Genomic DNA, 72,089 nt, shown 5'->3' on the forward strand with positions numbered 1-72,089 from the left:
ATTAGTTTGATTTGGTTGAGGTATTTACATAATTCATAATTTTCTCCAAACTGTATTATATTGCCAATCAAAATAGAAACTATAGTTGTTTCTAAAAATTTTAAAGTATTATAGTACTCTACACACACAGTAACTTAACATTTTTTAAATAAAGATGATGTTGATTACAAAATAATATCCTTGGGCCTGGTCAGTTAGCTCAGTGGATAGAGTGTTAGCTCAGCATGTGGATGTCCCAGTTTGATCCCCAGTCAGGGCACACAGAAGGAGTGACCATCTGCTTCTCTCTTTCTCTCCCTTTCCCCCTTCTCTGTTTCTTTCCCTCTCAAAACCAGTGGCTCAATTAATTCAAGCATTGGCCCTAGGCACTGTGGATAGCTCAGCTGATTCAAACATTGGCCCCAGATGGGGTTGCCAGGTAAATTCAGGTTGGGGCACATGTGGGAGTTTATCTCTCTATCTCCTATCTTCTCACTTAAAAAAAAAAATAAACAATCAAAAAAATGAAAACAGCGTAGCCAGGTGGTGGCACACTGGATAGATCAACCTGGGACACTGAAGACCCAGGTTCGAAACCCTGAGATCACCAGCTTAAGCACAGGCTTATCCAGCTTGAGCACAGGCTTATCCAGCTTGAGCACAGTCTCACCAGTTTGAGTGTAGGGTCACCATCTTGATTGTGGATCATAGACATGACCCCATGGTCACTGGCTTGGAGCCCAAAGATCACTGGCTTGAAGCCCAAGGTTGCTGTCTTGAGCCTAAGGTCACTAGCTTCAACAAAGTCACTGACTCAGCTGGAGCCTCCTGGTAAGGCACACAGGAGAAAGCAATCAATGAACAACTAAGGTGCTACAACAATGAGCTGATGCTTCTCATCGCTCTCCTTTTCTGTCTGTCTTTCTCTGACGTGTGTGCATGCTTAAAAAACAAAAACAAACAAACAAAAACCCCAAAATAATCTGCTTGTGTGAAAACATGCTTATCTTGCTGCCTATTATCAATGGGGTTTTTAGAATGGTGGTTGAGAAGAACTTATCAGAACTTCAGTGTCCTATATGATGTTGAATATTCTAAGTTTTTTAAATTTGTTTTGCATTTTGGTAAAAATAAGTTAGAGATCTTTAACTTAAAAAATTCAATGAATTAGTTGCTGTGAAATTGTTAGAAAAAACTTGCAAACAAAAAACATTGGAATTTGTACTAAAACATCAGAGCAGAAACTAAAAATTAATTGGTAATAACTGAATTATAGGTAACATTTATTTTTTAAAATTTCATAATTGCACTTTGGATATCTTGACCTGTGAAAAGTATCTCTGATGGATGACACTCTTAATTTTAATTGGATACATTTATATTCTGCAAAATTATGGAACAAAATTGAAATGTCTTATGAATTTTCAGATACAATTTTGATAAAAACTTATTTAATGAGTTCATCTTATAAAACATTTGTCAAACAAATTTACTCTTCATGGTAGCAAATAAATTTAATATGAATATTTTAGGGGTAAAGTATTTATACATTTAATATAAAAGTAGAATTTAGAATATTTTCCATCAAGCATATTGGCTCTCTGTGAACAGGTGCTTCAGCCCTTACAGAGAGTTATGGATCACATCTTCCTTGCATCCCCACACCTACGGATCTGTTGAGGCATTCATGCTGAAGTATATTCCTTTCTTCTGAGGCAAACCCAGCTGCGATGCACTTAACTGTGTTGCCCAAAATTCATGTCGAAGCCCTAATCTTCAATGTGACTTTATTTTGAGATAGGGCTTATAAGAAAGTAATCAAGGTTAAATGAGGTTATAGGGCGAGGCCCTCATCCAACAGGATTGGTGTCCTTACAGGAAGAGACACCAGAGCTTGTTTGTCTCTCTTCCTCTGCCATGGGAGCCCGAAGTAAGATGGTGGCTGTCTGCAAGCCTGGAAGAGAGCTCTCACCAGGAATCGATTGGCTGGCACCTGGATCTTGGACTTAACCAGCCTCCAGATCTGTGAGAAATGAATTTCTGTTCTTGTAGCCACTCAATCTGTGGTAGTCTGTTATAGCAGCCTGAGCAGACCATGACAATTGCCAGTGACTGAGCCTGGTGAAAGTACGACAGCTGGGTCCTTGCTCCCCCGTGCGGGATTCCTCTAATAGGCATCCTTGCCTGCAGACTCCCTAGCAGCCTGGCCTAGACTTTCTTAGAGCTGTGCTCTTCTGCGTGTGCATCTCTCCTTCTCAGGGCTCAGACCTGCATCATGGTCTAGAGACTTTCCCTGTCTACTCCTGGTCTTTCTCTTTTTTATCCTCTGTACATCTCTTGCACATATAACTCTCTTGGCATCTTCTTCTAGGAGGAAACACAGTGGTACAAAAGTCAACTGAAATTGGTAACAATTTAAAATTTCTCATCGTAAGTTCAACTTTGAAGTATTATCCAGATTTAAAATTTCATAAAGTATCTAACTTTAATTATTTTAGCATTCTGTTTTAGGACTCAAAGGTGTCCTGATTTAGATAATAAATAATATGATTACACTATGTGTAGGGTACTAATCATAATCACATTGACCATTTATGCTAGAGGGGCTATGGAATTTGTAAAGTGATATATCAGTCAGAATAAATTAGATTATTCTATGGCAACAAATAACTCTAATATCATAGTGGCTTTAAATAGCAAGCAATGGCCTGTTTTCTGATTCAGAATGCTTTCTTTTTATTCTTCCTTTCCTCTTTAATACTATTTTTCTCTTATATTCTCCAGTTATGATTCAAGTATCCATTCTCTTCATTGCCTGCATTCTATGCTTAGAGCTACAGAATCAGCACCTGCAAGGAACTTCTACAACAAACCTCCTAAAATAAAAACATAACAAAGTTTCTAAGGCACTACATGATTTAAATACTTTAAATGCTATTTGAGAGAATTGGTTATATATTTATTCAAAAAATATTTATTGACAAGCTGCTATAGGTCAGACATTATTCTGGCACCAGGACAGAGAAGAAAAAGGCAACAAAATTCTTATCTCACTGAGCTTACATTTTAGTAGAAAAAGGTAAATTATAAACAAATAAACAAGTAAAAAATATATATATTTTAACCTAATACTTGCTATACATCAATAAAAGATTTATTTAAATGTAACATTTAAACACAGATTTTTTAGAGATAAAGGATCAAGTCATATATGTATCTGGATGAACATTCAAAACTGAAGTAGTAACTGTATGTAGAATGTAGAACTAATAGTTTTTGCTAAGGGACGGGGTTGTCAAAGAATAAAGTTTTCATTTATTGACATAAGGCTAGACTCCAGGAAGAGTAAGTGTGGGATAGATGAGTTGATCAGCAATTTGGACATCTAAAGACTGATATTGGTAGTTAGATTTATGTGATTGGTGTTCTGGGATAAGGTTCTGGCTTTAAATATAAATATAAATGTTGAAGTCATATATATCATATATATATACATACACACAGACACACATGCACATACACACACACATACACCCACACATACATACAAAAAGTAAATATAGAAAATAAGTAAACGTGTTTGCTGAGTGGGCCCCAAGTTCACATAAACACATATATTGATACAATATAATGGTTGGAACAATTAGGAAACATCAACAAAAAAGATGAAAGAGGAAAGAGCACAAGAAAGAAAACTCAAAATAGTGTTCAAGAAGCCAATGATGAATAATGAACTGTCAAACTACTCATAGGTCAAATAGGATGATGACTGAAAACTGATCATTGGAGTTAGCAATGTAGGGCCACTGTTGACCTTGGTATGTTTAGTTTCAATGAAATATTGGGGACGGTGGTTTTATATGTAAGAGTTTAAGACAATAAAAAGGTGGTTTAATTTTTCTTCACTACAGGAAGAAGCATTGTATGGAATCAGTAGCTAGAGAGGAATAGTGGCTGAAGAGTATTTTTATGTTAAGATGGAAAAAAGAAAAGTATAGGTCATTCTAGGATGGCTTCACTGGAGAGGAGAAATTGAGACAGTGAGGAAGTCAGGTAGACAGAGATTTTTGGAAGGAGGGATCTGTGCTGTAAAAAGGGCAGAGAACCTGTACCATCTCCCAAGGACTGAAATAATTTCGTTTCCTAAACATGCAGGAAGTTTATCCAATGGATACTCTTCTTACTTTGATTTAAACCCATTGTCTCTTGTATATATATCTACAATGAGAGAGAGCAACTGATCAGATCCCCGTCACCAAAAAGTTCTAACTACAGTGGAGATAGGTATCTTCTTCTACCATTTTTTCCTTTCTTATTCCTCAGCCTTTTATTAAATCAAGTGACTGATATTTATGTCTTCCATGCTCCTGACTGTACAAACTTCATAATGTTTAATATGTAAGCTAAGAATAGTGATATTCATGTGAGTCATTATGTATTTATTATTTTTTACTCTTGATCTATCTTCATAACCTTAATCACTGAGATCCTGCTTATTTATGCATGTCTGTATATCCAAAGTAATAAATAGCAAGAGGCTTAGATTGCAAACATATATGTTTGTGCTCTTCTATTCCCACAGTCAGTTGCATAAACTTCAACAGGTTACTTCATCACACTAGGCCACAGTTTCTTCAAGTGTAAATGGCCATAACATTTTTTGATTCACTACCTTTATATAAAAATTTATTAATTAATTAAAAGTAATTATTCACTTAAGAAATTGTTTGGCCAGGTATATTTATATAAAATTGAATTTTTAAAATGCCCTTATTTATGCAGTCACAGTCATTGGAGAGAGTATCTCCCAAATTGTCATCATCATTATTATTGAAAATAATAACTTATGCTTTCAAATTCTGAAGCCTGAAGCCTCTGTGTTATTTGTTCATATTCAAAATATCATGGGTTGAAGTTAGTAACAACCAATGTGAAACTAAGTGTAGTTTCGTTTTTTGGTGAGGTCATTGTCATTTTCTCCCCAACATTTGTTCTTATGTGTTGTGGTTGGTATTGAACTGAGGCCCTGTTTAGGATTGATTTTTAATTTGTACAAATTAATCATGGATACTTTCATTCCCAATGAGGCACTTCCATGGTGGTTTTATGCACATGGATCAGTTGAAGTGTAGTATAATGAGTTTAATTTCATTGTATTTGATGGGGAGAACATTGTGATTGCACACATGCCCTGCTTGAAAATGCACAGTGATTTTGCTATCATGACAGAATACCACTTGAGAACAAATTTTATATTTAGAAAAGGGCAGAACAAAGAGAATTGTAGGGGAGACTAGCAGGAACCCTAAACAAACCATTCTTGAAACTAACTCTACTGGACTTTCTAGCAATATAGATAAAACAATGTATTTCTTAAAGCAGTTGAGTTGTGTATTCCATAACTTGCAACAAAAAGCACCTTAATTGATTCCATTTAGTAATCAAGAGTGAGGGTCACTTCCCCTGCCATCACTCTCATTGAATATAGCCACTTTTATAGTTCCAGATGCAACTGTAGCCCCTATGTTCTCCACAACCTAGCCAAGGATTTTCTCTGCAAATGTGCCAGGTTTGAATTTTCATTATGAGCCTGATTTCTCTTGCAAATAGAGGAAACTAGCTATAAGTTGTGATCCCACAGTAGCAGGACTTTTTATATGGGATGTTTTATCATAGGATGGGCCATCTATTTTTGCAGTACATAGTCAGCTGCAGATCAAATGACAGACAATTAGAAATCAAGGAAGGGACTTTAAGAACTCATACCTTAACATCTGTGTAAGATAATTTTTTTTAAATAAATTTTTATTTTAATGGGGTGACATCAATAAATCAGGGTACATACATTCAAAGAAAACATTTCCAGGTTATCTTGTCATTTAGTTCTGTTGCATACCCATCACCCGAAGAGAGATCGTCCTCCGCCACCCTCCATCCAGTTCTCTCTGTACCCCTCCCCCTCCCCTTCTCCCTCCTTCCCTCCCCCCCGCCCCCGTAACCACCACGCTCCTGTCCATGCCTCTTAGTCTCGCTTTTATGTCCCACCAATGTATGGAATCCTGCAGTTCCTGTTTTTTTCTGATTTGCTTATTTCACCCTGCACAATGCTACCAAGACTCCACCATTCTGCTGTAAGTGATCTGATGTCCTCATTTCTCCTAGCTGAATAGTATACCATGGTGTATATGTGCCCCATCTTCTTCATCCAGTCCTCTATTTTTTTTACAGTGATTAAAAGCCTTTAAGCAAACTCTTGGCCAATACAACAAAAATCCATAAAAAAGTAGTGTCCTTAACATGTTCACCAAGTCCAAGTTGGCCCCATCACCATGCCAAATCCATGAAAAATGCAACCCAACCACAGTTCAGTCTGTTAGGAGCTGTCACAGGGAGCAGGAGTCCAGGAAAGTTCCCCACAGGAAAAGTCTGCATGGCACTGGAATTGTTGTCACCATTCTATACTTTGCAGCTCATGTCCAAGTCCCAATGACTGCTGCTTCTTGCTGGTAATGATTCAGGTAGACTGGAAAAAGCCATTTGCAGCATGCGTGGATATGGAGCTTCTGTTCTCCTCTGCCTGGAGAGTTGAGACCAGGTTGCTTTTCCCTGGAGCTCTGTGACTATGCCATGGTAAAGAGAACCTTGGGATACACTAAGCTGGGTGGCAAAGATAATTCATAATACAAGTTGGCAAAAGGAGGAAAGAGAGCTCTAAATTAGGAGTAGGTCCCAGCCTGAAATATGAGTGGGGCATTGAGGTAGGAGGGATAAAGGAAACACTATATATTAAGCAAAGCAGCAGAAAATAGGACTATCAACACCCACAACAGAGATCTTTGAGGGAAGAATAAAAAACCTGACTATTCAGGCAAAACATAGTTAAGTGACCCTTGTGCAAATGAGATCAGTTTACCTGCTTCTTGGAAGAAATACCCTAGGCTCGTCCACAGTGTCGTAGATGGGGCCGACGGCCCTGGGCACCTTCAGCCTTCAGTGGCAAACCCCAGCTTTCTGGGCAAGGTTAGGTCATAGGTGGCTGGAGCAGGGCTGGAAGAGACTGAACCCTCCCTTAGAGGAGCGAGGGGGAAGCCCACCTTCCAGTGTCCCTGTTTCCTCACAGCAGAGGTGTGTAAGCCTGGCAGGCTTTAGCTCAATGACCTTCCTTTCCACTATTGAAGCAGGACCCAGATGGCATCCTATGAGACCCCTTTGGGGCGTTGGAGCCTTTAAGGGTGTATCCTAAAAGCTGGTAGTTCCCCTGATCTCTATTGGGCTTTTTCTGCCTCTAGGTATCTTAAAAGCCATTCTCAGAAGATCTCGCTGAGGGGTTTGAGGATCCCCATCCGCCTATATAAATCTTTTCCATATATCTGGAGCTATTTGGAAAAAGACAAAACAGTGTTATTAGCTAGATCTAATAAAGAAGGTAGTAGTTAACAGGTGAAAAAGATTTGGTGTCTCCTGTTCATCAGCATTCAAAAGAAATGTAAATTTCTTTTTTTTTTAAATAAAAAGCATGATATGGTAGACCCGTCGGAGTCATTGGCCTGGTGTGCAGGATTCCCGGGTTTGATTCCTGACCAGAGCATACAGGAGAAGTGCCCATCTACCTCTCCACCCCTCCCCCTTTCCTTCCTCTTCGTCTCTCTCCTCCCACCTGCAGCCAAGGCTCCACCGGAGCAAAGCCACCCCGGGCACTAAGGATGGCCCCATGGCCTCTGCCCCAGTCGCTAGAATGGCTCCAGTTGTAACAGAGAAACACCCCAGATGGGCAAAGCATTCCCCCCTGGTAGGCATGCCAGGTGGATCCCAGTCAGGCGCATGCAGGAGTCTGTCTGACTGCCTCCCCATCCCCATCCTCAGAAATATACAAAAAATAAATAAATAAAAGAAAAAATACTACAAAAAAGGGGGGGCATTCCCTTGTGCTAAAGCTCCAGGGAGCATGGAGTGAGCTTGAGTATGTCCTATGAAACATGGAGCTCTATGTTGACATATAAGTCTTTGAAGAAGGAGGAACTGCTGAAATAGTTTATCAGCATTTGTCCCTAAGACAGCAGTCTTTACAGTGGAAACACCATACGTAAATATTTGCTGTCTGTCTATAGATTAAGGGGGGAATAATGCAAATGCTGTGTAAGATAATTTACAAAAGGTTACTAAAGAAAATATTTTTATTGTGATATGATTACATACAGATATTGACTCAGCACTGAATACATACAAAGACCTATATAATCTCCAGGATTCAGAGTGTGTGGAGATGTGTGCCCCTGACACTTGGAATCTAATTAGAGAGTTGAGAAGCTTATGAAACATAAGTGAAAAATCAAAGACCACATCTAATAATTACCTCTTAAACATCACTTCACCTTTAATTCATTGCAGAAAAAATATCAGTAATATCTAAAGAAATCAGATAAAGCTTCCCTAATTTTTAATGGGAAATGAAAAAGAATGTTTTCATATCAAAATATTAGATAGTATGACATTCAATATGTTTTATGATTGAGGACCCTCAGATCCTGTAACCAAGACTCCCACCATTTAAACAAATGTTTTTGTAGTTGTACTTATAATAATTGCATTTAGAAGTGTTCTTGCCTATTCCATGGTGGCATAGTGGTGGATAAGGTGTCAACTAGGAATGCAGAAGTCGTTGGTTTGAAACCCCAAGGTAGCGGCTCTGAGCACAGGCTCATCAAAATGGGATCACTGGCTTGAACACGGGAATCGTCCAAAGTTCGCCAGCTTGAGCTCAAATGGTCCCTGACAAGAAAAGCTCAAGGTCACTGGCTTGAGCAAGCGAACATTGGTATGGCCCCAGTTAAAGCATGTACAAGAAGTTCAATGTACAACCAAAGTGAAAGCACCTATGAGTTGATGCTTCTCACCCTCTCTCTCTCTTCCTTTCTCTCTCTCCCTTTCACTCTCACTCTCAAAAAAAAAAGATGTTTCCTTAATTAATTATTCTCTATATGTTTGTGTTTTATAAACTGTGCATATAATCTAGCACATATTCATAGACATTAGCACAGTGTTAATTAAAATGTTGAACCACCAATTAGGATTTAATATATTGTAGGAAAGATATTTTATATGGGTAAATTGGCTTTTGGAAAGGCCTATTGTGGAAATAGAAAAAAATTGAAAACTCAGGGGAAAAAAAACCTTCAAATCCTTTCCCCGATCTCCAACTAGTAGTTTTATAATTTGATCTGGTTTTCCTTTGAGTTTTAGTTTTCTTATATGTAAAGGCAGATATAGTAATAAAACATTTATAGCACAAATTTTGTTGGTAATTGTGTTTCCATGTAAAATATAGAATGTTAAAGTGCTTGCAAACTGCATGTAACTATATGAACTTTAGTTATTATTGCTGTTAGTCCTAAGAACTTTTCAGATTTCTATTTTAGTAGCTGTTTAAACTTACAGAACTACCCTCTGGTGAAAAATAGATATAATAGAATTGAAAACTACAAGAATCTTGGTCATTGATGACTAACTTTTGTCAAAACTTTTAATCATCCAACAGAATACCTCAACAAAGTCTATAAAAAAGTTTTTTTTTTAAATACTATAATAAAAATAAATTCCTGGGTCTTTTAATATAAGGAAAAATCTCTACAGAAAGCTGCTTTTAAAGTATCAGCCAATGTTGAGAGTTCAAGCAGTTGGAGCTCTGAAGATATTATGTAGGAAAAACTTCACAATAACAAAAGGAACCAAGTCTCTGTCTGGGAAAGCACAGTATAGACTGTGACCTTTTCATTTCCAATTTTTATAGTCACTTTTGTTTAGTACTGTCAAACAATGCAACCCAGTTCCTAGATATATCAGAAAAGGTGATGTAAGAACAAAACTGATTAATTCTGATTTGTATATAATTCTGAAAACTGAGTTTGGAAGGAAGAACCAAAAGTCATATTCTTTCTTTAAAGCACATTTTTTGTAAATGAAGAATTTAAAGCACTAAACAATTAAGTTTTGAAATGCTGAGAACCTAAAACAAGCAGGTTAAAGAACAGTATAACTCTGTGCTAAAGGGGTTTTGAAAATGACATACTATGCGTCTAACCTATACCGACTGCTTATTGTTTTTAAATCTAACCAATGAGGGTCGCTCCGAAGCACAGAGGTTGCCGGTTTAATCCCCGGTCAGGGCACATACAGGAACAAACCAATGTTTTTGTCTCTCTCTCTCCCTTTCTCTCTCTCCAAAATCAATAAATAAAAATGAATAAATCTAATCAATATAACTCCAATGAATTCAATAAGAATATACAAAATTAATTAATTAGGAAAGTACCAAATAGTGCTCTTACAAAATAATGATGCATAAAAATTTTAGCCTGCTCGTATTTTCATGCAAACTATTCTCACATCCATATGTAGAAGAACAACATAAGGCAGAGTGGAGATGATAGTAGATTCTTTTTATTATTCACACACCATGAACTATTGCTCTTTTTAGAATAAAATATGTGTGTGAAGGAAAATTTACTTTCTTTGGAAAGAAGATATTTACTGTAATATTTCACTTAAACTGCAAAGAACAGTGACTGATGGACAATTCACTGAACTATTCCAGGAAATTTAAATGACTAGTTTACCTGTTGTGTTATTGTATAATTAATTCTCCATTGATTTATATTGTTCTTTTTTTTTTTGTAACATTGCTCATATGTGCAAACAGGATGGGCTTATCACAGTGATGACAGATCATGCAATTCTGGGTAACACTGAAATATGTTCAAGTTGGTACACAAAGAAGGATTCTAGACATATTTCGATCACAGTAGCAACAAGTAAAGCATGCATATCCTTTTCCCTTGAAAAACGTATTTCTTTGTCCTGTTTTCATCATGTGAAAGTGGCACAAGGTTAACATGTTATTGCTGACCAACATCTTCCAAGAGGAGCAATAGCTCGCTGAAGAAAGATCATATTATTAAGATAGAAATTCTAAGTTAAACTGAATTTTTTTTAACTATTCTGAATATCTAATTTTCCACCTTTCAAATTAAGCATTGGTGCTTATGGTGTTTATTATAGAAAGTGCATTTGAGTTTGGAAGAAGATTGATGGACTCTTCCATAAACATTGTTCCAAGTACGGAATGAGAAGACCTTTGTAGCTGCCACTCCATATCGTTGTCTGTGGAGAGAAGACAAAATTGACAATCATTTAATGGTAAGAAAATTTCTAACCCTCTAATAGACACACACATCTGGCACTCCTATTCAATATTTATGCTATAGTCATTCATGAAGGATCTATGCATCTATCACTTTGCTAACAGTGATATAGACAATGTAAAGTAAGAGGTGGAAGGGACAAGAAAAGAACATAGCAGGGCAATCACAAGGCTGCAATTGTGTATAAGGATATGTAAATGTCAGTCTATTTTTCCTTATGAAGCTTTTTTTTTGTTGAGACTGTTATAGCCTCATATACTTGCAGGTCTCCTGAGCAGTAGAATTTAGCATTTGTACTATTTGTATGTCATATTTTCAGTTTGAAGCATTGTCACTCATGATGCAGACCCCTTGAAAATCACACTTTCACTTCTCTAACCCCAATGCCTTTACAAAGTGCTGAGCACAAAACCTGTGTCCAGCAAATTCTGTTAGGTTAAACACGCTTTGTGTCACCACAACCTGCAGTCACTCTTACAGTAAGTTGAAAATAAGTCCATAGCCATTGCACTTTACAGAACATGAAGGTCTTCACGCATAGCCCTTTTGACATGTCATTGAGATGCTTCTGTCCAGAAGAAGCCCCTACCACCATCTGACTGAGTCTTAACACTGACACAGAGGGGCTGATTATACAAGAACCAAAGAATAAATAGGACTGGAGCATTTAGAAAGAATTTTGGAGACCATAAGGGAAATCTCATACAGTAGAAGACAAAGCAGAAGAAAGAACAGAGACAAGAAAAAAAATGTGGCCTGGTTTGCTAACACCATGTGGTCTTGGCTCAAGTCTCAGGACGTGTTTGAATTAGATTTGCTCTTACTGAAACAAAAAACATCCAAAGAGAAATATCCATTCTACATTTTTTTATTCACAGATGAAATGCATTTAAGAGTCTATTTTAATTATAAAAAATGCATATGTGCCCTTTCGTAATTGTGTGAATTTCTAAACCCTGGAGCTATCTAGCTAGGACTAGAAATTAGCTTTCTTCATACTCAGTACAAACACATTTCACCTACCTCAGCATTTCCTTAGCTGATGTCCCTCAAAGCACCTCTACTAGTTAATAGGTTTTCCATGGAAATATTCTTTTGTGATTGAATTAATTTAAAACTTTTATTCTGTAGTTTTAAATATATTCAAAGGAATTTCCTTTCTGTGTACATCTTAGAGCCTTCAGTGGCAAACATACTAAGTGAATCCCCAGGAGAGAGATTTAAGTTCAACATCCCCCAGCCTTCTGTGAATGTCACATTTCAAGGTACTCTTACTAACATTTTGTAGGGCTCCAAAGAACAGAACTTTGGTAATCCCAGTCCTATATCATTCTCAATACTTCATACTGCCTTTTAAGAATAGGTAGGCCCTGGACGGTTGGCTCAGCGGTAGAGCGTTGGCCCAGCATGTGAAAGTCCCAGGTTTGATTCTGGCCAGGGCACACAGAAGCACCCATCTACTTCTCCCCCTTTCCCCCTCTCCTTTCTCTCTATTTCTCTCTTCCCCTCCCACACCCAAGGCTCCACTGGAGCAAAGTTGGTCCAGGCACTGAGGATGGCTCCATGGCCTCTGCTTCAGGCACTAGAATAGCTCTGGTTGCAAGGGAGCAACTGCTCAGATGGGCAGAGCATCGCCCCCTGCTGGGTTTGCCTGGTGGATCCCGGTTGAGCACATGCAAGAGTAAGGGAGTTAGTTTGTCTCTCTGCCTCCCTGATTCTCACTTCAGAAAAATACAAAAAAAAAAAAAAAAAGAAAAGGAATAAGTAATTTACTATGTAAATTCATTGGCTTTAATAATTTTATTCTATGTGATTTTGATGTTTCAGGGGATGTTGTTTTGTGATATGACCTGCCTGTACTAATGAGCTGTAATAGTAGGGTTTCCTTTATATTTTTATATTTTAAAACATCTGTAATTTAATTATCCTTAATATGTTAACTCCTTGCTAGGCAAACATGAATGGATTTATGCAAAATCAAAGCCTTGGAAAAAGGATACAGTTGTTAGATATATTTGTCCAGTTATTATTACTGTCCTGGCTAGTAGATTAGCCACTAGAAGAAATAGAATAATAAAAGCACAGCACAAAAGGTCTAGAGAGAATTCACTATCAGTATTTTATTGAACCAATTAGAATGAGAAGTATGAGGCTGGAAATATGGAGACAATTTTAAGTAGAACATATATAGCATTTTGAAGCACAACAATCTTTACCATATTTTTTCTAAACATCACATTTAATTTAGTAGGGAAGGAAAGAAAATAGACATTTTGGTAAAATTTTTAAATCAGTTATTTTTCATTAAGTACTTATTCTGTGCTCCTGCATGGGGCATAAAGAAGTATGCAGATTTTACTATGCTTTTGAGGAATTTTAATAATATTAGAAATAAGATTGATATTTTACAAAACTATTAGAGACCAATACCTAGTCAACCAGGGCTGCAAAAATACTAGAAATAAAAGACATTCCTATGAACTTGTGTAGTTGGACAGTCTTCCTAAGGAACGGCGTGGACTGAGAAGTGAAAATTACTATAGCATCTGGAGAGATGGAGGAAACAATCATATCTCAAAGCAATAACATTTTCCTGATATTCTGAAACTTTGTGGAATTATTAATTTATTAGACATTTCATTCATGTACATAGACTGTGAAGGACACATATAAGCTGTTAATGTTGACTCATTTAGACAAATGTTAGTAAAAGACAACTTGCTTAAACTCTTTTCTAGTTAATATCTTCACTTTTCACTTATTTTGCTTATCAATCTTATGACTAATTCTAAACCATAAAATAAAAAGGGAAAAAAATGTTTAGTGCCAAGAAGAAGAACATATACCATAAAAATTCTTCACGGAATGACTTCTAGCTTCTGATCACAGTTTGGCTAATTCTGCAATGATTATTTATAAGTAAAATTAATAGACCATCTTTTAAAAATATGAAACTTTCAGCCAGTTTGCTCAAGATTAAATTATTTTAATTTAATATATTTCAAAAGCTAGTGTATGCCAGATGCTTAAATAAGCAAAGAGAAGTCTAGGATACTAACGGGGAGGAGGAGTAACATCCTCACTGCAGCTCTCCTGTGATACTAACTTGACGTTTTCTTGACACTGTAATGCATTTGAGATTTCAGAGAATGCTGCTCTGTCTCTCTCTGGACCTGTGCTTGAATCATCTGCTCTCACTTCTCTGTGCCATATATTTATACCTGAAGGAGATGATATAATTATTAGATTATTTTGAACTTAGTGTGGGATATCTTTCAATAGAGGAAATCCATTTGAGTTGGTCATCTGGAATATGACAGAATCCAGTCTAACTTAGTCATGTAGGGTAAGCAGCTATTAAACAGCTGCTTCCCACCCTTTGTCAGAGCATGCTTCTGCACTGGAGCACGCAGATGACAGAAGTTTCTGAGCATGGAGGTTTTCACAGGTAGGTTGGCCTCAGTAATTCTTTTGAGGAGGAATTATGGTGAGAACAACAATGCAATCACACACACACACACACACACACACACACAAGATTTATCCCTCTAAAGAACAAGGAGTACAGCTTTGGAAATAATGGACTCCGTGAGTAGAGTGAGTACAAGTATTGTGGAATTTAAGTAGTTTTATTAGAAGCACGGTCAGAAGGTCAAGTGCCAATAACACTAGAGGGATGGAAATAAGACAAGGGTGGCATAATTACGGAAGTTTAATAGAAGAAATGTAGAATTGGTAAGCACTGTGACTGGCTTCTCAACATTCCCCCATCCCCTCCTTATTAATTGGCAACCTGAGAAGCAGTTGGAGGGATTGGTCCCAGGTTATAAACCAGCCAAGTTCCTTCCATCCCCTTGACGACCATTGTTTCAGACTCTGTTCTAAACAACAAGGAGATCACGTTCCTGGGATAATGCGATTGATTTTGCAAGGGTATATGACATCCCAATCGAATGATGAAATACAAGGAGACATTTGCTTGAAATCCTGGAGAAAACATCTTCTTTCTTAACCGTTAACCACAAGAAAAGACACTTTCTATTCTTCTGGATATGATTTCACTAGGTGCAAGACTGTCAATTTTGTTGTTGTCTATTACCATCTTCTATGGAACTATCCTGGAAGGAGGGTAAAACTAAGGGAAGTGACAGCAAAGAAAGCCAGAACAGGTGATCTGAGTCATTTTGACGTCTGTCCTAACATGTACTCTCAAAATTTCTTCACTGATTAGGAATAGCAAAAGTGATTTTTTTCATTATTTTTGGCTGGAACCATCTTAACTGATGCAAAGCCTATATAAGAAAATCTTGCCTGTTTTCCTTGAAGTTTAATGCTAGCAGGCAAATGACTTAAACTATAGTATTCACAAAAGTCCCAATTTAAGGAAACATGTTATTTAAGCTGGAATAAAATTTCTTAGAGTAGTGAAAGTCCATTGGAACTGTCATGACCTATTTTTTTTTATTTCCTGTTTGTTACCTAAAGTAGTGCTTTTTAAATTATAACATGCATACAAATCAAGTGGGCTCAGACTGTGATTCTGTGTTTGCAACAAACGCCAGGTGAGGTTGATGCATTTGGTCCATAGTGTAGCACTCAGTACATACTTGGAGTATTAAGGATAAAGTGGACTTCAAACTTCAAACTTATACCAATAGTAAGACCAACAAAATGAGTAATATTTTCTCTGATCATGGGTTGTATTACATCCAAAAGGCTCAATGAATATATCTACATAGACTTCAATTCTAAACAGATTTCTGTATTATATATTCATCTCCACATTACACACACACACAACACACACACACACAGACACACACATAAAATATAAATGCATTTCACAAAATTTTAATGCATTATGGGAAGGATATTGTGCTGGAGGGGAAACTACTTGATTAACTTTTCTTTCCCACTTAATTTAATTTTACTGAAATGGATTGAATGACTATGCAAAAATGGGAAAAACCATTGACATATAAATTGGGCAAAATAAATAATCCCAAAACAGTTGCACTGATTTATATGAAAAAGCAATGTGCATAATATTGTTACTCAAGTAGCTTAGTCTATTTCTTGGATAGCTTTAACTGGGCCCTCATCCAAATGCTTTCATTGGCCTAATTAGTTGTCAACACATTCTGTACAGTATTCTCTTTAATTATTTGTATTGTTCTTTTTTTAATATTTCTTGAGCAAAACAGTATTTTTGATTTTATGCTAAAGTCACAAAACTATTAAAACTTAAAGAGTTAAGTTCCTATGGCATCTCATTAATGTTATAATGAGGTTAATGAAACATTATTTAAGGACTTGCTGCATACTGTAACCACATTTTGGGAAATGAAAGAGAGGAATGCTTTTTTTTTTCTTCCTTTACCCATTTGTACAAATACAGTGTGTCTGTAAAGTCATGGTGCACTTTTGACCGGTCACAGGAAAGCAACTAAAGACTATAGAAATGTGAAATCTGCACCAAATAAAAAGAAGACTCTCCCAGTTTCATACCTATTCAGTGCAGTTCGATGTGGGCTTATGCACAGATTTTTTAGGGCTCCTTAGGTAGCTATCCCATATAGCCTCTACAGACTCATCACTGACTGATGGCCTATCAGAACAGGGTTTCTCCACCAACCTGCCGTTTCCTTCAACTCCCACCGTGTAATGTTATTCCTATGTGGTGGAGCTTCATTATAAACGCGCTGGTATTCACGTTGTGCTTTGGTCATGGATTCGAACTTAGCGAGCCACAGGACACACTGAACTTTCCTCTGTACCATCCACATCTTGACTGGCATGGCCCTGGGCTGCTCCACTGTATACACCGTGTTACATCATCATCTATGCATGCACACATGCTGCCACATCATCCTACAGAAACTGGGAGGGTTTTCCTTTTATTTGGTGCAGATTTCACATTTCTATCGTCTTTTGTTGCTTTCCTGTGACCGGTCAAAAGTGCACCACGACTTCATGGACATACTGTATATACTATGTAGGCACATTATAAAATTTCTTTTCAAAATACTTCACTGATTAACATATTAGTAGCTTTAACAACTTACAGAAACATGTCTTAACTCAGTAGAAACTTACTCCCGTTCCCCAGTGAAGGTCCTCGTGGCAGGAAAGTAATCTGCCTCCAGGTTATGCTTCAGGGACTCAGGTTTTTTTCCACTTTTGGCTTCCCCTTTTTTTTTTCTCTCAGGGCTTTGGACTTCTCTACATTCAACTAGTGAAAGGCAAAAATGCGAGTATTACATACCAAGTTGTTGAAAGCCCTGACCTACAAACAATCTGTCACTTCTGCTAACATTTCACTACTGAGAACAAGTCACATGCATTATTAGGGAGCTTGGAAATGTAGTCCAGGGGTCGGGAGCTGTCCCCCAGAAACAACTCAATGATATAGAAAGAAGAGTACAAATGTTGGTAGACAGATACCTGTCTCTGCTATAGTATTAATTATACATTCTGTGCACTTAACCAGCTGAATTTCTAGAAAGGCGAGTGAGACATTGAGCATTACTATGTAAAGAGATAAACAAGAATGCGTGTTTTAAAAATGTAGTACAGTGTTGTAGGTATCAGGTGTTGAAAACACTACAAAACAATGAAAACTTTCTTTTTGGGTAGTTTATTCTGGTGAAGAGAAACTGAGTAGATTTAGGAAAGAGAAAACTCAGGGAAGTTGCAATTGCTTGTGTAAGTCTTGACAAATGCTTAAAGTTAAATATTGACAATGAGAAGAGAGAATATTGAAGAGACATTTATTCAGCAAAATTAAAGAGACTGTATAATAAGAAAAGAAGTAGAAGGCTCACATGGCATGATTTATTACTGACCTTGAGAGACAAGAGATAACATTGATTGTTAAAGGGAATTAAGAAGTCACAATATAATTTGACTGAATGAATGTTAATCAGTTCACTTAGAAACATCGAGCAAAAATATATAAAAGGTTGCTATGCTTTGGTTCATATAGCACAGGAGAGTGATCAGAGATGAAAATAGAGAGGATTCAACAGCCAAGAATGTAGCTGAGGTTGCAAAGAAGAACATGCATCATTAGAGGACATGAATAAGGACAGAACCAAAATTTTAGTTTCATGCAAACATAAATAAAATAGGATCAGAAATAAATTAGACTCACTACCAGATTTTTCTTTATTAATTGAAGATAGATCAAGTGACTTTATTGAAGTTAGTTGAATGGATTTTCAATGACTCCTAGTATTTTGTGGGTCATAGATACTGTGATGGATAATTTTATGTGTCAGCTAAACTGGCTCAAGTAATGCCATGGTAGCTGGTAAAAATATTATTCCTGAGTGTGTCTGTGAAGGTATATCTGGAAGAGATTAGCTTTTGAGTTGGTGAAGTGAGTAAAGCAGATTGCCCTCTTCAATATGGTAGACATCATCTCATCAAAATAAGAACTGAATGAAATAAAAAAGCAGAGAAAGGTTCCATTCTTTCCCTTGCCTGACTATCTGAGAAGATAGCAGTCTTCTCCTGTCCTTGAGATGGACCAACAGTCCTCTGGTTCTCAGACCCTTGCACTTGGGCGGTGCTCCGTCACTAGCTTCGCTGTGTTCCTCTCTCCCCACAGATAGGTTGGTTTCCTTAGAGAAACCTGATGAATACTGACATACTTAATGATCAAGGAGCCTTACCTCCTCTTAAAATATGCATATATACACAAGAACATGAATCATTCCAACTGATTTCAGGATTTTTTAGACTCCTGGAAATCCACATAAAGAACAAGAATTCCAGGTTAAAAATTTAGCACTGGGCACTTCGAGGGTTTTTCAATTATAAAATAAGTTTAAATAGCTTTGGTGACTTATTTCTTTGAAGGCAAGAAAAAAAACTTGTATTTTTATCAAGTTGGAAATGTAAAAGAGATATTAACTCATCAGATTTTTATAAAGTCTTTTCATCAAAAAATTTTAGAACAAAATAAAATTCAGATTTTTTAATTTTTCTCACTCTCATTTTCTCTTTTGTAAAAAAAACCCTGGAATATTATGAGGTAAAAATATATTTGATGTTGGTGTTTCAGAGCCAGACATGTTATCTGCTATTCTGCTACTTCTTTTAGATTGACATTGTCAACTCCATTATTGTTTTCATTTCATGCTTGGCTTATTTATACAATTTTCATAAAATGTGCTGACTTTTCTTCCCTCACATTTTCTATTAGTAAAATCTGACTTCTGCCTCTAGTTTTCTGATTATTTCTAATGAATTTGGAAAATAATGATAGAACGAATTGTTTGCTTAGACTCATTAAAAAAACATACTGTAAAAAATGATGTCAGAACTACCAGGTAGAGACATAGATAGATAACATCTATTCATTATTGAGTCAGCTGGAGGAGAATGGAAAGATAATCAGAAGAATTACACTGATTTAAGGCAGGCTGACAGAGCATTTTCTACAGAATATTTTCAAGTGTTCTGTCTATTCTGGTATAAGAGGATCAAAGTAACATATTTTTCAATTTTCTAGAGGGATGTATTCCTTTGATTGATTTTTACTTTTTAATTTGTATCATTCCTCCATTCTTACAGATTATAGGATTTGAATGGCCATATTTCAGTCCTTTCTTTAAAGCTAGATTAATTCATTTTTTATATAATAAAGATTATTTTACATAATTAAATTTGTAAGAACATCAACTTTCAACATCAGCTACTTCCAATTTCTAGTCATTTTTTATATCTCAGTGAGTAGATAGGTTTTAGTTGTTGTTTGTTTGTTTTTAGCAAATAGTTACTCTGTCTGAATGAATGATTGCTGGGCACCTTAACTTCAGGTTGGCTGACACTTGGAGACATTGAAAAAGAGAATTAGTCTCCTGACCAGGCGGTGGTGCAGTGGATAGTGCATCAGACTGGGACACAGAGGACCCAGTCCTCAAGGTTGCCAGCTTGAGCGTGGGCCCATCTGGTTTGAGCATGGCTCCCGTGAGGGAGCTTTCTGCCCCACCAGCTTGAGCCAGCTTGAGCCCAAGGTCACTGGCTTGAGCAAGGGGTCATTTGGTCTGCTGTAGCCCCCTGGTTAGGGCATATATGAGAAAGCAATCAATGAACAACAAAGGTGCCACAAAGAAGAATTGATGCTTCTCATCTCTCCCTTCCTGTCTGTCTGTCCCTATCTGTCCCTCTCTCTGTCTCTGTCACAAAAAAAAGAAAAGAAAAAGGAAATTAGTTATAATATTGTGTAAAGAGTTATTATTCCATCCTTAGATTCCAAAGGTAAGCTCTTATTTCTACTCCATATCCTGAAGGCAGTGATTATTCATATAAACCTTATTTTATTTAGCTCATTTTAATTAAATGTTAATCATATGCTGGGCTTTGTGTTGGGAGCTGAGGAGTAACTAGACAAGGGTACACATATTAAGTACTGGAAGAAACACGAAGACATTAATACTCTCTCAATACAGTACAAACTCGTATTCAGTATCCATTCATTCAGCCAGTAGTTATTAAACATTTTTTACTTGAAGTGACTTACCTCTCTCTCCATTAGCCCACTCAGTCAACATTCTCCTGCTTTCCTTGATCCAAGAAGACTGAATTTCATTTCAGAGAGGCAATCTTGTACTTCTTTTAAAGACTATTTTTTAGAGCAGTTTTAAGTGGACAATATAATTGAGAGAAAGATACAGCAATATCATATATACTGTCTGCCCCCATACAGAAATAGCTTTCTCCCCCACCAACATGATACATTTGTTGCCAACAGTGAACCTATGTCAACACATCATAGTCACCAAAAGTCTATAGTTTACCTTAGGGTTCAACTTGATTGGGTACATATTATGGGTTTGGACAGATGTATAATAATACACATTTATTAATCATTATGATATCATAGAGACTATAGAGTATTTTCACTGCCCTCAAAATCCTGTGTCCTGCCTGTTCATCCATGCCCTGTTGTCTTCATCCCTGGCAATACTGACCTTTTTATTGTCTTCATAGTTTTGCCTTTTCCGGAACATCATGACTGTTGGAATCCTACAGTCTGCAGCATTTTCAGACTGGCTTCTTGCACTTAGTAATGTTCACTTAAGTAATATTTCCTCTCTGTGTTTCCATGGCTTGATAACTCATTTATTTTTAGTGCTGAGTAACAGTCCTCTCTGGATGTACTAAAGCTTCTATCTTCATTACCCTACTGAGCGACACCTTGGTTGCTACCAAGTTTTGGCAGTTATGAATAAAACTGCTGTAAACATTTGTGTGTAGGTTTTTTTTGTGTGGCCATAAGTTTTCAGTTTCTTTAGGTAAATATCAAGAAGCATGATTGCTGGATGTGATGGTAAGAAACTGCCAAACTGTCTTTCAAAGTGGCTGTTCCATTCAGCATTCGCTTCAGCAATGAATGAAAGTTCCTGTTGCTTCTCTTCCTCACCAGGACTTGATGTTGACAGAGTTACAGATTTTGGCCATTCTAATAGGTGTGTAGTGGTATCTCACTGTTGTTTTAATTTGTAGTTCTCTAGAGACATTTAATATGGGATATCTTTTCATATGCCTATTTGCCATCTGTATATATTTTTTAACTGATGAATAACAGACATATAACATTATATTAGTTTAAGGTGTACAAAATAAACATTTGATATCTCTATGTATTGAGAAATAAGCACTGCAGTAATTCTAGTGAACCACTGCTGAATATCTTCTCAGTGAGGTGTCTGTTAAGGTCGTCGGCCCATTTTTAAATTGGGCTTTTTATTTTCTCATAATCAAGTTTTAAGAGTTCTTTGTATATATTGGATAGCAGTTTTTATCAAATATGTCCTTTGCAAAGATTTTCCCATTGTGTGGATTGTCTTCCAATTCTTTTCACATTGAATTTTTACTGAGTTGAAGTTTTTATTTTTAATGAAGTCCAGCTTATCAATTATTATTCTTTTATAAATTGTGTCTTTAATGTTGTATCTAAAAAGCATCACAATACTCCAAATCATTCAGGTTTCCTCCTATATTATTATCTTCTAAGAGGTTTATAGTTTTGTGTACCTGGTCTTAGATTTATGACCCATTTTGTGTTAATTTTGTGAAGAGTATAAAGTCTGAATCTAGATTTTACTTTTTTGCATATAGATGTCTAGTGCTTCCCAAACCATTTTTTGAAGAGGTTATCATTACTCCTTTGTTGCCTTTGCTTCTTTGCTAAAGATGAGTTGACTATATTCAAGTGGGTTGATATCTGGGCTCTGCATTTTGTTCCATTCATTTTTCTATTATTTTGTCAATACCATACTTTATTAATTATTGTAATTTCATAATAAGTCGATGTTGGGTACTGTCAGTTCTCCAACTTTGTTCTTTGCTTCCAATATTGTATTGGCTATTTTGTGTTTTGTCTCTTCATATAAATTTTAGGATCAGTTTTTCAATATTCATAAAGCAACTTTCTGGGTTTTAGATTGGGAGTGCATTGAGTCGATAGATCAGGTCTGGCAAAAATGACATATTGACAATATTGAGCATTCCTATCCATTAGCATGGAATTAGCTCTCTATTTATTTAGTTCTTTCATTTTTTCTCATATAAATATTGTACATCCTTTGTTAGATTTATACCTAAGCATTTCACTTTGGAGGTCCTAATGTAATGATGTGTTTTTAATTTCAGATTCCCACTTTTTCATTATTGGTATGTAGGAAGACAGTTGACTTTTGTATATAAACTTTGCATCCTATAATCTTGCTATAGTCACTTGTTAGCATCAGGAGTTTTTAGATTCTTTCAGATTCTCTATGCAGATTATCATGTAATTTGTAAAGAACATTTTAAAAGCTTCCTTCCAAATATGTCCATCTTTTATTTCTTTTCCTTGCCTTGCCACATTAGCAAAGGCTTCCAGCACCATGTTGAAAAGGAGTGAAGAGGGGGGCATCCTTGCCTTGTACCTGGTCTTAGTAGGAGAGCTCGGAGTTTCTTATCATTAAGCATAATATTATCTGTGGATTAATTTAGATATTTTTTATCAAGTTTAGAAAAATTTCTTCTATTCCTAGTTTACTGAGTTTGTGTGTGCGTGTGTGCGTGCGTGTGTGTGTGTGTGTGTGTGTGTGTGTTTATCACGTAAGGGTGTTGGGAAGGCAATAACTTTTAATGAAAAAATGGTAAGGGCAGCATTTCAAAATACAAAAAGCAAACTCAACATATTAAACTATAGGCTTGGAAAGAGTTAAGTAATGGGATTTTTAAGTCTTTCAAACTTTAAAGGAAAGTTTCAAAAGTTTAAATAAAAGGCTGAGAAATCATACCACCAGTGGAAAAAGCATAATTTTCTCTTTCTCTTCTCTCTTCACACCCAAGCCTCACCCCCCTATATATACTACCCCTGTGAAAAAAAATACTACTGATAGTGATCTAGCAAAGACAAAAACAGAATTTTACCATGTGTTGAAAGAGTGAAAGAGGCACTCTATATTTGAAGAAGGAAGAGGCTAAGAACTTTTCCGTGATATTTTTTGTTTAGAATTTATTTTTCCTAATGGATGCTGTATCATGGCTATCTGAGCATCAATTCCATTTCCCTTTTCCTGCAGATTCTAGAAAACTAAAATGATCTGCATTAGCAGCAAGAATTCTGACTGCAAATTTAGTTTAATGAATTGCACTGTACACATTTAAGCAGATTTGAAAATAGAAATGGAAGTTATGTTGCTGCTCTTTTGATGGTTTTCTCCTGGTCACGAGAAGTGGGTATGTACTTTCCTCCCCACAGACCTTCCTAGTATAAATAGAAGGTAACCTTGCAGCTCCCTGTGGTTCCAAAGGTTACTACACCCAGGAGTTCCATACTGGAGCTCCACCCTGAGGGCAGAACCTCTCACCAGTAAACTGGCATTGTGCTAAACATGTTTCTTCCTTCAAGTACTAAATGGAAGTTTTACCAGGTGCCTGAACAAAGCATATCTGATTTGATACAGGCATCCTGTACACATCCCTTTCTTTCTACCACAGAGAAACATCTTTCTCTTTTGTGCTTCTACTTTCCTTATGTATATCGTTGTACTTTTCTATGTGGATGTATGAGACAGACCAGACGGAGCTTCTTGAAGGCATAGGACACGTTTTTTTTTTTTTTAATGTATTTGTATCCATAGTGCTGTGCCAGACACATCATAGAGCTCACAAATAATTATTAAGTGACTAAATAAGTAAATTAGTGAATAATATACACCAGAATTCTTGGATTAGACATTCTTTAAACTACCTGAGTTTTTACCTTTAAGAATACGTGTTGTTTTTTATTTGTCATTTCTAAATAAGTATGAGTAAAGAAGTCTAAATGCTCTAGGGGTAAGAAAAGTATTTTAAAAAGACATTACAATATAAATTACTTAGCCTACCTGAAGAATGATAAGAAACATAGGTGTTTTCTTCAGTTCCTGTCCATTGGTTTAGTAAGGGGTTGTGGCAGAGTGTGGGTCAGTACCAGAAAGGAGATGCAGGCCTTGGAGATCTCAGTTCCTGATTAGCTCTTAGTTCTGGGCTTGTATATCATTATCTCTTGGAGGAATTTTATTTACTTTTTCTAGGTATTTAATGTAGTGTGTATTTCTGTGGTCTAAATCCACCGATACTCACATTTCCTATTTTAAAGCGATTTAAATTCAGAACTGAAGTTTGAATTAGGCCAAAGGATTACAAATGCATGTGACTCATCACTGCTGTCTTGTTTATGACATATTTCCCCTTCACAGCCCTATGAACCTGAACTTACACAGGCTATAGCATTAGAAGTAAATTAATATTAAGTGTTTGATTGCTGCATCGTTTATTTTGTGGCTCAAGAAACTGCAGCAGTTAAACTAGGTTTTCTGTGTAGAGACCTGAAAACATAGTACCTTCAAAGAAATATGTATGTATGCATATATGCAATGGGATTACTCTCATACACTGTAGAATACTTTTAGAAAAGAAATATATATATATGCATCTTCTCTAAAAGCATTCCATAGTCCATGAAAGTAATCCCATTATTTTCCAAATTGGAAAATAGCTCAGGACTTAATGATTACTGTTTGAACAAGCAATACAAATCCATTTCAAACCCAATATAGAGACATCGTTCAAAGAGCACAGAGAAAAAACTTGGATCTATGAATTATATCTTGTCTATTTTTCCCCCCTTTTTTTGAACTATGTCTTGCCAGTTCAAACCATCTGAGACATAAAAAAGTTTACATTATTGATAATAAGACACCATCTATGTTTACATTTGTAATTGCAAAAAAAGAGAAATCCAAAAACTCTCACGTTCCTGAATAAAATCAGAGAGATTGTCACATTTATCCTCCAAAACTCAGTCCTTTTATCCATCTGTACATGCTGGTCAAAATAATCCAAGTTTAATATTATTCTCCTTTCGATGTAATACATATTGTAAAAGGCAGATTTTAGTAATATAGATAGAGAAAAAAATTTTTTTTATCTCCTCCATGTACCAAGATTTGGGGTGAGTTCCTGGGAATGGATAAGGTCTTAAGCCAGAAGTTATCTTAATAACAATGTTTCAGCTGATTATTTTTCTTCGAACAAAACATGTAGATCCTGAGCCTTTTTTCCCTAGTGATAAAAACATCAAAACATCAGGGTTTCTCCTGCAAATGGATGCCCAGAATGCCTACTTCAAGATAATCCAAACTTGAGTTTCCTATGAGTACGTAGCTGACACAAAACTTGGGTGCCTCCATTCCACATGACAAGACATTTAGTCTATAAATTACTCATATAAAAAGTGACTCTTATTCTTGTTCACATAACTGCAATCTCTAATTCACTGAAATATTCATGAAAATTTTCTGATATGAATAATATGTTCATTTTCTTATTCTTAGTGTTCTTTTTACTCTTATTATTGTGCAGTACATAATTTCTTCAGTCTTTATAAGACTAGCTTAATGGAAGACTTTTACCCTTTCATATGTGCTAAAAAATAACTCCTTATTGTGGCTTCAAGAAATTCAGCTAGGTTTAAGTAGGTATAATGGGTATTAAAAGTCTTGGGGGTTTATAACTTTAGCTCAATAAGTAAAATGTACATGAAAAGGACTGAGATTAATAAAACTCTGGGGCTTCATAAAGATCTGGTGTAGATATTACATTAAGTGGAGTAGAGCTCTCGCTTTCCGACTGAAACAGTTACATCAGTGTAGTGCTTTTAAAAGACTAGACGATTTGGTAAGTGAAGTATTTCCATCTTCTCTAAGGGAGGATGACTTATTTCTAACAAGAAAAAAAAGAAGTTCAAAGTTATGTGACTTCCTTTAGCTATGGCAAGAATGTTGAACATATATTTCTCTTGAATTACCGTAAATGGTTATTGATTTTCTCATTTTAAATATTTAAAAATAGGTTTTCCCACATTATGGAAAGCTCCAATTCATCCACATTTCATTTGCATATGTACTGAGATTCTGGGTGCATGTTATTGGGCACAAAGCATGAAGATTTTGAGTTAAGTGGAATCTTAGGGATCATTTGACTTGATCTCATTATTTTATAGGTCAAAAATTGATGCTGAGATGGAGTATGATATATCCTCAGTTTTGCAGGAAAAGCTGGAAATGAATTTGTACCTATAACGTTCCAGTAACCCATACTCTTCTCCGTACCCTTTTCTCCCCAAAGATATGCAAACATGTCAGTTCATACACATAAATAAAGATGGTGAGTAAAACACTTTTATTAGAATGGACTCAAAGCTCCTCACTAGCATTTCCTTCTCTTCTTCCTTGTAGTTTTGGAGCACAGTTGAATAATTTAGAATGTAGGCACAGTTAGAACCCATGATTCACTATCAGAACTCTATATCTTAAAGGAGTAAATATGCACATAAAATAATTGCATCATTTTGGGTGAGTGGAAAGTGTCAGAATGAGGAAGGATTAGACAGGAGTGGGAAAGTGTCATTTGTAGTATAGAAAAATGTTTAATGTTGAAGGAATTTGGGAACTAATTTTGTTCGCAGGATTATGATCTTCCATATAAGGTTTACGAGCAATGAATTTATGAAATTGAGTGTGACCGGTGGTTGCACAGTTGATAGAACATTGACCTGGAATGCTGAGGTCCCTGAATCCCTGAGTTTGCCAGATTGAGTGTGAGGTCACCAGCTTGAGAGCAGGATCATCAACATGATCCCAATGTTGCTGGCTCGGGACCAAAGGTAGCTGGCTTGAAGCCCAAGGCTGTGGGCTTGAGCAAGGGGGCACAGGCTCAGCTTGAGGCTTCAGTTAACTATGGATGTGAAGCAATTAGTGAACAACTAAAGTAGAGCTACTACAAGTTGATGCTTCTCAGCTCTCTTTTCCCTCTCTCTCCCTTCCTGTTTCTCCCTCTCTCTCAAAAAAAAAAAAAATGATTAAGTTGTTAGTTGGCAGCCTCCTCAGGACCTTCTGTGGGATATAATCAGAAACAGAAGGCTGGGAGAGACCAAGGAAAGAGGCAGGCCACTCCAGACTGGTAGGTGATAGTTTCAGTAGCAAAGCAACTTACATATGAAGCTGATTTTGGGTGGCTGGAAGACCAGTAGGTTTTTCTCATCTGCCTGCCAAATGTTAAAATTTATACAGGGGCTTAAATGGGTTCAGTTACGTACCCAGGGGGCTTTAACTGGGTTTAGGCATGTGCTCAGTCCAGATAGTTTCATCACCATGTTATCTCCAAGCTGTATCTGTGGGGCGGCTTTTGGGGATGGATAGACAAGAGGACACAGATTCCAAAGTCAGGTGAGGGGTAGGGAGTGGGGAGTACCCTGCTGCCTGGGCCCAGCCTGCAGGGTAAGCTGGCAGTCATGTCTTCTTATTGATCTCCTCCAATGTAAGTCTGTTTTTATTTTTCTTCAAATATTTTTATATTTCCTTGTAGGTAGTCTTTAGAATATAGCAATTAAGTGGAAAATGATGATCAATTAAAAAAGAAAGGAAAAGAGAGAGAGAGAGAGAAAGAAAGAAAGAAAAGAAAGAAAGAAAGAAAACATCCATTGCAGGTTTATTTAATATAGTTACTTGGGACAATATCATACTTATTGAAAGGTTGCAAAATATGTGAACATTAAATATTTTCTGCTTTAGGTTAATCTATTTATTATTTCTACATACAAAATTAAACTAAACTCATTCTTTGCCCTATGGCTTTGTTTTGATTCCTATTTTTTTCCCTTTTACTACAAGATTATTGTTTCAGTTATTTTTGCAGTACAAGATGCTAATCCAATGTATGAGATATTTAAGTAATTAGCAGATAAAGCAATTATCTGCCTGAAAATAAATGTTGCCATCTTTTGTATGCAAAGAAGACAGTGCACTTGACTGTAAGACTTAGTCAATGCTAGCAAACTAAGATGAATATCATTCTCACAATTGAACATGGAACGTGATAGTCTAATTTAATGTAATATTTTTGTGCTCAACTAATGATTATGGTGGGAATGTTGGAAATTAAAATTTCAATTTGTGTGTGTTCTATTTGATAAAGATTGAATATAAGTTAATGTCATTTATGGTTACAGATCTATTAGAACATTCAGTTACTCTGGTTCTGTTTGTAGCTCTATCACTGACAACTATATATTTGATATCCTGATACATGTCATTCTTTAGAAATATTTGCTGCAGATGACCTATTGGTAAGAAATACTAAAGAAGGCACTTCACACACACATCTTTGAGCTTTCAATTCTTTATCTTATATTGCAAGGAATATAAGACATTAAACATTTTTATTTTTGCCAACTAAATTTATTTGTCAACATGTAAATAATTACTGATCTGACTTTACCAACAATTATTTCTTGTTAAAAATTTCAATATTTGTGGAGAACTCTATGTGAAAACGAAGTTCTAAGAAATAAGTATATGAGCTATTCTACTTGAAGGATTTATTTCCAATCTACAGATGCAAAGGAACTAACGTCAGGCTACTGCTAATAAATTTTTAGAAATACTACCCACACAGTAAGATTTCTTGACCTTACAGGCTAATAAAATGTTTTAATGTATTGGAATCAGCAGAGCATGTGGGCGGATAAGTTTCTGAGCTAATTAGTCATCCCTCTCCCAAGAACTGTGTATGACTTAGTGGAGTGTGTGCTTAGCATTACAAGTAAATCAACATTATTTGAGTAGGGAAGCATCATTTCTGAGTCATTTCCATAACTCTGCCATCTTGACTTTCCAATAAAATCTCCCAAGTTTATGATGCTTACAGCTTGTAAAAAGGGAATAGAACAGGCAGGAAAATTGATGCCATAGATAATCATATGATAACCACAGTACACTAAGAATCAGAATGGATTCCTGAGTAATGGAAATGATGCAGATATGTCAGTTTATATACACGAATGAACAATGGTAGGTCATTTTTATTAAAAATTGACCCACAGCTATTTCAATGGTATTTTTTCTTATTTTATACACTTAGAGTTTTAGAATGAGGACACAGTTGAATAGAAAAACAGCAAAACTGATCTATAGCTACAAGCAGTTGAGGTTGTTTCAGGCAGGTCCATGTGTGGTGGCAGGGAATTCTTCTTGCATTCTAAGGAACAGGAAATAAGCAATAATAACACTAATTTTTAAACTTCTTGTATAATTATATTTTATGTTTTAATTTTACTTATATATTTTGTAATCTGTTTCACAAACAATTCTACTTTGGACCTTCTGAGTGAGTAAACCAATTAGACAAGCCAGGAAAAAAATTATTATTATTCCAAATTTATAGATGGAAAATGAACTACAGAGAGAAGTCTATTTATCACTGAAGATTGTTTGAAAGTGGTGAAACCTAATATACCTAACACAAAAAATAAAAAAGTAATAAAAAGTTTTCAATAAAAAGGGGCAAAACCCCCCAGTTTTTTATGTTAACTGTTTTCTCAACTTTTTCTGCACTTTTATCTTTTCAATAAGGAAAACCTCTCTGATCCTAAAACTCATTTCTTTCACTCAACTTTTTCTGCCATTCTGTTCATTCTTCTTCTTCAACTCCCATCATCTGAACAGAACAAACAACCATCACTTGCTTACCAACAATTCCCTTTGTAAACATTTGCAATCTGGCTTCTGCCTTTGACTTCAGAGAAATAGCTCCCTTGATAGACTCTGCTGTTTACCCTGAACTTCTGTATTTTGTTCTCAGTAATCCCTCATCCCTCCATGAACTCTGAAACATTTAGAACTCTTGAAAATTTGCTTACTTAAACTGATCTCTCCCCTCCCTGGAGTTAAATGACTCTAAATGCCTGGAGAAAAAAAATGCATGTCTCAGGCCTCACTTCTGCCTCTTCTTCTTGCAGACCTTTAAACAAGGCCTTGTTTAGGTTTCTTTCTGTCGCTTTTCCTACTTGTCAATATGTAAATGTTGGACAGATAAGATATATTTTGCCCATTCTGTTAAAGATGGCCACTGCCCACATGGGCAACTAATTGCCTTTTTTTTTTTTAATATATGATCTTTTTTTAAATTTATTTATTTATTTTTATTTATTCATTTTAGAGAGGAGAGGGAGAGACACAGAGAGAGAGAGGAGAGACAGAGCGAGAGAAGGGGGAGGAGCTGGAAACATCAACTCCCATATGTGCCTTGACCAGGCAAGCCCAGGGTTTCGAACCGGCGACCTCAGCATTTCCAGGTCGACGCTTTATCCACTGTGCCACCACAGGTCGAGCTGATTGCTTTCTTGCTTGGGAAGGGGTTTGGTTATGCTCATGTATGTTGGCGGAGGGCTTTCACGCCGGAAAGTTTTAAAAGGAGGAGCTAGGAGGCCATTTTGGAGAGATGACATTGTTCCAGAGGAGAGAGAAAGGCCACATGAGGGAGAGGAGACAGCCAAAATGGAGACAAAGAGGTGGGAGCCTTTATTCTAGGAAAACTCAGATGAGTCTGTAGTTTTGGGAGCCCTGAATGGAAAGGGAAGTGTTTCCTGCTGTGTGTCTTTTCTTGCCCACTGGGTGCGAGCTAGGATGAAAAGAAAATGGACCACCAGTATTTGGCTCTGTAATTTTATTACCGTCTGTCTGGATCAAATGTGTACCTGCAAGAGCCAGGTAGCTGTGATGCTGGCCATGACTACTGGCTTTACAATAAATAAACAAACAAATAAATAAATAAGCATAATGAAATAAATGTCATCTTACTGGGTTTTTCAAAATTCCTTTCACTTGGCTTCCACTTTTCTCTTGAGCAACTGACCTGTATTTTTAAATACCTGTTGGGCATCTTCATATAAACAGTTTAATGAAAGCTGAACTTGTTAAGCCAAATTCGGAGGGACCCAAAACATGAAAGACAGGAACAAGGTCCGTCGTTTACACATCAAAGCTTTATTGTCTAGCTTGGCCAAGCGGAGCCCACCGACAGAAATCTGATGGAGAGCACGCCGGCCCTTTGTTCTACTTAGTTTTTATAGTTTTGTAAGTGGGACGTTCAGAAGCAAAAATTGCAATTAGGAGCCCCTTACTACTATTGGTTATAGTCATATGTCCTTTAACATGATAGGACCACATTCAATTTGCAAGCCATACATCCTTTTGGAAAAACAAAGTTTACAAGCCAACACAATGGTAGAAACATGTCTCTTTACATATTAAAGGTATTCCTATATTATCTAATGTTTATCTGCCATCTCTCTGTCCAGAGTCACACATGTTAACCACATGCATTTACATAGGAGAGATAGTTTTGGTGGGGACAAATGCCCGCAAATGGCTCATTGCTATGAGAAAAGGTTTATTTTGGTTTTTCTCTCTCTGTACCTGGCTAGCCATTCACCCTTTTCCCCACAGGTGTGGTGAAATGTCTGGGGATCCATGCCTCCCTCTCCTTTGCATTTACAAAACAATGCCAAGGGCCATCCTGACTATGCCAATCACACAGTACAGAGACTATTCTCACAATTTCTCTGCACACCTTAACCCAAATTAATAAAATGTTCTCCAAGCCTCTTATAATATTAATATTAATTCTGTAGCCTTTGATACTTTATAACACCTGCGGGTGAAATGGCTCAGTGGCTCCTCAAACTTATTATCTTATTCTTCAAGACCATCTCAGTTATTATTTGACCATGTAACCAATCCCTAGATCAAAAGCAAAACAAAAGACAAAAAGCAAGAACACAACATAAAATCTTTCAATCTAAACTTTATTTCCTTTTGATTCTATTTCCATGTTGTTTCTTTTATCTGCTCTTTCCATTCCATTTTCATTGTTACTTCCTCATGTTTATTTCTAATGTAAAGCACTAAACTTCTCTGTTGCCTTAGTTTTTCCATTATAAAGAGGGATTTGTATTATATATAAAAATCAACAAAATATTAGCTTTTGGCCAACACTATTACTATTACCAACACTACCAGGACCACCTCCATAATTTGTGGAATCCATTGAAAGACAAAGTGGTGGGGCCTCATCTTCAGCAGCAGAAAAAAAAGAATCTTAAATAAATTTGTATCACCTTTTGTATTCCTAAACACATCTCCAAAGTTAGTTGCTTTCTTTTTTAAGACTTTATTTATTTATTTTAGAGAGAGAAGAGAGAAGACGGAGGAGCAGGAAGCATCAACTCCATATGTGCCTTGACCAGGCAAGTCCAGGGTTTTAAATCTGCGACCTCAGCATTCAATGTCAATGGTTTATTTGCTGCACCACCACAGGTCAGAACCAAGGATAGTTTCTGTTCTACAGAGTGACCAAGCAGAATCAGAAGGAAATTACTCATGTGACACTAGTTGAAAACTGTAGACAGGTTTTATTCAGATTACTAAAGTAGGGGAACAGACTTCAGTGCAAACTAGGCTCAACTCCACCAAAACAAAAGACAGGAGGCTTTTTTATTGATTAATTTATTGTGTTTACATAGATTCTAGTGTTGCCCCGAATGCATCCCCCTTGCCCCGTATTCCCATCAACATCTCCCTTGCCCCCCTCCCCGTTGCACCCTCCCACTTCCCTTCAGCTTTATCCCATCCTATCATCCCCTTTCCCTCTGTCATCTTTTCCTCTGGTCCTTTTGATTTCTCCTCTGTCTCAATTCTGTTCCTCAGTTCACATTGTTCCTTGGATTCCTCAAGTGAGTGAGGTCATATGATATTTTTCTTTCTCTGCCTGGCTTATTTCACTCAACATAATAGTTTCCATGTCCATCCATGTTGTCGCAAAAGGTAAGATTTCCTTCTTTTTCATGGCCCCATAGTATTCCATTGTATATATGTGTAAGGTATTTTTCCCCACTGAGAAGGAAGGAACGGACCAGAGCCACAAAGTGTGGAATAATAAATGGCTTTATTGAGTACAGAGCACACACCCTGCCCGGCAAGGTTCCCTGGCCCCGAGGAAAGAAAGATGGAGGAGATGGAGGCTAGGGAAGTTGCACGGATTAAACCGCATGGGAGATATTTAAAGGGTCCCTCTAGGGAAGTGGAGCTACTATGACGTGGTGAAATTTCACTGGCTGGCAGACGATCGCTTCTTTCCAAATGGTTCCTGGGAAGCTTCCTTTGGCGGGCTTGATTGTGGGCAGTCCTAGTCAAAGTGGGTGGGTCTGAGTTCCCCACGTGACCATCCCTCTATCCACCGACCTTACATTCTGACCTTTTGTGTTAAATAGAAAAAAAGGGGTGCCGTTTATTCGTCTGGCTACTTCCTACTGAATAGGGGAGTCATGGGGAAGGGGAGATCAGAAGGTGGTGGCTGTGACTGGAGAAACTTCGCAGATGCGGTCCTGTAAGGATTTTAAAAAAAGAGAGGAGTAATAGGGGAATTTGCAGGGTCCAGCCTTTTGGTGAGCTGGAGATGGATGGAGTCCATTGGTTCTGACTGCCAGAGGTCCTATAAGGAGGCAAGCTTGAGGCAAAACTGCATGTCAGGAGTGGCATAAAAAGGGGAAAGGAAGAGGGTCCCATCCATTCCCATAACCGAAACCTGTGAGGGAACTAGAGGTCCAGAGTGTAAAGGCAAAAACAGAGAAAGCAGCCCCCATGTCCACAAGAAATGAGATGGACTGACTTACCCACTTGTTGCAGAACCCTGGGTTCTCCGAGTCCAGGCCGTGTCCTAGGAGTTCGAGCGATGCACCCACCTGGCTGGATTGGCCTTCCATTTGGGCGGCTTGTCCTCCATGTAGAGGTGCTGAGGAAAAAACCTGTTGCCCAAAGGGGCAATCACTCCACCAGTGACTGGGCTGCTTGCAGTCAGGGCAGGGCTCAGTGGGCAGCCACCGGCAGGGGCCCTGCCGGGGCCAGTGGTCCTGCTTGCCACACTTAAAGCAAGCTGCTGGTGGCTCTGCTGGTCACAGGGTTGCCACAAGAGTTTGGGTTTGGAGCATTACCTTCTGCTGCATGGGGGCCTGGTGAACAGGCCTGTTTCTACTAGTTGGGACCGTTAAAAACTTTAAATGCGGTGTTCACAGGTTCCTGATAGGGGTTTGGGGGATTGGGAATAAGAGGAGGAGGGCTCGTGCGGAGCCCAGCACCCAGATCCTGCAGGAAAAATGCTGGAGCCAAAGGCAGGACAGGGCAGGAACTTCCTGTAAGAAAATTGGGGTTGGACGTCCTGAAAACCGGTGTAAGAGCCAATGCCAGGCTGAGAAAGGCCTGGCAGAGCAGGGACTAGAGAGCACAGTGAAGGGAGGGGCCAGCAGAGGAGGAGAAAGAGATGGTAGTAGATGGCGAATAAGAAATAGGTTTTTGCGAAGGGAGGGGAGAGAGAGTTTGGAGTCCACGGAGAAGGAAAGATTAGGAATGGAGGTTTTAGGTGAGGTTTCTCTGGTCAGAAAAAGGGCCGTGCGGTGGAACGAGCAGCACAGAGATTAAGGACAGGTGTGCAAATAATTAGGAGCCATGTATGTAAGAGATCTCCAATCAGTTCCCAGCTTTTTTGGTGATAGTTAAATTGGTGAGGGCGTTAACACCGAAAGTCCCTTCAGGAGGCTAATTGAGTGGGTTCTGTGGCCTGGCCACAGCAGAGAAGAAGAACAGTTTCTTCTTCCTTAGGGAGAGAGATTCCTGTGTGCTCACAGCTGCCCTCAGTTCTCGAATTGGTCAGACCTGAGTATTCGCATCCTAAAAACTCAAGGTCCAGCCACGGATGAAAGTGGATGTGCTTGGGGAGGTCTCCACAAGCACACACTCACTCAGATGGAAAAGAGTTCCCTGACGTAGCTATGGTTTCGGACAGGGAGTCTCGGAGGAAAGAACTGAGAGGAAAGCTGGAGGCAGGGGACTTACCGCACCGTGCACCGAAGTGGGTTGGAGATCGGAGATCCTGGTTCTTTCTCGGAGGGGAAAGGAAAGGAGCGGTCCTTGCAGACTTCTAACTCCTTCTGGGTTTTCAGCACCAAAAATGTAAGGTATTTTTCCCCGCCGAGTGAAATTTCACTGGCTGGCAGACGATTGCTTCTTTCCAAATGGTTCTTGGGAAGCTTCCTTTGGCGGGCTTGATTGTGGGCGGTCCTAGCCAAAGTGGGTGGGTCTGAGTTCCCCATGTGACCATCCCTCTATCCACAGACCTTACAATATGTATCACAGCTTTTCAATCCACTTGTCCACTGACAGACACTTGGGCTGTTTCCAGATCTTCACTATTGTGTACAATGCTGCCATAAACATGGGGTGCATTTCTCCTTTTGAAACAGTGCTATGGTGTTCTTGGGTATATTCCTAAAAATGGGATAGCTGGGTCAAAAGGCAGTTCAATTTTTAATTTTTTGAGGAATCTCCCTACTGTTTTCCACAGAGGCTTTTTAAATGCTACAGATGTGCTAAAGTAAATGTACCAATCATTACGAGGGGTTGGGAGTTGGTCAAAGTGACTAGGCCGTCTGTATTTGTTAATTAGCATTCATTCTGAGGAGAAACAAACTCTTCATATCTTTTGGTCAGGAGATAGTTTGACAAATTGGAGAAGATTAGCACTAAAGTTTGGTTTACCCTCCTGCAGGCTATGAGAGCCAGGGGAGATAGCTCACAGAATGTTTGCATTTCAAGGAGATGGCTTTCAAGTCCTTGATGAGGCATTTCTGGGTGGTAGAAAATTTACATCTCAAAGAGATAGAGAATGGGTTTACAATTAAAAGTTTTCAAAAGGAATTGCTCTAAAAGGGAGTTCAGGAGTCTACAGTCAGTCAGACTTTGGCTGGAAAAAACAGTAAATGCTTTTGTCAGTATTCTCCTGAGAAACAAAACCAAACAGGACACACACACACACACACACACACTCAGGTGTATATTTTAAGAAATTCGCTTATATAATTACGAAGGCTAAGAGATCCCTCAATCTGCAGTCTGTAGGCTAGCTACCTAAAAGAGGGGATGATGCAGTTCCAGTCTGAGTCTGAAGGCCTGAGAACCAGGAGAATGGATACTGCAAGTTATAGATTGAAAGCCTTTTTGTTCTATTCTGGCCTTCAGTTTATTAGATGAAGGTCACCCACGTTAGGGACAGTAATCTACTTTACTCAGTCTATTGACTCAAATGTTAATCTTATCCAAAAACTCTTTCATGGCTATACCCGGAATAATGCTTCACCAAATATTTGGGCACCCTATGGCCCAATGTAGCGCCACCACCATCCTGGCTATTCACATGCAGGTTCTCATTGAATCCGAACTGAGGAGCCACTGAGCCTCTTCACCCGCAGGTGTTGTAAAGTACCAAAAGCTGCAGAATTAATATTAATATTTTAAGAGGCTTGAAGAACATTTTATTAATTTGGGTTAAGGTGTGCAGAGAAATTTTGAGAATAATCCCTGTACTGTGTAATTGGCCTAAAACCAGGATGGCCCTTGGCATTGTATTGTAAATGCAAAGGGAAGGAAAACATGGATTCCCTGACATTCCACCACACCTGTGGGGAAAGGGATGAATGGCTAGCCAGGTGCAGGAAGAGAAAAGCCAAAATAAACCTTTTCTTATAGTAATGAGCCATTTGCGGGTATTTGTCCCCACAGAAATTACCTCTCCTATGTAAATGCGTGTAGTTAACACGTGTGACTCTGGACAGAGATAGCAGATGAACACTAGATAATATAGGAATGCCTTTTAATCTTTCTACCATTGTGTTGACTTAGAAAATTTTGTTTTCTCCAAAATGATGTATAGTTTGCAAATTGAATGTGGTCCTATCATATTAAAGGACATATGACTATAACCAATAGTGGTAAAGGGCACCTAATTGCAATTTTTGCTTCTGTACTTCCCACTTGCAAAACTATAAAAACTAGGTAGAACAAAGGGCCAGCACGCTCTCCCTTAGATTTCTGTCAGAGTTGCCGCCACTTGGCCAAGCTAGACAATAAAGCTTTGGTGTGGAATCGACGGATTTTGTTCGTGTCTTCAATGTTTTGGGTCCCTCCTGATTAGGCTTAACAGAACAGACGGTAAAGAAACAGTGGAGCCAAAAACTGGTGGACCATTCCTTTACTGAAGTCTCGCACTGGCCGACAAGCAAACACACAGGGAAAACACTTCCTATTCATTCATTCAGAGCTCCCAAAGCCCTGACGCATTCTCTGGTTCCACAACCAGAAAAAACTTCGCTGGTTCCTCGAATCAAAGGCCCCACCAGTCTCAGTGGAACTCCCAAAGCCCTTCCAGTCTGGTTCCCCATCTGACACCTTCTCTCTCTCTCTCTGTAAAACTGGCTTCTTCTTCAGCACTCTGCATTCTCTCTGTTCTGTCTGCAAAACTGGCTGGGCGCACAAAGATACCTTCTCCAGCAAACATTAGCAAACACAATGGCCCCTCCCAAGCAGGAATGCAATCCATAATTTGCAATTAACGGCCCTGCTCTGAAAGCAAGCACACACATGACTGCCCAGTTCTGTTTTTAACAATAAAAGTTAGCAAACTCAAAAGGCAGTTCCATTTTTAATTTTTTGAGGAATCTTCATACATTTTTCCACAGAGGCTGTACCAGTCTGCATTCCCACCAGCAATGCAGGAAGGTTCCCTTTTCTCCACATCCTCGCCAGCACTTAATTCTGTGTTGTTTTGTTAATGAGCGCCATTCTGACTGGTGTGAGGTGATATCTCATTGCGGTTTTAATTTGCATTTGTCTAATGATTAGTGATGTTGAACATTGGCCATCTTATGTCCCCTTTGGAGAAGTGTCTATTCAGTTCTTTTGCTCATTTTTTGATTGGATTCTTTATCTTCCTGGTGTTGAGCTTTACAAGTTCTTCATAAATTTTGGTTATTTACCCCTTACCAGACATATTGTCAAATATGTTCTCCCATTGTGTGGTTTGTGTTTTTATTTTGTTCATATTGTCTTTAGCTGTGCAAAAGCTTTTTAGTTTGATATAGTCTCATTTGTTTATCCTGTCCTTTATTTCACTTGCCAGTGGAGTTAAATCAGCAAATACATTGCTGCGAGAGATGTCAGAGAGCTTACTGCCTATGTTTTCTTTTAAGATGCTTATGGTTTTAATGGCTTACATTTAAATCTTTTTTACATTTTGAGTTTATTTTTGTGAATGATGTAAGTTGGTGGTCTAGTTTCATTTTTTTGCAGGTAGCTGTCCAGTTTTCCCAACACCATTTTTTGAGGAGGCTGTCTTTACTCCATTGTATGCTCTTACCTCCTTTGTCAAATATCAATTGTTCATAAAGGTGATAAAGGTGTGGGTTTATTTCTGGGTTCTCTGTTCTGTCCATTGATCTATATGCCTGTTCTTATGCCAGTACCAAGCTGGGGGTTTTTTGGGTTTTTTTTGTATTTTTCTGAAGTTGAAAATAGGGAGGAAGTCAGACAGACTCCTGCATGCGCCCGACCAGGATCCACCCGGCATGCCCACCAGGGGGCGATACTCTGCCCATCTGGGGCATTGCTCTGTTGCAACCAGAGCCATTCTAGAGCCTGAGGCAGAGGCCACAGAGCCATCCTCAGCGCCCGGGCCAACTTTGGAGTGGAGTCTTGGCTGAGGGAGGGGAAGAGAGAGACAGAGAGGAAGAAGAGGGGGAAGGGTGGAGAAGCAGATGGGTGCTTCTCCGGTGTGTCCTGGCCAGGAATCGAACCCGGGACTCCTGCACACCAGGTCGACGCTCTACCACTGAGCCAACTGGCCAGGGCCCCAAGCTGTTTTGAGTACAATGACCTTGTAGTATAACTTGATATCAGGAAGTGAGATACCACCCACTTTATTCTTCTTTTTCAAGATTGCTGAGGCTTTTTGTGTTCTTCTTTGGTTCCATATAAATTTTTAGAATATTTTATATCTTTGAGGTATGTCATTGGTATTTTAATAAAAATTGCATTAAATTTATAAATTGCTTTGGGTAATATAGACATTTTAATGAAGTTTATTCTTTCTATCGATGAACACCGTATATGCTTCCACTTGTTTGTATCTTCCTTGATTTCTTTTATCAAATGTTTTATAATTTTCTAAGTACAAGTCGTTAATCTCCTTGGTTAAATTTACTCCTAGGTACTTTATTTTTTTGGTTGCAATAGTAAAGGGGATTGTTTCTTTAATTTCTCTTTCTGACAGTTCATTGTTGTATAAAAATGCCTCTGATTTCTGAATATTAATTTTATATCCTGCCACCTTGCTGAATTCACTTATCAGGTCCAGTAGTTTTTTGACTGAAACTTTAGGATTTTTTATGTACAGTATCATATCAACACCAAATAATGATAGCTTTACTTCTTCTTTTCCAATTTGGATGCCTTTTATTTCTTGTTGTCTGATTTCTGTGGGTAGGAAAATATCATATGACCTCACTCATTTAAGGAATCCAATTAACAAGGGAGGGAATGAATTGAGGAACGGAATTAAGACAGAGACGGATCAAAGGAACTAGAGGGAAAGTGGACAGAGGAAAAGGGGATGATAGGATGGGATAATCCTGGAGGGAAGGGGGAGGGCATTGTGGGAAGGGGGGCAAGAGGGATGTTGAGGGGAATACTGCGGAGGGGGGGTTGTGTTTGGGGGGACACACTAGCATTTATGTAAACACAATAAATTAAAATCAATAATAATAAAAAAAGGAAAATAGTTAGAAATAGCCTGACCTGTGGTGGCGCAGTGGACCAAGTGTCAACCTGGAACACTGAGGTTGCCGAGTCAAATCCCTGGGCTTGCCTGGTCAAGGTACATAGGAGAAGCAACTGCTATGAGTGGATGCTTCCTGCTTCTTCCCCCTCTTTCTTATTCTCTCTCTCTCTCTCTTTCCCCTCTCACCAAAAAAGAAAAAAAAAAAGAAAGAAAAAAAGAAAGAAAATAGTTATAAATACCAGCTACAGCTATGTGGTCAGTTACAGAAATAAGGACTATAATTGTCATGAGTACTTCTTTATTATTTTGTTATAAGTATGTTAGTGTTTATGTGTGTAGATATCTATATTAAGTAGACAGTTTTGTTTTCTTGCCTCTCTTATTCCCTATCATATAATGTAAAAAGTATTTGCTTTTACATCATATTATTTAGTTATGTGAGAGTCAAGGGAAAAGAAAAAAAAAGTGAGCAAGCTCAAAAAATAGAAACTTTACAAACTCATTTGCCCAACATGCAGTCAAGCTGGCACATAAAATTAATTGTCACACAACATTGAGCTTTCTCAGGTAGACATTTTAAGGTGTGAGTGGGGGTGGCCCTGCGGTCATCCCAGCGACACAGGCTTGGGCCAATAGAAGCTTTGCTGGAGTCTGGTCAGTTCTCTTAGGATGGTGGGTTAAACTGTGTCATTTGTTCTGAGAGTTTTACAGTTCTCAGCAGCCAAGTACCATTACCTAATCTCATAGTTCTATGAGACTTAATTGGTAAAAATTTCAAGTCACCTTAGAATTCTATGAAAATTTTATGTAAGGATTTGTTGTGATAAAATAGTAAGATAAAAATTATTACATTGCTTTATGTACTCTGTGTAGAGTTGTGAGTTTTAGAGTTTAACTAATTTTTATGTTTGAAATTATGCAGTTTCAGCTCATATTGTTTATTATATTCAAAGTGCTGCCTTACAGTTTCTTTTATTCACACTTTGCCATGTTTATGGTCTCAGGTATTTTGAAAATATAGAAGCAATGAACTCAGTAATAAAAGCTTGTACGTTCAGAAAATATTATTCCGACAGTATAAATAGAGCCAGTTTTATATCATATAGTATTCCCTTTAAAGATCAATGCTCTTCTTCATTACATACCAGGTTCTTGTTATAGAATTATTTTATCACTATAATTAAATGAATAATGAATATAGTAAATAAATACTTAGTAAGTGCATACATAACAGCAGGAACTATGGAAATCAAGTTGGTGTTTTGTTTTTGTTTTTTTATTTTTCCATGCACAGTTCCTAACCATAGAGACCTTTTTATTAATAACTTGAAAGCCCTGTTCCTGTGTGAATGCTTCTTCCTCTTCTTAATAAAACCACAGACTTTAGACTAAGTCCTTCACCTGCATTTCCAGCATTTATTCTCCACTCTGTGGATTTTCTCATGTATCTACTATTGAGCCTTGTAAAAGCGTCTTGCATGATAGGAAGCAATTAGCCCGGTGTACCCTCCAAAGGAAGTCTCCCTATGCATTTTGTATTATGTCCTCTCTTCTAGACATCCAAGCCCCTTCGTATTTTAACCTGGGTCCAAATGGTCCAGATAATTTATAATACCGACTATGTTCCTATTGACGGGATAATTACTAATGTCATGGAAAATAGATCAATTTCCAGTATATAGGTACATTTTTGTTTTTATTTCTCAGTCCTGCTGTATATAATTATACAACAATTATTTATTGAGGTGCTGTATGTGCTATACATCTATACTGAGTGCCTACTGGAAACTGAGAATACACCAGTCAATGAGAGAGAGCATGGTCTCACCCGCACAGGGCTTGGCCTTCCACGGGAGAAGCCAGTAGTCATCACATAAACACACATGATGTCTGGTAAGTTGTGAAAAGAAAGCAGAAAGATTTAAAGATAGGGATGCCTGGTTAGGTTACCATTTTTCAATGAGTAGATAGGGGAGGTTTCACTCTCCAGGTGACATTTTAGAAAAGAACCATGAGAAAGGAAGGAGGAATGTTGAAGGAAATCTCAGAGAAGATGATTTCATGCAGTTTACAGCAACTGGGAGTGTCCTGAGGTAGAAGTGAATTTAGTGTATCGGAGGAATAGCAAGGAAGACATGTGACTGGGCCAGAAGAAATCACTGATACGTGGTAAGAAATACGAGTGTACAATTCTATAATACATCATCTGTATGTAGAGTGTATGTGTGTTTACCACCCAAGGTCAAGTTTTCTTCCATCACCCTCACCCTTTATCCTGCTTTATCCTCTACTTGTCCACCCCCTCTCCCTCTGGTAATCACCATATTGTTGTCTCTGTCCGTGAGTTTTTTTCTTAACCCTTTGAGTAGTGAGTTGTGTTTTTTTTTTTCATGCTCACTGACTACTGGGAGTAAGGATATTTTTCAAAAAATAAAATTAGTTCCAGTTACAGTTTTATTGACTTAAAATCATGTTTGTTTGATAACCAATTTATGGAAAAAGAGGAACATACATTTGCCTTTTTTTTTTTTTTTGTATTTTTCTGAAGCTGGAAACGGGGAGAGACAGCCAGACAGACTCCCGCATATGCCCGACGGGGATCCACCCGGCACGCCCACCAGGGGCGACGCTCTGCCCACCACGGGGCGACGCTCTGCCCATCCTGGGCGTCGCCATATTGCGACCAGAGCCACTCTAGCGCCTGAGGGAGAGGCCACAGAGCCATCCCCAGGGCCCGGGCCATCTTTGCTCCAATGGAGCTCCGGCTGCAGGAGGGGAAGAGAGAGACAGAGAGGAAAGCGCAGCGGAGGGGTGGAGAAGCAAATGGGCGCCTCTCCTGTGTGCCCTGGCCGGGAATCGAACCCGGGTCCTCCGCACGCTAGGCCGACGCTCTACCGCTGAGCCAACCAGCCAGGGCTTGCCTTTTTTTTAATGTTGCCTTACACATTTTTAAAGTAAAAATTTTTGTTGTCTCATGCAATTCTCATGTACTTCCCATCTATAAATAAAGACGTACATGTACGATTATACTCTGGATGGCCAGGAAGCATGAGGACGTTCATGCACGTTCATACTACTCAAAAGGTTAATCCTTCATCTATATATTTACCCAACCCCGCAAACCCCCTCCCCTCTGAAAATTGTGTATGTTCTCTGTATCTATGAGTCTGTTTCTATTTTTTTGTTTATTTTGTTCATTAGATTCCACATATAAGTGAAATTATTTCATATTGTCAATAACACTAGTATTAAGTTAAAGGTATTATACTCTCATATTAAGGCAAGAAACTACTGTCTCCGAAGTTAAGGGCCTTGATTTAACCTCTTTAGCAATTTTTACATTCCCATGATTTATTAATGTCACAGCATGCACCAAGGACCTTAGCTTCCCACTCGAACGAGAAGAGACATATTCTAGGAAGATAACTAGTAAGAAAATAAAAAAGATAACCAGTAATTTAAAACATATGCCAACTGTTGGAGGATTTTATTCAAAGGATAGGGTTGCCAGTGACCCTTGAGCTGGACCTGGGAAATCGGAAGCTCCTCACCCCTCCCCCATCCTTGGAATGCATGGTCCATCTCTCTTCCTTGAACTGGAAGCTTCCTCATAGACACAGCCTTTAGAGAGTTGTTGAGATCATCTGGGAAGCATACACGACTGATCCTCAATATAACTCTTAAGATTCCAGCAGTCTGACGTGGACCTTGTCTTACAAGCACCCAAGCCATACCTGGGATGTAAGTTTCCTCACCTACACCTGCCACCTACCAACTGCAGTGATCTGCATCTTGCTTAGGTCTCTTCTTGCCTTCCATGTACAATGGCTGATCTCAGATTTTACTCAGGAAGCTCCTGGAGTTTTGAACCAATAGCAAGAGGATAGCAAAACATATTTATAATAACGTAAAATATACTTCAGTATAATTTTATGAAGGAAAATGACATCATACATATAGAACTCAGGGGAGATTTGAGCAAATGGTTTCTAAAACCACAGAGACAGCCAGAGCATCTCAGGACAGAACCTAAGGTAAAATTAGGTTAAGAACTTTGACAGGTAGTTAATGATAGGATAAACTGTGTTATCTATTGTAGAGAGGATTTTACTGTTTCTGTTAAGCAAATTTTTTTAATTAATAAGGCATTATCACCTACACTAGATAGGGAAATTACCAGTTTTCCAAAGAATTATAAAACAGTAGAATATACTTAACACTAAATTAATCAAACACAATTTAATAATTTTAATGACTACAAGTTTCACTAGAAATAAACTTTATGTAAATAAATGAGATTCAGCAGTTATAAAATATAACAAATATAAGCATATGCAGTTCAAAAGCAGGTCATTGATTAGATTATATTTGGGGGGAACTACTATTATTAAACTTCAATGCATAGAAAAGTAATGTGTTCACCCATCCAAGTCAAGTTTCCATCCATCACCCTCCTCCTCCTCTAACCCTCACCCCCAGCAATTACCACACAGTTGTTCATGTCCATAAGCTTTTTATTTTTTCCTTTTTTTGTCCTCTTTTTGTTTTATCCCTCCCCCTATTTGAACCAGTGTCACCTCAATATATTCAATTAAAAATTTTTTTTAAGTCCAAAAAAAAGAGAAAGGTACAGATATGGCAAGTGTGTGTTATATAAGAGGACTAGTTATGACTTAATTCATTTCTTCATTCATCTCACATTTGTTGAAAGCATTCAGAAGGCTTGGTATTGTATTCATTAAACTGTCATTTGTAGGAATTATATTAACAGGACTTTCTATCTTCAGGAAGTTAACAATACTATTCAAGAAGCAGAAAGATAAAGGGTAGGAATATATTCTCGATGGTATGGAAGCACAGAAGAGACCTAGTCTTCCATTGGAAAAAAAAAAGAGTTTCTGGGGAAATTCACATTACTAAATTTAAAATCCTAGAGTCGCCTGACCTGTGGTGGCGCAGTGGATAAAGCGTCAACCTGGAAATGCTGAGGTTGCCGGTTCAAAACCCTGGGCTTGCCTGGTCAAGGCACATATGGGAGTTGATGCTTCTGGCTCCTCCCCCCTCCCCTCTCTATAATGAATAAATAAAATCTTAAAAAAAAAAAAAATCCTAGAGTCATTCTTGGCACTGTATCTTTTATACATACAGGAGTGTATTTGATGGGGACACAGATAAGTGCATGCACTTAAGTAAAGAATTAGAAACTATGGCCTTACAAATTGCCCATTCAGACTACTTGAATATATTAGGCTGATCCTTTCTGCATATCTATTGGTGGTGTTTGAAAAGTATTGAAACCAGTTTTCATGGAGTTAGTAATGCCAACAGTGACTACTTTTTGTTGTTTCTGAGTTTTTTTGTTTGTTTTACTTTATAAAACAAAGCATTTACATGCAACTCTGGTTTCTTTATCAATTGCCTCCAAGGATTGAAGTTTAGCTGAAAATTTCCTGAGAATTCACACATTAACTTTTGTCAATAAATGAAGATATGTAGGCAGAAGGATTTAAGCAGTCATTTCTTATTTTGTAATCATGACATGTGGATCATTCAGGGCAGGGTCAGGTCAGGAGTCAGAAGCTACAGAATATTTTGTTATTGTTAATTATTTGTTTTGTTCAGGATCATTTAATAGAAAGATGTTGTTAGGCAAATGAGTTTGTAAAATCTGTATTTTTTGAGTTTGCTCACTTTTATTGTTAAAAATGGCACTGCCAGGTGAAACTGCTAATTACCTTCTTGCTTAGGAAGGCCACTGTTATGCTGATGTGTGCTGGAGGAGAGTCTTTTGTCCTCAAAGAAGTTTTAAAAGGAAGGAGCAGGAGAGAAGAAGGAGGGCGAAGCCATTTTAAGGAGGAAAGGAGGAGAAGCCAGGACGGCAGGGAAAGAGTGAGAAGCCAGTTTTGCAAAGTAGGAAGCCATGTTGGCAAATGGAGAACCAGAGGGGAGGGGCAAGGGGCTTTTGTGAGCTCTGCTGAGGCTAGTGGGGGCCTTTGAGTCTAGGAATAACCGGATGTGCCAGTGGCTTTGGGAGACCTGAATGGAAAGGGAACTGTTTTCCTGCTGTGTGTTTACTCACCGGCCGGGTGCAAGGCTAGAATAAAGGAATGGCCCACCAGTTTTTGACTCCACTGCTACTTTACCATCTATCTGAATCTAATGGGAACCTGCATGTGCCTGGCTGCGGCGGCCCTGGCTACTGGCCATACAGATGTGATAGTAGGTATTGGAAGACTAGAAACACAGAAAGGGTTGAGCTACTAGGTGGTGATTACATCCAAAGGCTGGGGCAATTAAAGTTAGAAATTATTAACATTTGGGTGATAGAGTAGAAATGTGCTGAGCTGCAACTCTGGTGTCTGCTACTCAGGTGTCTAAGGAAGAGTCACTCCATGAAGCTGACCTCTCTAAGGAGGTGTGATGAGGTTGTTTCTGAAAGTGTTGGGAAAAGTACAAACTGAAATCAGCTGCTGCTACTGAAATGAAATGTTACGTCAGGGTGAAAAATTGTTCCTGTTGTGATTCTGAGAGTAGCAAGAAGCAAAATCAGGTTCAGGAAACAAATAGAAAGGAAGAAGTGTGTTTTTTCCCCTTTAATTCTTCCAGTGCTTTTTTAGAACCTTCTACTAACAGAGACTTACAAAAGCCAGTAGAGTAAAGCAGAAATATAATTGACAAGTTCCAGGCCCAGAATCGCAGAACAGAGGATTGTGCTGAGGGTCATAGCAATAACCAGGACACCAGAACTCATAACTCAAATATCTTAGAAGTTAACATATCTGAACATACTTTTTCATTAGCCTTTTAATAATTTAAGTTGCATAATAAAAGTGAATTTTTTTTATTTTTATTTATTTTTTTTATTTTATTTATTCATTTTTTAGAGAGGAGAGAGACAGAGAGGGAGAGAGAGGAGAGAGAGACAGAGAGAGAGAAGGGGGAGGAGCTGGAAGAATCAACTCCCATATGTGCCTTGACCAGGCAAGCCCAGGGTTTCGAACCAGCGACCTCAGCATTTCCAGGTCGATGCTTTATCCACTGCGCCACCACAGGTCAGGCACAAAAGTGAAATTTTATAAAAAAAATTTTTTTGTTTCCACAGAATTGAAAATTGATTACTCAGTCAATACTTTTACACTTTAAAAAACTATAGTTTGAGCCTGACCAGGTGATGGCACAGTAGATAAAGTGTTGGCCTGGGATGCAGAGGACCCAGGTTGAAAACCTCAAGGTAGCCGGCTTGAGTGCAGGCTCATCAGCTTGAGCACAGGGTTGCTAGCTTGAGTGTTGGATCATAGACATGACCCAATGGTTGCTGGCTTGAGCTCAAATGTCACTGGCTTGAAGCCCAAGGTTGCTGGCTTGAGCCCAAAGGTCCCTGGTTTGAGTAAAGGGTTACTTGCTCTGCTTTAGCCCTTGGTCAAGGCACATATAAGAAAGTGATCAATGAACAACTAAGGTACTGCAACAAAGAATTGATTCTTCTCATTTCTCTCCCTTCCTGTATGTCTGTCCCTGTCTGTCCCTCTCTCTGTCTCTCTGTTTCTCTTGCAATAAATAAATAAATAAATAAACAAATAAATAAATAATATAAAAACTACGGTTTGACGAAAACTGTAGTATATTGTCAAACAGTATCTCACCTTTCTTCAAAACTCAGAAAACTCAGTGAGTGAAAGCTTCTTTCTTGGAGTTATTTTATTCTTCTTTGTTGCTTTATTAACATTGATATTTAATTTTATTTCTTGGAATTCAGTATGAAAATCTTGCCTGAATTTGTTCTATCAAAGGTAGGTATTTAGTTTTGGCTCTTGCAATTCATTGACAGTTTTGCCTGAAGTAAGAATAGTAGAACATAAAACACAAAATCTGTATCCAGGCAAGACATTACTTTTATATTTCTTTTTTTCTACTTGTTACTAAAAGAATGCTTTATTTTAATTCTGAAATAGTCTCATCTTAGTCTTATCATTCTTTTATCATTTCTCAAATATCAACAATTAGCAGTGAGAAGAAAAATATGATTTTCTGATTATTCCTTTAAAAATCTGAAAAGAGCATAAGATTAGACTAGTCATGAGCTAAACCACTGGAATTCTGGAACTCTTACAAATGCTATAGAAATTGCTCAACATAGAAATTCACTCAACGATGAAATAACATTTAGAGAAAATTATTTATTTTACTTTATTAATGTTGATGTTAAACTGTTCAATTGGGTGGGCAGCATGACAAAACTGAAGTTTGTGCTTCTTAGGGGAAAAAGGTAAGCAGAAGGTTGATCAAGCAAAACAATAAAAAATAAGGTTTTGAAAAATAAGTAGATTTTAATTGCATCCATTGCTAAAGTGTTATTTTTCCCTCAAGCATTTTAACTCAATTTTTATATGCATCATTGCATAACACCAGAGTTACTAACTGTCTTTCATTTAGAGTATTATTTCTAATCTAACTCTTTTTGATAAATTGATGTCTATATATTGTACCTTGCTCTCAAGATGATGTACTAAACTTGACTTATTTTTTGATTCAATAACTATTAGTTACTGTAGATTTTTTAAAAGTATTAGAGAGTTACAGAGTTCTATGAACTTTTGGTGGAAATTTAACATTAAATTTGAAATTTATACCTAAGATAAATTGTAATACATACTTTCAATACAAGAGACTGAAGATGATGTTTATCTTCCAAGTTTCCAAGGAAGAGTTGCTATTGTGTACTCTTTTGAACAGTTATTTCTTTATCTTTTTTAAACTAGGGAAAGAAATATTAACATGATTATATTTTTGATGCAGTTAATTAAATTAGTAAACATATTAAGCTTGATTAAAAAATGAGGAAATATTATAAAATGTTGATTACAATCTCTGTATAATCTTAATTTTTAAACATCTCAACAAAATATTTTAAAAGTTCTCATTTAAAGCAAAAAATAAACTTGGCATTCCAAAGTGTTCATGTATGTCTACATTTATTGAATAGCATGCTTTTACTTCTGAATAATAGATGACTTCAATACTAGTTTACCTTAAGTAGTAATGAGAGTAATATCAGTGCTAGTTACTATTTATTAAAGACGATTCTGTTGTCAGCACTGTACTAGGCTTTATTTATGCCTTTTTTAAACAAAAGCTTATATATTAATTTTTGTGTGTTAAGCATAGGTGAGACAAACAAGACCTCAAAGGTTAATAAGGAAAATCTTCTGTCTTCAAGATGACAATATAATATGATAAGCATAGGAGATAGATATATGCTTTTTAACTTTCTCATTCATTTTTAAAATTTATGCTCTCATTTAACAAGTATCCGTCTTGCCAGGCATTGTGCTAAATGAGGATAATTCAAAGGAGAACAGAATTAGACTAAATACTATACTTTCTGAAAAGGAGCTCATTGTATGGTGTAGAAGACAGAAATCAATGAGATTAACACATAAGTAAATTTAAGACTGAACTGTTATAAAAATTATGTTGAGAGCTACATGGTACTGTGAAAGGGTATGAGAGGTGTCTGCCCTAATCAAAGAGGTTAGGAAAAGACATTCTGAGTTCTTAAGGATGAACTAGAGGTTCTAGGGGAGGAGGAGCCGTTCATGGCAGAAAGACCAGAATGTGTTAAGGCCCTGTGGCAGGGGGGAGAAGTAGATATATTTTAGGAAGTGAAAGGAAACAAATATAACCATTCTGGTAGATAAAATTCATACCATGTTGCCCTGGCCAGATAGCTCTGTTGGTTGGAGTGTCATCCAAAGTGGATGGTTGGATCCGTGGTCAGGGCACATACAGGAACAACTTGGTGGTTCTGTCCCTCTATCTCTCTCTTTCTAAAATAAAATAAAATGAATAAAATAAAATAAGAATTATACCATCTCAAATCTTCTAATTCAAGTCAAAGGTTTTGATGTTTCTCCTAAAACTTAAAAGAATACTAATATGGCTTACTGAACAAGGTATATTGTTGGTATTGTTGAACTAAAGTATTTTTCATTAAAAAAAATTTCTCTGGCTTCAGTGAAAAAATTAAAGAAAAATTAGGATGAGGACAAGTATGGCCCTAGGAGACAATGGAGGGAACCAACTTACTGATATTTTCATTCACTTCAGTGAGGTTATAGCTCTCTTGGAGCTAATCCATGAACAAGGACTAATTTTCTAGAGAATTAGTAATTAAAATAATATTTTTTAAAGGAGCTAAGTAAGAATAGTTAAAGGAGCTAAAGTCTTTTTTTTTTTATTTTATCATGGAGTGAAGAAGTAAAACAAACCCATAAATTTTTAACTTTTTTATATATGGTGTGATTTTTACCCAGAGTTCAAGACTGACAATATAAAATTTCTGTCTTGCAGATATCATTTTATAATGATTTTCTTAATGTACATGGGATTAAAAAATACATCTGTATAGCTGCCCATCTTTCAAAATCATACTTCCCCTTATTAAGGAGTAGAGGGGGAGGGTTAATTGTAAATAGTGAGTAAAATTATTCTAACTTTGTCACTCTTTAGCCAACTAGTTTATAGAGATATTAAGTATAACAGACAAGTGTTATTTGAGGCAAGAATTAAAACAAAAAACAGAATTTTAACAAACACTGACAAAATTACAAGAAAAGAGATATTTTAGATTAACACAAAGATTGATGTTTCCAACTTCCTATTTAAATTTCCAGAAAATATTTAAAACAATGGAGATACATTTTTAGAATAATTGCCTTGTTGTCTTTTCTCATAAGAGGTAGAAATGTAATATCTCCTTTTTTCCTATTTGTTCTCCTATCCAAAACTTTCTAGAGAATTTTTGTTGCTTTGTAAAAAAATTAAAAAATTGAAAAGATTTTACCATAATTTAATACACTGTTTTTGAAAGCCTTCCTGGCATATAGAAAAATGAAACTGGGTTTGTTCAGATAATACAATGATGATAGTAGGATATTTAAATCTCTTTCTGAATTCAAGGCACCACAATTTTTCCTCATTATAATCAGAGTTAGAAGGAGCTTATAATAGAAATTGAATACCCTGTGTGGTTTATATAATACATTATGAGGAGAATATGACATGCTTTGTTGTGAATATAAAAAACTAATACTGTATTCAATGTTTTAAAATTGTTTTAGATAACTTATTTTATGTAGACTGATTTTAGTAAGATTTAACCTTTTTCTCCCCTCTTCCTTTAATGCTGCTCTCCATCTTTGTTTAGTTCTAAAAGTTAGGTTTTACAGAAAAAATTTAAAAATCTGAGTATATCTTTTTAATTTTCTTCAAATAAAATTGTATTCCAATTGTTCTTTAATGATCGGTTCTAACCACTGGGACTATCTAAACTATGTTCATAGTTTATTTCAAGTTATGGAGCTAATGTGCACAATAATGACATCACTTATTTAATGCTTCCAAAGATAATATATTCCTGTCACTTGAAAATTATATGTATAATACTAAGGTGACCAACTTTTCTACAATGTAAAGGAGGACAAAAATAAATTGAAGAGAACAATATTGTAAATAAAAGAGACATTTTATTCATTACAACAATAATACACTATAATATGATAAATGCATAATAAAACAATTGTAATATTTTATATTATAATCATGCTTACATGCCTATTAATTTTCAATAATAATTGTAAGATGGAAAGTACTCATTTAGATACAAATATGTCACATCACACACAATGGATCGACTCTGCTTTGATCGAATACGGGCAGTTACAGATTAGTTTTTCAATATCAAAAAGGAGGACGTGTAGGAGGACACTTTTTGAGGGAGGTCGGAACTTACAATAGAAGAACTGTCCTCCCTAAAGAAGGACGATTGGTCACATTAATAATCGAGTTTTATTAACATTCTTGTATATCTCCCAAAGAAATGTATGATATAAAGACATAAAGTCCCATGTTCTCTATTCATACATTTTTAAAGCACTCTGAAAAGAAAAAAATAACATCCTCAAATTGCTTTGTCCTTTTTGCCTCCACTCAGGTTTAAGTTAAACTCAAGTCTGCATAATTTTCTCCATGGTTTGACAATTCACCCTTTGTTTAGTACAAACCCATTAAAAGCTTTTCTATCAGATAAAGGCTTAATTTTGGGGAAGCAGTTGCAGAAGGCTACAAAACAACAGTGAAATGAACAACTCTAACCTTGATTTGTTAATTGAGGTCATTGGTTAGCTTTAGAGAATACTGTATACACAATTAAGCAAGCCTTTTATACTGTCCTTCCTTGTTAACTGGTTTTGAGGTATTCTGCTCCACAGAAAATTGATAGGCATGGTAAACATGCTCTAGTTGCCTAATTAGCTCAGGTGATACAATTACTGGTGTTCAATATCTATCAACAAAGCAAAGGTGCTTTAAATGTCATATAAACACTAGAAATAAAGCACCAAAAGGATTTCAAACAACTAACCATCTGAATGAAAGTTGACTTTTTGTTAATGCTGTCTTATAATGTAGAAAAAACTTAGGGAAAGAAAAAAACCCTTTGTTGATTTAAATTGCCATTTCCAAGAGTTAGAAGGGCATTTAAGAGGATATACACTAGCTTTCTGAAGTCTTACATTAACTTGGAATACTAAACTAGTTATTCAAATAAGTTAACTAAAATGATACGATCAGAACTGCTCCTATTCTGTAGTCTCTCCTGCCACGTGTGTTGGCCACCAGTACATTTCAGGAACCAAGAATGCCAGCCTACAGGATGCAATAGTCTCTACATGTGCGAACATGTACGAACAGCTGTATGACTAAGGGAAACCCAACTCTACCCTCAGCAAAAAGGAAAATTCGAGGAAATAGCAGTGCAAAGATCTAAGAACCATGGGATTAAGCTGACCCTCAGGAAACACTCCTTACCTCCAGACTTCATTATTCCTATATAATTGTATATTGCTTTTTCTGTTAATTGGAGTCATAGTACTGTTGTTGATAATCAGAGGGATTTCTATATCAAAAGGACCAGTATAATGATCCTCTAATTATTTGGAAATGTCTTATTTTCTCATTGTTTTGTCATCTTTATACCACAATTTCTCATTTTTCTGTCATACCATAAAACCAGTTTGCTTTCTATTTTTAACAAGTCAAGACTTCCTGGTAATTTGTATATTATACAAAGGAATTTCTTAATTAGTTCACTATTTTTGTTAATGCATTATATGTTTATAATTTATAAACCACATGGTGCTAAAATGGTTGTATATATCTTTTGGATGTAATATTTTCTTTGAATTATTTGAAAATTCCAACTGCTTTTATCTGTCTGGATATGTTCTATTTCCTCCTCCCATTTACATTAGCATTTCTCTCTTAATAGGAGACTTTCATCAAGTATCTGGTGATTCTTGGCTACTTGTTAATAGTTAAGATTCAGACACTACAAAATAATTAAAAATCTTAAAAAAAATAACATTGACATATTTTCATCAAGTTCCTTTTGGGTCTTTATTTCCCTTCTATATCACATATTTCTGTATTGGCTAGCTTTTCCTCCTGTTTCCAGATTTTAAATTTTCTTCTCTGCTAAAATATCCCCTCTTCAATGAATTCACTGAGCAAAATATTGAAAATGCAGCTCTCTACCAGCCATTCATTATTCCTTACAGTCTTTGAAGCAATACTGACTTTTATTTAAAATTATATATGTTACTCACCTTTAGATGCCTAGAGTTTTTTCCCTCCTTCTCCTACCTAAGCTTCATGAGAACACAGATAAAGTCCAGCTGAAATCTGCATTGCCATATGATATGGTACCTGGTACAAAATAGATTCTCATTAAATAGTCCTTGATTGACTATTACACCTAAATCAGTACTAAATTCAATGTGTTAATTCTTAAGGGCATATTGTTCTATATGAATTTTTTGTGGGAGGGGGTGGGTGATAGGAAGAAAAATTATTTTAAAAGAGATTGCAGAGAAGTCACTTTACTTTAAGACCTCTTAGGTTATAGATTTAATGTGTGCAAGCCTGGCAGTGTTCACTTGCATCAAAAATCACAAAAAGAATCTCCTGGCGTTTTTGTCAATTAATCTCAGTGCACATATCTTTAGCTTTAGGACCTGGATGATTGGGAAACTGAAAAATAGTGATGTGTTCAGTGAATCTGTCATTCTGTCAGATAAAGGACTAAGGGATTCTTCTTGATTAAGTCTAGAGAATTTTTTAAGGCAGTTCTTTTGGCAAAGTGTTCATTTGGCTTAAAGCTACACTTGGTAAATGATGCTCAACAAGGCAGATACTTTAAGGTTCATCTAAATTACTTCATGTGTTAATAGACAAACCACTTAGACTACTGTTTCTAAGAAATTCTGATAAATGCATGTTCCATGTATTGGGGGATTTTATTAATGATGAAGAGATGAAAGTGGGCTAAAATTCTTTGTTATTGTTCTTTTTTCCTGTGAATTCAGATATTAAGTTTCAGCTAAATGCAGCATATATGTGTCTGGCTTCAGTGTGAAGATGCTGTAGGTCTAGTTACTGGAGATGCATAGATAATAGGGGAAATCTTCCCTCACAGGATGAACTTATGCATGTAAACAAATGTTTACAGCACGAATAACACAGTGCTATGTGCTAAATTGTACACAATGCAGGGAAAAGAAGGAGCGATTACTACTGGTTTGGAGAGTTTGTGGCTAAGGACATTCTAGAAAATTTCAAAATAAGCTCTAAATGCTTTTTGGTGTTCAGGGACCATCGGGCATCATAATTCAGGTCTAACTATTCCAACTTTAAGTTTTAATGGCCTCAAAAAGTTTAAGGTTGTTACTGGCACCCACAAGTGTTGTAAAGCAGAACAGTTTATGTGGAGAGTACACATATGTGAGTATGTGTGTGTGTTAGGGAGACAGAGAAAACCACTCTAGTGGTATTTATGCAAAATAAGTCTCAATTATATTTTATTTATTCATTTATTGATTGATTGATTTAAAGCTTACATGGAGTGTTTTTTCTAAAAATAAAAAGGATATTACTTATTGATTTCAGAGAGAGAGAGATATGGAGAGAAAGAGAGAAATGTCAGTTTGTTGTTTCACTCATTTATGCATTCATTGGTTGATTGTTATATGTGACCTGACCAGGAATGGAAGCCACACTTAGGCATATTGATTGGGACAGTGCTCTAATCTGCTGAGTTACCCAGTCAAGGCTTAGTTATATTTTTAAATGGGCTTAAAACCAGGGATGGAATTCAGCTGGTTTGCACTGATTTGGCAGAACTGATACCTAATTTTTTGTTGAGTTTGGTGACCGGTTTTTAAAATGTCACTTGTAATCAGGGTTCTCTGTAAGGTGGACATCTGAGCAGCTGCCCAATATGGAATTCACAAATTTACATTCCTTATGTATGTATGTATGTATGTATGTATGTGTGTATGTATGTATTTACATAGACAGAGAGAGTCAGAGAGAGGGATAGATAGAGACAGACAGACAGGAATGGAGAGAGATGAGAAGCATCAATCATCAATTTTTGTTGTGGTACCTTAGTTGTTCATTGATTGCTTTCTCATATGTGCCTTGACCATGGGGCTACAGCACCAAGTAACCCCTTGCTCAAGCCAGCAACCTTGGATCCAAGCTTTGCTCAAACCAGATGAGCTTGCACTCAAGTTGGAGGTCTCAAACTTGGGTCCTTTGCATCCCAATCTGACGCTCTATCTACTGCGTCACTGCCTGGTCGGGCTCCTTATCCTTTTTTAATGTTCATCTGCACAACAGCATATTCTACGCAGCCGTAGTCATGTTCTAAGCTCCCATAGTAATGTTCATTCTGTCCATAGGTGAAAAAATTTGCAAATGAGGATGCCAATCAAGAAGCAGTATGAAAATATCTTGTGTGTGTGTGTGTGTGTGTGTGACAGAGAGAGTGACAGAGGAACATACAGGAACAGACAGACAGGAAGGGAGAGAGATGAGAAGCATCAATCCTTTGTGCAGTTCTTTAGTTGTTCATTGATTGCTTTCTTATATGTGCCTTGACTGGAGGTGGGGGTGGGGGTTTCAGAAGAGTGAGTGACCCTTACTCAAGCCAGGGACCTTGGGATCAAGCTAGTGACCACAGTGTCATGTCTATGATTCCATGCTCAAGCCAGCGACCCCACGCTTATGCTGGTGAGCCTGTGCTCAACCAGCAACCTCGGGGTTTTGACCCTAGGTCCTCAGTATCCCATTCTGACGCTCTATCCACTGAACCACCTCCTGGTCAGGCTGGAAATACCTTAAAAAACAGTTTTATTATTTTTTTGTCAGGTATTATTTTATATTTTTTCACTAACATTTTAAGACTCATAACATATTCTACTTTTGTATAGCTCTTTTATTGTTCTTATTTAAGTATTCAATGCATGAAATAATAAACTACCTTTTAGTATAATCTTTTTTTTTTATGCTTAAAACAGTCATTAAGGCAAAGAACCAGTTGTTAAATTATTTGAATCTCATCACTGCTTAAAATGTACAGATTTTGAATTAAGCTAAGGTTTGATTTTAGCAACTATAATTTAGGCTTATGAAGCAGGAATCTAGGAAGTTGTTTCAATATTTGAGTCCTATATTTTAGAATAAGAGGGTTGAAAAGTCTCTATAATTTATATGCATATAAATATAGAAATGAGCCCTGGCAGGATGGCTTGGTTGGTTAGAGCAGCATCCAGAAGCACAGAGGTTGCCAATTTGATCGCCAGGCAGGGCACATATAGGAACAGGTTGATGTTTCTGTCTCTCTCCGGCTCTCTCTCTTCCTCTCTCTCTAAAAAAAAAAATCCGTCAAATAAAGAAAGGAGATCTTCAGTAAGCAACCTGAACTATTTGTGACACATATTCTTATCGTCCTTGATTGTATTTATATTTTCAATAAAAGGGTGGATTGCAGAATAAAAATTAAAAATGCAAACTACCAGCAATGACTTTGTATGTGAAGTAAGGGAGGGAAAACAGGGTTTATATCTGTGACACTTTATACAAGGGCAATAGTTAGGTTTCACAGATTGGTCTTCATTCCTCTGTCTCCTTTAACCTTGGAAGATGTTAGATTTTACTCTTCTGGGCTTATAAAGCGTAATATTTATGAGCTGAATATGACGCTCAGTTGTTACCATTAATTACTTTGGTAGTAAATGTGGATAATAATTCTCAGTTTAAAATACGTTAAAAGTCATTGTGTTCTGGATTGTGACTTGTCAAGAGAAAAATATTCTCATCCGCTTAAAGAAAACAAACATCCATGCTGAGAATTATCTCTATCGAAGCAAAACAAAAACCCTAAAATGTTATTTTTGGACTCAATTTAATAGCTTAGAAAGAACTTAATTTTTACAATAAGGCAACATAATTTCTCTTGTACTAACTACATATTTATGTATGTCGGCTCCTCATTTCTTACAAAATATCAATATTTCTATGAAACAAAAGAACATACTGCAGGCAATGAATGTGTCAATACTTGGGCTATATATTGTAATTTTAATATATCTCCTTTATTTTTTTGTGATTGCTAGGTTAGGACAAGATTTTAACTGTCACCTTCAAGGACTTGAATTCTGAACACATAACAAAAGAAAAGGAAAAACTATGTCTATGTGAATGCCCATCACTTTGAGAGCTGTCAGACTTTTCTGAAAAGGTAATGAATAATTCATAAAAAAGAGAAAACTCTCTCATCCGTGGTCTTTTGGTCTCGGAGGTGTAGATTGAGGTGTTAAGACCAAAAAAATCTATTGGCACTTATGCAGCTACAGGTGTCCCGCTGATCTGGTAACCTGCAGCTTTGAAAGTGATGGGCTTCTGCACTGCTGGTAACAAGAGATGCAGACCCAAAAGGCAAACGGTTTGTATGGAAAGATAAAGTCATGGCATTTGAATCTGTTTCTACTTGTAGGAATGAATGCTACACAAAAGGGTAACTGCCTTATAGGACTTTGTACCCATTAAGTACTAAGTCCATATATTTTTCTGAACTACCACCATGGGTTATAAAAATTGTATTTATTTTCCTGAAATTATTATTTCTTCCTTCCCCTTGACATCCTCATTGTGAAACATGTTAACAATATAAAAATAACTAGAGAAAATACATAAACTGTACCATATTCTTCCATTCTTACATAAACACCAATAATATCTTAGAAGTTCACCTTTCATGCATTTTTTCTATGGACAGACATATATATTACCTTATATTATTTGTTTTATGTATATAATTTTTTTTCTCCTTTCATAGCCTTTTCTAGGATCCTATCATATAAAACATTCATATGTAGGAAATTTTTGTTATATTTTACTATATGAAATAACATTAATTTTGCTACTTACCTTGCTCTCTGCCTTCAACCACACGTTTTTTTGTTTGTTTGTTTGTTTTGTTTTGTTTTTTGTTTTTTAGCGAGAAAGACAGAGACAGAGAGAGATGAGAAGCATCAACTGGTAGTTGCGGCACTTTAGTTGTTCATTGATTGCTTTCTTATATGTGCCTTGACTGGGGAGCTGCAGCTGAGCAAGTGATCCCTTGCTCAAGCCAGCAACCTTTATTTGGGCTCCAGCCAGTGACCATGGGATCATGTCAATGAACCCATGCTCAAGCTGGTGAGCCTGTGCTCTAGTTGGAGACCTTAGGGTTGTGAACCTGGGTTTTCAGTGTTCCAGGCCAATGCTCCATCCACTGTGCCACCACCTGGTCAGGTTCAACCACACTTCATAGAAATATTTTTGAATCAACTGATATAAAACTGTTTAGTGGTATTGCTGAACCCCAATTTATCCAACCATTCCACTGTTGTTAGATATGTGCTTACCTTCTTGTGTTTTATTTTTATTTTTTTTAAGATTTTATTTATTCATTTTAGAGAGGAGGGAGAAGGAGGGAGGAGCAGGAAGCATCAACTCCCATATGTGCCTTGATCAGCAAGCCCAGGGTTTTGAACCGGCGACCTCAGAGTTCTAGGTCGGCTCTTTATCCACTGCACCACCACAAGTCAGGCCGCTTCTTGTGTTTTATAAATACAAACAATATCACAATAATCCTTCCATGTTAAATATCCTGACATATGTACTTACAATTCTATAGGAGAGAGATAGCATTTTTAATTGAAATGCATATTGTCAGTTTGCTTTCCAAAGAGAACAAACTTATTTCCAGAAATCATCTATGAGATATTATCTTCCATTTAATCTCAAATATCAGCAGTTATTATTACTCTTTTTAATTTTTTTCAGTTTGATGAATGAGGACTAGATTAATTTTGTTTAATTTTCATTTCTCTAATGACTATTGAGTTAGATCCCATTTTCACTTATTCATTGTCTTGGGTTTTTGGTGACATCACTATTCAATTTTTACCCATTTTCATCAATTCTTTTGAACTTTGGTTTTCAGTTTATAGCTATTGTATTTTATATTTAGGTATTTTTTTCTATTCTGCATTACTATTTACTCTCATCTCTCAGATGTACATGATTTGTGCATGATATATCATATTATGGCAAGTGACATAATTAATTTCATAATGCAGTATAAAGATGTCTTTATGACTTTTTAGTTTCTTTTTTTAGAACTGTTATGCTTATACTTAGCTCATTTTTATCCTATTGCCTACAAATATTTATCTTATCCATTTAACAGTTGAATTTGTGATTCATTTGGTATATTTTTTTAGTTTTGTATGAAGTAATAATCACCAGCCAATTTTACAAACACTATTAAATTCACATTCATTTTTCTAATTGAATGGAAATAGAAACATTTTAATAAAATAAGTACACGTATATATTTGCTTCTATTTCTGGATCCTATACTCTGTTATATTGACTTGGTTGATTATTTCTATACCTATCTCATACTATGTTGATTAAAATAACTTTATAGTATATTTTAACAATTGATAAAGCAGTTATGATTACTATTCTGTTTTATAATGTTCTCAATTATATTTAAATATGTACTTTTCACAATTAACTTTATATTTATTTCATCAAATTTCTCCTTTCCTTCACCATAAATATTGAAGTTCCAATTATAATTATGTTAAAGTTCTATATTAGTTTTGGGAGGATTGTTAATTGCCTTTTTAGTTAAGAACATGGTAAATTTTTATGTTGTAAAGAATATCTCACAGCAACGATCCTCAGTTTGTCTGTTTTTCAAAGTAATTTAAAATTTTACATCATTAGGTCATGAGCTATTTATAAAAACTCATGCCTGTTTTGCAAGCCGAATGAAATGCTAAAATATTTTTTGTCACCTATAATTCTTTCCCATTTCAACCAATACTTTTTCAATTTTGACATTAATATTATTAATTTTTGGATGTATAATCAAACCATAATTTTTTTTTGTCCAGGAGTGGCTCTTCAGATTTGTAATGTCAACATAAAATTCTTTTCTTCAAACACAGGCATACACATATGAACACATGCACATATCTACACCACTTTTTTTTTTGGATAAATTTTAGACGTTTTTTGTTTACCTTTAATACATTTTTTCCCACTTTACTCAACTTGCTTGAATTTTTGTGGTCATTTTCAGTCTGTGATACAAAATATGTTAATTGGAATCAAGATAATTTTTCCCTCTAAATTGATCATTTATGAGTATCAACTTTGGCCTGACCTATGGTGGTACAGTGGATGAAGAGTTGACCTGAAATGCTAAGGTCGCTGGTTCAAAACCCTGGGCTTGCCCAGTTAAAGTACATATAGGAGTTGCCTTCTCTCTCTCTCTCTCTCTCTCTCTCATTCTTTCCTTTCTTTCTAAAAATAAATAAATAAAATCTAAAAAAAAAGAGTATCAACATTTTCTAATCGAAGGATGGAATATTCTGTGCTGAACTAAAACTCTGAGCTTTTTAGATCACATTGTCTTACCACGGATGTTTAGTTGTGTTCTAGTCATGTGGGTCAAGGCCTACCTGTGTGCCCTCTGCATCTCCAGCCCCGATTTTTCTCTGGGGTGTGGGGGTTTTCCAGCAGACAATCCAGACCCAACTTTGCACATTTATCTTCATGCTATAATTTTCAAGATAACATGATTCTGGAATGTATTGGAGTGACACTGGTTAACACAGTTATACAGGTTTTGGGTGCCTGATTCTACAGCACATCATCTGTACACTGTGTTGACTATTCACACCCCAGCTCAAGACTTTATTCATCACCGTCAATTCCCCCTGTACAACCTTCCACCTCCCCCCAGCCCAGCAATCACCACACTGTTGTCTGTGTCCATGAGTTTGTTCTTTTCTTTTTTCTTGCCTTTTTTTGCTCAATCTTCTCTCCCCCCTCATTCAGCCCTCCTTCCCTCAACAGCTCAGCTGTCAGCCTGCTCACTATATGTGAACTTTATGGAATTCTTAAGTTTTATCAATTTTCCAAAGAATTTTAGAACTTTACTATCTAAATCTATTTATTTTTTAATTGTCCAGAGGAAAATTTTGAAATGGACAGAGTATAATGTCAGTAAACTCTTTGTATTCTGTACCCTCTTTTCTGTTCTCCCATTGACACAGTTAGTGTTCACACTGCCTCCATCAGCTCGGTCCACTTCTCAAATGTTACCTAAGTGTTTCCATAAAGTCAGCCTCTTTTCCCATCACCTCAATTCCTCCATGCCCCGTGCCTTCCAGAACAAATCCCACAATGCTTTTGAAGGCAATGCAAGATAATCTGGCAAAATTTCCATCAGGACATAGTAAACAAACAGATAAATATCGGAAATTACAAATGATTTCAAAAGGAATACTCTGGGGAAATTAAAGGCCAAACCACTGACCCTTAGTGTCAAATAAGAAATTAATATACCCACTCATGCTGAGTAAAATTTATTTGCATGAAACTCATTTCTGTGATTTTGTATATGTACATGCATACTATGTATACATGTGTGTGTGAGAAAGTTTGTGTAAACTGGCTTAAAACATAGTATTTGATTTGTTTACCATATTTAAGTCTTCAAAACAAAAATGTCTACTCCCTTTAAAAATATTGATTATTCAATGGAAGGTGACGAGCTGAATCATTAAGCTCCGAGTCAGCTATGGACACAGATATATTTTTGTGGCATTTTTTTTTGAGGAAGAGAGTTTGTTCAGCTGCATGTGGGGAAGAGAACTCAGCTGGCTCAGACAGGCCGTGGGGGCTGGAGGCAGGAGTGAGAAGAAGCAGCTAGCAGCACAAAAATGCTAAGAAGATAATTACATACTCTTTTTTTGGTATGGTAGAAATCAAGGATTATTAATTTTCTCAATTATTACGTGGTAAAAAGATAGACTAAATAATTTTGGAGGCAGTAAATGGTTTTCGGAGTCTCCTGGAGTTGCATCTGTTTTGATAAATTTAGGAAGCCAATCTTTACAGGTATATTTTCTGGTAAAGAAAAGTAAGTAAATTGAAGCACTGAAATTATAATTAGAAAACCAGTGTTCAGATTTTAGCTCTGCTACTTTTAGATCGTGTGATCTTCGAGTGTAGATAACTGCTCTGGGCTTCTATTGCCTCAGGCATGAAATAGTTATTTTGCTGTTGCTTCTGTGACTGCCTACTTCACTGTGCTGTTCAAAAGATATGTTAGATGAAGTATGAGAATAGTACTACCTAAATATTGGCTTTCTTATATAATTGCTATAATTATTGACAATAACATATGTGATGGAGACTTTTAGCACAAAATTTATAGCATATGAAAGATTGCTCTAAAAGCAGAGAACTTTAAAAACATACTATGGTGGGTAGATTTTAAGCTGTTCTCCATGGTCCTCATCTTCTCATATCCACACCTTCCTATAATCCCCTCCATAAACCATGGAGGGACCTGTGACTTGCTTCTAATTAATGAAATATGACAAAGAATATAAGATGTCACTTCTGTGATTATGTTATGTTAAAGGAGACACTGTAACTAACAGACTTACTCTAGAGTTTCTATTTCTATTGCTGGATTTTAAGAAGCAAATTACTATGAAAAAGCCTAAAAAAAGTGAACTGTGAGCTGGTAACTTGAGTGTGGAGTTGGATACTTCGCCATGTGAGCCTTCAGATATGCACCAGCCCTGGTCATCACCTTCTTGCAGCCTTTCAGAAAGCCCAGCTAAGCCGTGTTCAGACTTTCTGCCTACTGAAAATGAGAGAGTAAATCTGTCATTTTATTTATTTATTTATTTATTTTAATTGATTTAAATCTGTTCTGTTTACATAGATTCAAGTGTCCCACCGAATACATCCTCCCAACCCTGGTGTTCCCCTCAACATCCCCCTTGCCCTCTCCCCAATGCCCTTTCCTTAAACTGTTAAATTTGTGGTTATTTGTTATGCAGAATAGCAACTCACAATAGGGAATACTTCTCTGCAATGAACTAGAGAGCATCTCTTACCAATTGTTAATTTTTCTTTAGCTCTGTCAGTTATAAACATTAAACCCGTAAGAGTGATTTATTTGTACTTTAGCTAGAAAATATAGCAAAAAAATGAGTAAAAACAACTAGATGTTGGCTTTTGATTGAGGAGGTAAATAGGTATGTTGATGGGTGTTTTGAGGGTATACTTTGTAGAATATGGACAGTGTAAGTAAAAGAAAATTTGGCATAGGGTCTGGGATTAAAAATGAGGGATGCTACTTATATTTCATAAGGTAGAAAACCAAAGGTAAGTCAGGGGTAGCATTCTTCTCCCTTTGATCACTGTGTTAACAACTAATAGGACATTCTTTAACTAATAAAGAGAGGACTTTAATCTCCTGGCCTGGTTAGTGACAGAAAACTATCAGGAGCTATCAGGAGCTGAAGCGATAGCATATATATATATATATATATATATATATATATATATATATATATATATATATTCTTTTAAATCCTGCACCCAATTATCAAGCAGCTATTAACATTATAAACCACCACTACATATTAGGAGCTTAGAGGTATGTATTAAAATATCAGCTTAAATGTCACCTTCTCAGTGAAACCTTAGTGGCTAATATAATCCAATCTCTCAAGGATATTATTCTCTGTTTTATTTTTATGTATTATTTAAGCACTTTTCAATCATTACCTGAAATTTGATACTTTTTATAACATTTTTATGTTTCTGGCCTTCATTCACCAAATTAAAAATGAAATGTCCATGAATGAAGAGACTTCATCATCCAGGCTGAAGAATGAAATAATGAATAATACACAGATAAATAGAGTATAAAATCTATCCACAGTAAATTACAAATAGACACAAATGTGGTCTAAATGATAAAGTGACTACAGCTGTGGGATTAGTAGGGAAGTACTAAGATTATTTGACTATCTGGACTGTCCACACTTCTCAGATGTCTAAACCCCATGTATTTATAAATTTCCAGAATATATTTCACTGCACACAAAAGTTTTATCAAGACTTACCACCCCAACCCCTGCTTTTCAACCTTTCCACAAATCTCTTATATTGTTTATCTTGAAAATAGTTACAGATGCCTTCTCTGTCCTAGGCATTGTTTTAGGTTTTGGACACATAGTGATGATCATGGGGCTAGTGTGTGTGCATGAAGCCAGGTGTTAATTGAACAATCACACAAATAAACAGGTAATAATGGACATTGATGCATATTAAGAAGAGAAAAGTCCAGGAGTTTACAACTTGGGAGGGACAGTTAAATTTATCTTAGGTTGGGGTGTCAAGGAAGGCTTTCTTAAGCCAACATCTGAAGGATGAGTTGAAGTTAATTTAGGTAAAGTCTGGAAATAGGGTTAAATTCAGATGTGGATTAAGATTGGTTGAGGCCCCGGGCGCAGAAGAAAATATTGGGCCCCTTACATTAAGAAAAAGTGTCAAGTTAGGGTTTTGCACGGCCCTTCAGAAGTCAGGGCCCAGGGCGCGTGCCTGATGTGCCCGCCCTTAAATCTGCCTCTGGTTAATTTAAGGTGGACATTCAGGGCAATGTGATCAGCGTGTCTGGATGTTGGGATGTGGGTGTGAACTTGAAGAACTAAAAGGAAATTTGGGACAGGGAGGGAATGAATGGCAGAAATAATTTTATCAGTCCTTATTTGTCCTTTCATGCTTAAGATTTTTTCCTTACCTGACAATTATTTAAAAGACGTATTTCAATGTTTTCTTCTAAAAGTTTTGTAGACTTTCTTTTTTATATATTTGGGCTATTATTCCTCTGAAATGGCATTTAAACCTGATATGAGGAAGTATTTCTTTATTTTGCTTAAATATGTGTGTGTGTGTGAGTGTGTATATATGTGTGTATCCTTGTTATATAACACCTATTTTAGATATGTTTCTAGAGTTTCTGTTTAATTCCATTGTCCATTTTGTACATAAGTAGTTTTAAAAGTAGTTCTTATGTAACTAGAGACTGAATTTTGATATTTTGTAAAACAAATTATCTCATTTATTCTTCTTTAAAATTGCCTTGACTGAGATGATCTCCACAAATAGATTTAAGAATAATTTGTCTCCAGTAGTTTTGTTACTTAGCAACTGCATTGTAGATCTCCCCCTGGGCCCAGGGAGTCTGGAAATGGACTTCATCCTTAGAACAACAGCTTATGTTGTCACAAAAAGCTCTATTTAAATGATTGATAAGGAAATTGGCTGCAGAGAGAAAACATATACTGTTTTAAAATAGCTGATGATTTTTTTAAACAAAATCATTTATATACTAATTTACAAAGAAACCGCAATAATTACCCCAATGTATATATTTTAGAAGTCGCATCACTGATTAAAATGAAGAGAATAACTTTAAGCATTTTGTACTTGTACTTTTCTATGTGGATAACTGAGTTAATGTTTTGTTTCACAATTTTTATTTTTGTGATTTTGAAGAGGCAGCTTTGAATTTATAAAGAAAAATTGGCATCCTTATGATAAAGCTTCCCATATATAAAAGCAACATATCTATTTCTCTGCTTACTTTTACATCTTTCAAATGCATTTTGTATTATTCTCCATGAAAGATCTTCATGTATGTGTTGCTAGTTTTATTCCTTAGTATGCAGAATTTTTGTTGACATGTTTAAGGACATTTTACTAATTAGTCATTGCTGATATATAGGAATGCAGTTCATTTTTATAGGTTAATTTTGCTCATGTAACTTGCTGAATACTTTTGTAAATTTTAATTAGGGTAAAGGTAAACTTCATTGATTACATTTTCTGTGATTTTATCTATAAATAACACTGGGGAACAAATTTAATTTTTCATTTTCAGTTGCATGAGGTTTTAGAACTGTTTCTATATATTTCTGCATCGTTGATTCCAAATCTGCAATCCAGTTTTTGGTGCATGCTCTAGATTTTATGCAATTTTAATTTCTTTTAGTTACAGTTAATGGCATGTATTGTTTTATAAATTGTAGTTAAAGGGCAATGACTCTTGGATTGAACATAACCACAAGGCAATTAATGTTTTACAAACATCACTTTTACATAATTGTAGTTGTTTTAAATTTAAAAAATTATTATCTGATAAAAACACCCTCTTATTTTGTTTTAAGATTGACTCATGGCTTCTTCGAGTAGGTGTAAATGTAAGAATAGTCCTGACACCTTCTGTTATATATGTGGCTGTTACACACTTCAATGTCAAAGGCGCAATATTTCATCATTTGTGACATATGCATATATTGCCTATTTTCAAGTTCCCCTTGGCGATCAAGACAAGAATTGGGCTCCTCATATTGTGTGTCATAATTGTGAGGAAATGCTTTGTGACTGGACAAAAGGAAAATGCAAAGGAATGCCTTTTGGTATTCCCATGGTTTGGCATGAACCTAAGGACCACAGCAGTGACTGTTATTTCTGTCTGATCCATACTAAGGGCATCGGCAAGAAAAAACAGCATATGATTGCATATCCTAATATTCCTTCAGCAATATGACCTATCCCACATTCTGAGACACTCCCGGTTCCAGTTTTCAATGGTTTTATATCTTCTAAGGATGAAGAAAGTGAACATGGTGATCAAGTGTATTTTGATAAGATGTATGAGGAAATGGTTGTAAAATCTGAAAGGTCTTCTTCTGATGCCAAGCAACCATTAACCCCTCAGCAGTTTAGCCAACCTGAATTGAATGACTTAGTAAGAGATTTGGGCCTATCAAAGAAAGCAGCTGAGTTATTAGCCTCTAGGCTTCAAGAAAAGAATGTACTTCACTGGTCAGCTAAAGTATCCCATTTCAGGAAGCATGAACAAATTTTTGTGGACTTTTTTTCCAAAGACAAATACTTTGTTTACTGTCATGATATCAGTAGACTTCTCAGCCAGCTAGGTGTTACCACTTACAGTCCAACAGAATGGCGGCTATTTCTTGACAGCTCAAAATGGAGTCTGAAATGTGTTCTCCTACACAACAGTAATGTTTATGCAGCGATTCCAATTGGTTATTCAACTTATCTGCGAGAAGATTATAATGACATAAAAATTGTCCTTGACTTTCTGAAGTATGAGGAGCATAAGTGGATCATTTGTATGGATCTTAAAATGATAAATTTCCTGCTAGGACAACAGAGAGGTTTCACGAAGTATCCTTGCTTTCTGGGTTTGTGGGACAGCTGAGCTCTAGAGAAACACTGGACACAGAAGGAGTGGCCGAAATGTGAAGCTTTGGAAGTAGAGATGCAAAATATTGTGAATGAACCTGTAGTTAATTGAGACAGGATCATTTCCCCCCCACTTTACATCACACTTGGCTTAATGAAGCAATTTGTTCAGGCTTTGAATAGAGAAAGTGAATGCTTTCTACATATTATTTCTGCTTTCCCTGCCATGTCTTTTGAAAAGATAAAAGCAGGTGTATTCGATGGACCTTAAATTTGAACTCTCATATGTGATGAAGAATTTGCCAGGAAGATGAATAAGGAGGAGAAAGCAGCATGGCAGTCTTTTGTGGCAGTTACAAAGAACTTCCTTGGCAACAAAAAAGCAGAAAACTATGAACTTCTGGTTCAAAGGATGCTGTTGGCTTTCCGCAACATTGGATGTAACATGAGTGTTAAGATTCACTTTCTGCCTGACCAGGCGGTGGTGCAGTGGATAGAACGTCAGACTGGGATGCAGAAGACCCAGGTTTGAGACCCCGAGTTTGCCAGCTTGAGCGTGGGCTTATCTGGTTTGAACAAAGCTCACCAGCTTGGACCCAAGGTTGCTGGCTTGAACAAGGGATTACTCAGTCTGCTGAAGGCCCATGGTCAAGGCACATATGAGAAAGCAATCAATGAACAACTAATGTGTTACAACAAATAACTGATGATTGATGCTTCTGATCTCTCTCTTTGTTCCTGTCTGTCTGTCCCTCTTTCTGACTCTCTCTCTGTCTCTGTAAAAAAAAAAAAAAAAAAAAAAAAAAAAAAGATTTACTTCCTTAACAGTCAACTTGATAAGTTTCCCGAAAATTTTGGAACTGTCAGTGATGAGCACACTACTGCTGGAGCATCAAACGAGATTGTCCTCAACAAGTACACAAACACATGAGCTACAAATGCAAAATTTTGCCTGAATAGAATTTAAATAAGTTTTGCACAAATTTTATGATTAAAATAAGTGTTTTAATATGTTCTATTTTGAAATTGTAGACAAATTCTGATGTAATCATATCTTTTAGTGTATTAGTGTATTTACTGCATTATATAAATTATTATATCTTCACAAAGATGATTCCCAAGAAGACATTCTACTTCATTATGTTCAACTAAATGTTGAAAAGTTTGCAATAACATGAAAACCTAGAATCTTGAATTGCAAAAAAAATGGAGCTTACAGAGAAAAACTAATGTCAGATTTGAGATCAGCACACTCTAATTAGGTTAGAACAGGTGTTTTTGTGGATGCAACAAAAATTTTGTTCCCCAGTGTAATGTTAATCTTTTAATTTATTAATTTGATGTTTTATTGTTTATATATTTTTATTTTCTTTACATTATCTTCTTTCTTTTTATTATTTCTTTTCTTTTCTTTCTTTGAATATACTCAGTAGTCTTTTTTCTTTCCTTCCTTCCTTCCTTCCTTCCTTCCTTCCTTCCTTCCTTCCTTCCTTCTTTCTTTCTTTCTTTCTTTCTTTCTTTATTTATTTTTTTGACAGCAACAGAGAGAGAGTCAAAGAGAGGGACAGATAGACAAGAAGTGAGAGAGATGAGAAGCATCAATTCTTCATTGCAGCACCTTAGTTGTTCAATGATTGCTTTTTCATATGTGCTTTGATGGGAGGGTATTCTACAGCAGAGCTTGTGACCCCTTGCTCAAGCCAACAACCTTGAGCTTCAATCCAGTGACCTTGGGCTTCATGCCAGCCACCTTTGGGTTCAAGCTAGTGAACATGGGGTCATGTTATAATCCCACACTCGAGCCAGTGACCCCATGCACTCAAGCTGGATGAGCCTGAACTCAAGCCAGATGAGCCTATGATCATGCTGGTGACCTTGGGTTTTTGAACCTGGCTCCTCTGCTTCCCAGTCCAATGTTCTATCCACTGTGCCACCACCTGGTCAGGCTTAGTATTCCTTTTTCTAAATTACTGACCTTGCTGCTATGTCATTTTAGAAGTATTCATTTGATAGTGAAAAGATCTAATTAACAGCAAATTAAATATGTACATTAATTATCTCAATATGGAAGAATTCTTACAGGGGGTAGTTTCAGGGTTGTCTACCAGGTTAACAGTTTTATCTAGGACCTAAGATTTTTCCATGCTTTTTCCCTTTTATTCTCATATTACATTTCTATCTTATGCTTGTTTCAGGGTGGCTTTAAAGCTACTGTAGTTCTAAGTATCACATTATTATACCAATATTCTTAGCAGGTTATGAGGCAATCTGCAAAAGAAAAGGCCTTCACCTTATAATATTCACTTTGTATTATTAAAATAGAAAACATTTCTGAGATTTAATCTAGCAGTTTTTTCCAAATGTTAATGGGCCAGGGCTAGATATATGCCCACCTTTATAAATGGTAATGAAGTTATTTTGATTCATTTAGAACAGTCATGGGGTATTCCTTATAGCTTTCTCTCTTCCCAGAAAAAGGAGTTCTAAAACAAGTCAAATGAATAAAGAAAGAGAAAGTGAGTTACATTTGAGCTGATAATAAAACTTTTTGTCACTCACACCTAAATCTTTTTTTCTCTTTTATTAAGTTTATTGGGGTGACAACGGTTAATAAAAATGTATAGGTTCCAGGTGTACAGTTCTATAATGCATTATCTATACATTGTATTGTGTGTTCACCACCCACAAGTCAAGTCTCCTTCCATCCCCATTTATCTTCCTTCAACTTCCATGTCCTCTGGTAATCACCGTACTTTCTTCTGTGTCTATGAATTCTTATTTTGCTGATTAACACTTTAATTTCAAAACATCTAAAGTTTCTCAAGAATTACGTAAGATAACTATTCCACAAACTTCCACATTTAGAATTTTTATTATAAGTTCTGAATGTTTTGAGTTCATTTTGATTGGTAGCTTTTTTGATATATTAAAAATATATGTATATATTAATTTCTAAATGTTAACTTGGTTTAAAAATTTGTTTATGTGTTAGTTTGAAACATGAGTAGTCTGTATAATATGGCTATTTTGATATTTGTTGTAATATGCCGATTGGTCAAGCATTTGATCATTTTAAAAAATATTTCAAATTTTTTTTTTGAAAAGGAAATTATTAAACATACAATTAATAGGTACGGGGTTTTATATACTTCTAATGCATCCAGTTGGTTATTTGTGTTTTTCTTATCTAAATCAATGTTCTCTTTCTCTTATTTTCTCTCTTTCTTTGTTTTCTGGATAAACAAATTATTGAAAATAAAAAGTTATGTCTGCGAACAAAAATTTATGTTGAGCTTTGTAAGTTGTAATACTTTGTTCTCAGGAATTTACATGATTTTAATTGCTATATATTCCCAGTGAAACCTCTTTTTTTCCTTCATTGATCTTGTCATTGCATTCTTCATATATCTAATTTACATTATTATATATTTACACATTATTATGAATATATATTTACATTTATAAGTACTATATATTTTACATCTATTTTTTCTCTTTATTGCATTATTAGATCCATAACTCCACAACTTTTTTATTTAGTATTTGCCTGAAGTTCTTTTTCTGTTTCTTTTGTTTATAAATGCAATGCTTCCTTATATTTTTTCTTAGTCTTTTATAAAAACTAATTGAATTTTAGTTTTTGTTAAATTTCATAATTTTTCAGATCTTTTCACACATTCTTATGTGGGTCTTTCCAAATTTGATTGAGTAGACCTTTTTGCATTTATTATTACTTTTATTACTATTTCTTTACTAATATTTTTTATTTTATTGCTATATTTTAATTTGATTGATATTTTGAAATCTTTTTATTTCATATTTTTTCTGGTTTGAATATGATGTAACAAACATTTTAAAGTTTTATGTGCATTTGTTATATATGTGTAGTTTGCCCTAAAATTTTAACTTTCTCTCTCTCTCTCTTTTTTTTTTTATCAAGAGAGGCAAGAACAGAGAGAGGGACAGCTAGGGAGAGACAGGTAGGAAGAGAGAGAGATGAGAAACATCAATTTTTTGTTGCTGCTCCTTAGTTGTTCATTGATTGCTTTCTCATATGTGCCTTGATCGGGGGGGGGGGGGTGTGACTACAGCAGAGTGAGTGACTCCTTGCTCAAGCCAGTGACTTTGGGCTCAAGCCAGCAGCCATTGGGTCATGTCCATGATCTCACACTCAAGCCAGTGACCCTATGCTCAAACTGGATGAGCCTGTGCTCAAGCCGGCGACCTTGGGGTTTTGGACTTGGGTCCTGTGCGTCCCAGTCTGACGCTCTATATACTGTGACACTGCCTGGTCAGGTTAAAATTTTAACT

General features: G+C 36.5%; 1 long non-coding RNA gene across 1 annotated transcript; it reads right to left on the minus strand.

The window, feature by feature from the left end:
- Positions 1 to 33,888: 33,888 nt before the first annotated feature.
- On the minus strand, positions 33,889 to 35,493 carry LOC136306745 (uncharacterized). The gene is made up of 3 exons (XR_010725674.1): positions 35,456 to 35,493; positions 34,240 to 34,371; positions 33,889 to 33,951 (listed from the first exon to the last, which is right to left on the minus strand). It is a non-coding gene; the product is annotated as an uncharacterized lncRNA (long non-coding RNA).
- Positions 35,494 to 72,089: the final 36,596 nt, after the last annotated feature.

This window comes from Saccopteryx bilineata, chromosome 5 (assembly GCF_036850765.1).
Source record: "Saccopteryx bilineata isolate mSacBil1 chromosome 5, mSacBil1_pri_phased_curated, whole genome shotgun sequence".
Classification (NCBI taxonomy): domain Eukaryota; kingdom Metazoa; phylum Chordata; class Mammalia; order Chiroptera; family Emballonuridae; genus Saccopteryx; species Saccopteryx bilineata.